A 72,089-nucleotide genomic window follows, 5' to 3' on the forward strand; every position below is an offset into this window, starting at 1 on the left:
CTTCATCATGTCAAAATACATCCGCCCCTTTTCAGCCAATCCCATGTGAGCGCAAGCAGATAAGATAGAGACATAAGTTACCTCACTCGGATACAGAAACGCCTGTTGCATCTTCTCGAACAGCATCATAGCCTCCAAGGGCCTAGCGTGCCTAGCAAAGCTCGAGATCATTGTGTTCCAAAGGATCACATTTCTCTTCTCTGCTTCGGAGAAAACAGAGTGAGACTGTTTAATGCTTCCACATCTCGCATAAACATCGACGAGAGAAGAAACAACGTACTCGTTAGCACCAAAACCGGCTTTACACACAATTGCGTGCACTTGCTTCCCTTGTATCAATGCCGCCAAGGCAGCCGAGGCACAGAGAACAGAGGAGATCATGAAAACATTCATCTCGACTCCATTTCTCTGCGCTGTGAGAAACAATCTCAACGCCTCCTCATACAGATCGTTCTGCACGAATCCAGCCATCATCGAGCTCCAGGTCACGTCACTCTTCTCCGGCATGGCCTCAAACACGTGCAAAGCGTCGTTGATGAATCGGCATTTTGCATAAACATCGAGCAAAGCTGTGCCAACGAAGGCATTCGACTCCATCGATGACTTTACAACTAAGGCATGTAACTGTTTGCTCTCAACGGGTAAAAAATTGGCAGCGCAAGCGCATAGCACACTGGACAAAGCAAATTCACTGAACTCCGATCCTTCTCTGAGCATCCGGCCGAATAGAGACAGAGCTGCTACGCCGTTGCCGTTTTGAGTGTAGGCGCCGATCATGGTGTTCCATGAAACCACACTCCGCAGGCGCATTTCGTCGAACACCTTGCGCGCGTGATCCACGGCGCCGCATTTGGAGTAGAAATTGATGAGCATGTTGGAAGTGGAAGTGTCTGATTGTAAGCCGAAATGAATGATCTGTGCGTGGGAGGATTTTCCCGGATGGATTGCTCTCTGTTTGGCGCATTTTTGAACGATTCTTTGCTGAATTTGAACAAAAGTTTGTCGTGTGCATACCCAAAAATGGGATTCTTCTACTTGATTTTGTTGGTCAGCTTTAGCTGTGCAGATTGTTGAAATTCGTTTCTGATGAAAGGCGAATGTTATGCAAGATTTACTTTTTCTGTGCAAGAATTTCATTTGGAGTGTCCAAATGTTTGGGAAATAAATGGGAATCAAGATTTTATGTCACCAAATTTGGTTTGTTACTTACGTTTTCTATTTTGATCTATCTTGCAACTTTCTATTTTAATCTATCTTATCACGGATATTACATTCCATTTACTTATTTTCATTCAAATTTTATTATAAAATTAATATACAAAAATATGACTTATATATCACTAACCTTTTCAATCATTTCCTTTAACATTTATCAAAATCTATATTAGGTCAAAATGGAATATTTACTAGGATAGAGGTGTATATATTTTTAAATTTGTATGCTCAAATTAAAACAAATTTAAAAATATATACACCTGTATCCTAGTAAATATTCCATTTTGACCTAATATAGATTTTGATAAATGTTAAAGGAAATGATTAAAAAGGTTAGTGATATATAAGTCATATTTTTGTATATTAATTTTATAATAAATTTAAAAATTGAAATCAAAATTAAAAAGCAAAATCCACAAAAATAATTATGATAATAAATGATACTGATTTTAATATATAAAATTAAATATTAATAAATGATACTGAAAATGAAAATAAAAAATACTAGTTAAAAATGAAAAATAAGGTCTATCTCATTTTGAAAAAAAAAATTATTAAGATTACCTGAATGATATTCTCGATATGAAGAGAAAAAAATATACTCCCTCCGTTCCCTCCGTCCCACAATAGGAGTCACTCTTATTGTGGGTACGGTTTTTTAAAAAAATAAAGTATATTGGGTTGGAAAAGTTAATGAAATATGAGACCTATTTTTTATATTGGTTTTTTATAATAAAATGTGAATGAAGCGAGTTAGTGGAATGTGAAACAAACATACTATTTATGTAAAAATTGAAATGTGACTCATATTGTGGGGCAGATTAAAATAATAAAACGTGGCTCTTATTATGAGACGGAATAAATATTTTACAAGAAATTCACAATATGGTTTCAACCGGTAATTGCAGAGGATATTGTCGGAAGCAAGAAGTTGTGTCTTGCTAAAGTCAAAGATTCATATACATTACACATCACAAAATCGCATCTAGGTCATTCTACCTTGCCAAAGTTTCCTGAATCACGCAACTTAGCTTCGCTATCAGCATGGTATTAAGTATCAGCATGGTATTAAGATTTGCAATGGAAGACGTGCAAAATAAATAAATTTAGATAATATAATCGATAGTCTTCTTATATGGCTTATAATATCAGAATCCAAATCTACGCCCTTAGATTCGGAGTTGAGTAGACGAGATTAAACCTCACAAATTTCAATAAATAGTAGACAAAATATCAACAAATGGGTAAGATCCTCATTTTGTTATCATATCATAATTTTGTAGTTTTTGTGATATCAACATAGTGTATTACAAATATCAACACAATGATATTAGAATTTCAAAACAAGCACGAAAATATCAATACAGTCTTATTGATATTTTAAATGCATCATATTGAAATTTTTTTATACATTTTTTGATAAATACACCATCCGTTTGCTAATAGGAGTCTCATTTTTTTCCGGCACGAGTTTTAAGAAATGATAAAAAAAAGTGGGTGGAAGAAAGTTAGTGGAATATGAGTCTCATTTGTATGTATTAGTTTTAAATGAAATGTGAGTTAATAGAGTCAGTGGAATGTGGGGCCTCTATACCATTTATAGTAATCATGAACCGGGACTCTTTTTTTAGGACGAACCAAAATGGAAAAACGGGACACCTATTCGCGGACGGAGGGAGTAATATACCTAATCAACATATGCGAAAACTGAAATAAAAATGATCAAATTTCATTATCCGAACGTCGTCAGAACATATGCAGTTGATATCTTGTTAGAATCCTTACAAAATTACCTATAATTTGATATATTTTTCGCAAAAAAATAATTTAAATCGAGAAAGCTAAGTAAATTTAACGTTATAAGATGATTTTGAAGAGAGGTAGAGAAAGTGGTTAGTTTTAACTATTATATAATAAAAATTAACATTAATGCTATTTAAGTTTATTTACTAATTATTTATATTTAAAATATAATACATGTGACGTTATTCAACCACTAAATCTCCTAATATAATGGATAAAAATAATTTCGGATGGCTAACTAGTTAGCAATTTATCAAAATCCACATAATTGATTTAGGTAACTATAGGATTAATTCAATTCATGCATAAATTACAAATTCCATGCGAGGTCCACAATTAATTCATAAATAGGAAATATAAATCCTAAATCATGAACTTTATGATTTAGGATATTTACTATTTGATTCTCCAACGAATCGAAATGACTTATTACTTATCCACATGAAGATTCTGCAATACTCGACCAACAATCTTTTGCTCTGTTTCTCGAACTCTAAATTTGGTCATTGGGAGGGCAAAGTTTTTTAAATATGAAAGGACTAAATCTATAAAAAATAAAATAGGACATAGTTTGTCTTAGAATGGAAGTAATTTTTAAAAATCAATGAGGTGATAGTTTCAAAAGTTCTACTAATGAGGTTAAGGTGTAGAAGTGTCTCATGTTTTATATCTAGTCTCTTTCACAATAGAGTTATGATGGGTCGAACCCTCTCGTTGACTAGAGATAAGCCAATCCTATTTGTATTTTTATTAATAAAATTAAGTATCAATTAATTCAAGTCCAATAGAATATCATTTCAGTCACTATAGTACGTAATATTGACTGTCCGTTCAATTTGAAATTACGATAAATTCGAGTTTCCTCTTTATTTCATTATTTCTCGTGTTAAAGATGTAAATGTTCGTTAATTATTTGAGTTTTATACCTGACTTTAATTAATTGATTGATGGGGTTGGCAGCAGAAGCACAAATAAATCAAAGAATTAGATCGATTTAGCAGATTATTTAGACAAATCTTATTCGCGCAATTATCACAAGTATCATGCTCATAACTTGAAATAAAACATGTTTTTGATTAATCGAAACCTAAAACATGCTTTTCTACGGAGATGGAATAATACCTTCTCGATTCTCCAAAGAATCGTAGATGGCTTGCTACTTCTCCATGTGATGTTCTTCGATATTCAACCACGAATCTTCTGACTGCTTCCCGAACTGAATTCCAATATCAGTGTGGGCTGATCTTATCAGGTAACTAGGATTTAAATAAAGAAGACAGAAGTACCTCATGGAGTAGGAAAAGGAAGAAATTTTCATCCCCTTTGGTGTATAGGAGTGGAAGACAATTTCAAATAAAAATTAAGAGTATTTATGTCCCATCCAAATATGAAATTACATGTAATCCGGGTTACCTCATTTAAAAGTTTATTTTCCGCACTTAAGATATAAATGTTCATTAATTAATCAATGTTTGCTATGGACGTAATTAATTAACATCTTATTAATTTCAAGAGTGCACTCAACAAGAAACACTTTTTTATTATTCATGGAATAATTAAATTCCAACTAGCTAGGTTCCTAATAATAAAACCTTGTTTCGAGCTCCTCTTGAGAACATTATCAAACCAAATTCACCAGACGTGTAATCCAATATAATAGCAATACTAGCACCGCCAGATATTAATCACTCGTGCCCAAGATTTCAGGATTATTGGGTTGCGAAAAACCAGCACCATTTGATAAATCAAAGTAATGCATAATCAATAACGTATGCTCAATGCTAAATTTATTGGTTAAGAAATTATTATTTATCAAGCCTTCGTCTTTCAGTAGATAGCATAAAGTCATGTCTTGCTGTTAGATCCATTCAGTGCTATACCAAACCAATGACATTTTATTTCAGTAAGGTTTATAAATATGCATACTGACATTGCAACCTTTCATGATAGGCAGTCAAAGCCTATTTGTGTTGTGAAATTCTATTTTTTCTTTATTCAGAACTGCCCGTGTTATAACATTTAAATATGTAAAACCAACCATTAAATGTAAAACATAATATCATTATGATAAAAATAATCTCTTTTATTCCTTGGAAAATAAAATAAGAGTTTTTACAGTATTCAATCACTCGAAAGGTGATTGCAAGTATACAAAACTCTAACAATCTCCCACTCATGCTCAAAACAGCTTTCGAGTATACAAACTAATGTGTTAAACGTCTAATTCTCCCACTTATACTGAAAGCGAGTTGAGGTCTTGAATGAGTTGAACTCTCATTCCTTCAACCTGGCGTTCGAATAGAGTGATCGAAAAATGCCTTCGTGAAGGATCTGTCAGGTTGTTCTCTGACGCAATCTTGACCACTTCTATGTCTCCTCTCTGCAGAATATCTCTTATGGTATGATACTTCCTCTCTATGTGTTTGCTCGCTTTATGAGCCCGTGGTTCTTTCGAGTTTGCCACAGCACCAGAATTGTCACAATAAATAGTGATGCTCTTAGGCATATTCGAAACCACACCTAGGTCCAGTAGGAAGTTTTTCTGCCATACAACTTCTTTTGCGGCCTCTGAAGCAGCCACATATTCAGCTTCCATGGTAGAGTCCGCAATGCATTTCTGCTTTACACTCTTCCATACTATAGCACCACCTCCTAAGATAAACACATATCCAGAAGTAGATTTTCTCGAGTCCCGATCATCTTGAAAATCTGAATCGGTATATCCTAAAGGAAAGAGCTCGACTGCATTATAAACTAGATCATAGTCTTTAGCCCTTTTCAGGTACTCGAGTATGTTATTTACGGCAGTCCAATGTCCTGTGCCAGGATTCGATTGATATCTTGCTACCATGCTAACAGAAAAGCAAATATCATGCCTTGTACAAAGCATAACATACATGAGACTACCAACTGCCAAGGCATATGGTATCCTTCTCATCTATTCTATCTCAGACGGTGTCTTTGGACACATCTCTTGAGATAAATGAATTCCATGTCTAAAAGGTAGAATACATTTCTTAGATTCTTGCATGCTAAAGTGTCTAAGTACAGTCTCGATGTAAGATTCTTGAGATAAACACAACATTATCTTTTCACGGTCATAGATGACCTTAATACCAAGAATGTGTCCTGTTTCTCGTATATCTTTCATCTTGAACTGGTTTGACAATCAAGTTCGTACTGATGACAACATCTTTTTATTGTTTCTAATTAGAAGAATTTAATCTACATATAAAACTAAGAACATTACATTTTCCTTTTTAACCGTCTTGTACACGCAGCTTTCATTCGGACACTTTTCGAATCCAAACTTCTGAACAGTTTGGTCGAAAAACTTATTCACGATCTAGATGCTTGCTTGAGACTATAAATAGCCTTCTTAAGCTTCCAAACCATGTGTTCCTTGCCCTTCACGGCATATCCCTCGTGTTGTTCCATGTAGATGAACAGGGACTCTTTTTTTAGGATGAACTAGAATGGAAAAACAGGACTCTTATTCGCGGACAAAGGGAGTAATCTACCTAATCAACATATACAAAAACTGAAATAAAAATGATCAAATTTCATTATCCGAACGTTGTTAGAACATATGCAGTTGATATCTTGTTAGAATCCTTATAAAATTACCTGTAATTTGATATTTTTTTTGTGAAAAAATAATTTAAATCGAGAAAGCTAAGTAAATTTAACGTTTTAAGATGATTTTGAAGAGAGATAGAGAAATTGGTTAGTTTTAACTATTATATAATAAAAAATAACATTATTGCTATTTAATTTTATTTACTAATTATTTAAATTTAAAATATAATACACCCGGTGTTATTCAACCACTAAATCTCCTAATATAATGGATAAAAATAATTTCGAATTGCTAACTAGTTAGCAATTTATCAAAATCCACATAATCGATTTAGGTAACTATATGATTAATTCAATTCGTGCATAAATTACAAATTCCATGCGAGGTCCACAATTAATTCAAAAATAGGAAATATAAATCCTAAATCATGAACTTTATGATTTAAAATATTTACTATTTGATTCTCCACCGAATCGAAATGACTTATTACTTCTCCACATGAAGATTCTGCAATACTCGACCAACAATCTTTTGCTCTGTTTCTCGAACTCTAAATTTGGTCATTGGGAGGGCAAAGTTTTTTAAATATGAAAGGACTAAATCTATAAAAAATAAAATAGGACATAGTTCTGTCTTAGAATGGAAGTAATTTTTAAAAATCACTGAGGTGATAGTTTCAAAAGTTCTACTAATGAGGTTAAGGTATAGAAGTCTCTCATGTTTTATATCTAGTCTCTTTCACAATAGAGTTATGATGGGTCGAACCCTCTCGTGGACTAGAGATAAGACAATCCTATTTGTCTTTTTATTAAAAAAAATTAAGTATCAATTAATTCAAGTCCAATAGAATATCATTTCAGTCATTATAGTACGTAATATTGACTGTCCGTTCAATTTCAAATTACGATAAATTTGAGTTTCCTCTCTATTTCACTATTTCTCTTGTTTAAGATGTAAATGCCCGTTAATTATTTGAGTTTGATACCTGACTTTAATTAATTGATTGATGGGGTTGGCAACAGAAGCACAAATAAATAAATGAATTAGATCGATTTAGTAGATTATTTAGACAAATCTTATTCGCGCAATTATCACATGTATCATGCTCATAACTTGAAATAAAACATGCTTTTGATTAATCAAAACCTAAAACATGTTTTTCTACGGAGATGGAATAATACCTTCTCGATTCTCCAAAGAATCGTAGATGGCTTGCTACTTTTCCACGTGATGTTCTTCGATATTCAACCATGAATCTTCTGACTGCTTCCTGAACTGCATTCCAATATCATTGTGGGCGTATCTTATCAGGTAACTAGGATTTAAATAAAGAAGACAGAAGTACCTCACGGAGTAGGAAAACGAAGAAAATTTCATCCCCTTTGGTGTATAGGAGTGGACGAAAATTTCAGATAAAAATTAAGAGTATTTCTGTCTCTCCTTTATTCTGCTATTTATATTAAGTTCTATATTGGGACCAGTCAGGGATCTATGGAGATTTGGATGTGGCCTTCCCCAATTAGCTCTTCTAATTAAACTGAACCCACGATTTAATACAAGCTTATATTGAAATATTATTATTAGCCACTACAGTAATAATATTGCATTACCCATCCGAATATGAAATTACATGTAATCCGGGTTACCTCATTTAAAAGTTTATTTCCCGCACTTAAGATATAAATGTCCATTAATTAATCAATGTCTGCTATGGACGTAATTAATTAACATCTTATTAATTCCAAGAGTGGACTCAACAAGAAACACTTTTTTATTATTCATGGAATAATTAAATTCCAACTAGCTAGGTTCCAAATAATAAAACCTTATTTCGAGCTCCTCTTGAGAACATTATCAAACCAAATTCACCAGGCGTGCAATCCAATATAATAGCAATACTAGCACCGCCAGATATTAATCACCAATACCCAAGATTTTAGGATTATTGGGTTGCGAAAAACCAGCACCATTTGATAAATCAAAGTAATGCATAATCAATAACGTATGCTCAATCCTAAATATATTGGTTAAGAAATTATTATTTATCAAGCCTCCGTCTTTCAGTAGATAGCATAAAGTCATGTCTTGCTGTTAGATCCGTTCAGTGCTATACCACACCAATGACATCTTATTTCAGCAAGGCTTATAAATATGCGGACTGACATTGCAACCTTTCATGATAGGTAGTCAAAGCCTATTTGGGTTGTGAAATTCTGCTTTTTCTTTATTCAGAACCGACCATGTTATAACATTTAAATATGTAAAACCAACCATTAAATGTAAAACATAATATCATTATGATAAAAATAATCTCTTTTATTCCTTGAAAAATAAAATAAGAGTTTTTACAGTATTCAATCACTCGAAAGGTGATTTCTAGTATACAAAACTCTAACAATCTCCCACTCATGCTCAAAACAGCTTTCGAGTATACAAAATAATGTGTTAAACGTCTAATTCTCCCACTTATACTGAAAGCGAGTTGAGGTCTTGAATGAGTTGAACTCTCATTCCTTCAACCTGGCGTTCGAACAGAGTGATCCATAACGCCTTCGTGAAGGATCTGTCAGGTTGTTCTCTGACGCAATCTTGACCACTTCTATGTCTCCACTCTTCACAATATCTCTTATGGTATGATACTTCCTCTCTATGTGCTTGCTCGCTTTATGAGCCCGTGGTTCTTTCGAGTTTGCCACAGCACCAGAATTGTCACAATAAATAGTGATGCTCTTGGGCATATTTGAAAATCTGAATCGGTATATCCTAAAGGAAAGAGCTCGACTACATTGTAAACTAGATCATAGTCTTTAGCCCTTTTCAGGTACTTGAGTATGTTATTTACGGCAGTCCAATGTCATGTGCCAGGATTCGATTGATATCTTTCTACCATGCCAACAGAAAATCAAATATCATGCCTTGTACAAAGCATAACATACATGAGACTACCAACTGCCGAGGCATATGGTATCCTTGTCATCTATTATATCTCAGACGGTGTCTTTGGACACATCTCTTGAGATAAATGAGTTCCATGTCTAAAAGGTTGTCACGACCATATCTCCCTAGTCAAAGAAGGTGTAGTTATGAATCAGAGTAGTTATGGGACATTTGTCTTTACTAGAACAAGTTCTAAATTTGCGCAACGGAAGAGTACCAAGACAAATGTAATATGTATGAAGACATACTACATTAGCTATCTTCCTACTAATTCAATCTTCTGTCCCAACACCTCCTCGGCCTTGACAACGATCAACCTGCACATTAAGGAAAACAATATGCAGGGCTGAGTACTTGATGCACTCAGTGGGCTCATGCCGAAAACATTTCTCTTTTAATTGTCAGCCAAGCTGAGTGAACACGTGGTTTTTCTGAAAACAAGTCCCGGTCACTAAAACTTTTATTTCTTTCTGACAATAGACAATAGTCATTTAAACTTCTGATGATATACCATATCGGATATATGTGAACCGGGAATGTGGCCACATTCCAACGGTCACTGGACGGGCCAACCTGGCGCTAGCACAAGGTCCCTATGTGTACACTAGTCCGAGTAGGGTTTGCGGCCCTATTGGGACCCGAATTCGATTAATCATTTATTGGTCAAGTATTAAAATGGCTAACATTTTTCGTGGTTCAAGGATTTAAATTCCATTGCCCCAAAATTATTAAGGGCAGTGGCCCTTTTCTTCAAATAAAAACGTGGCCCATTAAAATGAAAGGGTCCAACTTTCCTTTCCCTTCTTTTTTTTATTACAGTCCCTGGCCCAATTGCAAAATGGCCCAAATTGCAAAAGAAGGAAAAAAAAGAATGACATACTCCCCCTTTTCCTTACCACTCGTCGCTGCACCCTCTCTCTTTCTCATCCCCCAATTCAACTTCCAAAACAAACCTTCAATCGGAAAGGGGATCTAGACCGATGGAAAAGGAGCAGCGCGCCTCCCCCGTCGCCGTCCTGCGGTCGCTGCTCCGGTCGGCGTCTTTCTCACGCCGCCGGTTATCCGGTTCTCTCTCTCGCTTATTTTCTTCCGTCGCGACAGTCCACCGCCGGTCTCCGGCGAGGGACGATCGGCTTCAAGGAGATCTCTCCCTTTCTCTCGGATGCACCGCCGCTGTGGCGACAACCAATCACCGCTGCCTCTGCACCGAGACTCCGTCGCCCGTCATCTCAGCCGGCACCGTCTGCTCGGTGCCGTACTTCCCTCCTCTTAAGCTAAGCTTTCTACCTTATTCCATTCTAATATTATGATTGTAGATTCTTAGATTTTAGGGAAGATGAGCATGGGCAGATTCGACCACTGACCCTTATGCCAAAAATTTGAACTTGCATTTTACCGATTGAGAGGGATTCGCAGAGTTGAAACGAAAATTTGTATAAACAAGATGGCTTCTGCCCTTAAATTAAGGTTTCTCTGATGTGTCTTGCTTATTTTTAGTGGGGTGAGTCTCTAGCGTGTGTGTCTGTGTTGCAGAAGTGTAATGAAAGGAAAACTCCCTTATTCTAAACATGACCATTCGAAAGAGGCAGAGGGTTGTGTGCAGCAGTTAATGTTTTCTTCCTTTACTTCTATCATTTGGTGATTGTGAAGTGGTGGTGCTCTATATGCTAATATGATTCATGGTTGAGTTTGGAAGAAGGAGAAGAGGGTAGAGATTACCTCCTTACTTGCTCTGATTCTTGTCTCTATTTTCAGCCCCTCTCTCGCTCTTTTTTTCTGCCTATCTTGAAAATGATATGTGGTGGTGAAACAATTAAAACCGAGGGGCTTTATAGACCCTTCTTGTGTACTTGGAGTTTGTTAGGATTTTGGCAGAGATGCATTTTGATTCTTTGGCTCTTTGCTAACAAATTCTGGTGGTTTATGGGTATGTACTATTTTGTTCTCTTCTTGCAGTAACTCCTTTTTCCTTTGATGCTGCAGCACTTTTACCTGAATCTTGGTGTTGAATTGCAGGTGTACAACAAGGATGTGGGTTGTTAGCTGCGCTTTGCAGGCTGCCGCGGCTAAAAAAGGCTTATATTGCTCCATGGCAGCCTTCGGTTAGGGCTGGGGAGTGCAGGGGTTATTGCCATCTATCTTCCCTAATATGGCATCCCCTTGGTCCTCCTCTAAAAGGTAGTGTTGCCTCTTACCTTCACTAAATTGTTTGTTATCTTACATTTTATTCCATGCCTTCCAACTCCTTTTCGTGCGCTTCTGGCAGGAGCAGAGGCTGGCTACCGAGGCTGCCCTTCCTCGCGGTCTCGCCCTCTCGGCTTGTCTGAGATACTGGGGCCGAGACGGCCTAGTGATGAAGATCAACATAGTTGCTAGGGACCTCGAGTTGTATTAGCGTAGTGCAACTACGAATTTCTTTTAAATTTGTATGCAAAACTCGATACTAGTTGGTGTGTACTTCTTTGTAACTTATTAGCTTGAAATTCTTCATATTGTATATATTGATTTTTATCTAAGAAATAAAAATGCTCTTTCATTCTTCATCAAATTTTTAGTATTTATTTCATAATTCGAGAATCTAGGTCTCGGCTATTACATTCTACCCTCCTTAACAAAAATTTCATCCTGAAATTTTGTCTCGGTTAGGTAAAAAGCTCTGGGTATTTCTCTTTCATCTGGTCCTCAAGCTCTCACGTCGCCTCTTCGTGGTCGTGGTGTTTACATAGGACTTTTACTCTTACAATAGTTTTATTAACTCTTTTACTTTTCTGTCCAGAATTGCTTCTGACTTTTCTTCATAGCTCAAATCTGGTTCTAACACAATCTCTTCTTGGTGTACTATGTGTTTGGGGTCAAGCACATATTTCCTCAACTGTGATACATGAAACACATTGTGAACATTCCCAAAGCTTGGCGAGAGCGCTAATCTGTACGCCACAGGGCCGACTGTTTCTAGGATCTTGTAAGGTCCGATGAATCGCGGTTTAAGCTTGCCCTTGACGCCGAATCTAGTTATCCCTTTGGTTGGGAATACTTTCAGAAAGACTTTGTCTCCTGTCTTGAACTGTAAATCGGTTCTGCGAGCATCTGCGTAAGATTTCTGTCTAACTTGAACTTCTTTGATTCTCTCTCGGATCTGTCGGACAATTTCTATCATTTCTTCTACAGAGTCTGGTCCGAGAATTCTTCTCTCACCAACTTCATCCCAGTAAAACGGTGATCTACATTTCTTCCCATAGAGTGCTTCATATGGGGTCATATTTATAGTTGTCTGGTAACTTTTGTTGTAGGCAAACTCTATAAGTGGAAGTACTGGCTCCCAGCTTACTCCATGGTCGAGCACTACGGCTCTCAACATATCCTCTAATGTCTGAATCGTCCTTTCGGACTGTCCGTCCGTCTGTGGATGGAATGCTGTGCTGAAATTTAGCCGAGTGCGTAACTCCCGCTGTAGGCTTATCCAAAATCTAGAATCTCGATCCGAAGTGATCGTCACTGGTACACCATGCTGGCGCACGATTTCTTGCACATAAATCTGTGCCAATTTATCTGATCTGTAGGTGATACGAATTGGTCTGAAGTGAGCACTTTTGGTGAGGCGATCTATAATCACCCAGATGGCAGTATTTCCTCGCTGAGATTTTGGCAATCCTGTCACAAAATCCATTGCAATGTGCTCCCATTTCCATTCTAGAATCTCGAGAGATTGAAATTTCCCATAGGGTCGTAGATGTAAGGCTTACACTTGCTGGCACGCCAGACATCTTTCTACAAACGACGCTATGCTTCTCTTCATGCCATCCCACCAAAATTGTTTCTTTAAGTCCTAATACATCTTCGTACTACCAGGATGGGCAGTGTAGGGCGTTTCGTGAGCTTCACTCATGATCTCGTTCCTGAGTGCCTCATCATTGGGTACGCATAGCCTTCCTTCGCAAGTGAGGGCGTTATCCGCCTCTTCGCAGTAACTGTCCCCTTTTCCGGTCCTCACTTTGAGACGAATATTTTTTAATGCCTCATCGCGTCGCTGGGCGTTGATGATTCTGGCTGTTAAGTCTGGTTCTATGACCAAGGTGGAAATTCTGTTGTCCACCATTTCCGGGGCTCTTACTATCTCCAGTCGCATCTTGGCGAATTCACAGATAAGCTCTTCCTCTTGTGTGAGGAAAGTAGCCTCTTGGGGTGCAGTCTTTCTGCTCAAGGCATCTGCTACCACGTTGGCCTTGCCTGGGTGGTAATTTACACCACAGTCGTAGTCCTTTACTAATTCTATCCACCTGCGTTGTCTCATATTTAGATCCTTCTGCTCGCAGAGTATTTGAAACTCTTATGATCTGTGGAAATCTCATATCGAACTCCATAGAGATGATGTCTCCAAATCTTTAAAGCGTGCACCATTGCTACAAATTCCATGTCGTGCGTCGGGTAGTTCAACTCGTGCAGCCTTAGCTGGCGTGATGCATATGCAATCACCTTGCCCTTCTGCATCAGCAGGTACCCGAGTCCGACCTTTGATGCATCTGTATACACCACATAGTCGACTCCCGTCTCCGGCACGGCTAGAACTGGTGTTGTGGTCAACTTTTCCTTTAGCAGTTGGAAGCTTGCTTCACATTCTGGGGTCCAATCGACCTTAACTCCTTTCTTGAGCTGTTGAGTCATTGGCCTCGCTATCTTAGAAAACCCTTCAATAAATCGTCGGTAGTATCCTACCAGTCCTAGGAAACTCCAAATTTCATTGGGCGTCGTTGGTGACTGCCAACGTTGCACGACTTCCACTTTAGTAGGGTCCTCTCAGATCCCTTCCGCTGTCACTATGTGTCCAAGGAAGTTCACCTCGTTAAGCCAGAACTCACACTTGCTAAACTTAGCATAGAGCTTCTCGACTCTTAGCTTCTCTAAAGTAGTCCTCAAGTGCTCCTCGTGCTTCTTCTCGTTCTTCGAGTAAATGAGCACATAGTCTATAAAAACTAGGATGAACTTGTCCATCTGTGGGTGGAATACGCGGTTCATTAGGTCCATGAACACGACTGGGGCATTTGTAAGCCCAAAAGGCATTACAGTAAACTCGAAATGGCCATATCTGGTGCGAAACACGGTCTTAGATATATCGTCTTGTCGAGCTCTCAGCTGATGATAACTCGATCTCAAGTCCATCTTCGAGAAGACTCCAGCTCCTTGCAGCTGATCGAAAAGATCGTTGATTCTCGGTAAAGGGTACTTGTTGTTAAGGGTTAACTTGTTCAGCTCTCGACAGTCGATACACCTTCTCAAGGTGCCATCCTTCTTCTTTACGAATAGCACTGGTGCGTCCCTGTAACATCCCAAAAATTTGTGATGTTTATTTAATAAGTTGATTTGAAATTTCAATTATGAAACTTTTGTTTCTATGCGATTAAGTGAATTATGTGAAATAATTGTCGTGGGTGATGTGGAATGAAGTGGTTGATATTTTTATATTTTCCAATGTGGGGAAATAATTTAATAGGATCATGCATATATTTTTCCGAGCCAATTCATTGGAATTTTCGGCCCTTCCTAATTTTTGGAAATAGTATTACATTTCTTGGATTTAATTAATTGTTTTGGGATATTTATCCAAATTAAATCCAAACCAAATTATCCCTAATTTGTACAACATGGAATCCGAACTCTAACCTATTCTTTTGGAGTTTTCGAAAAATCCCCTATTTAATAGGAGGATGAATTATTTTTCCTTGATTTAATTGGTGCCTTATTGATTCGCTTCTTTTTAATTAAATCCAATTAAATCATGTCACATTTTCACCCAAATTAAATTAAGAGTTGAATTATTCCTTGTGGCTAATTAAGCCAATTTTCGGCCCCCCTCTATTTTGTAGAGGAAATTATAATTGTTACCTAATTTATGAGAGTCTTTTCCTATAAAGAAACTACCAAATTTAAATCCTATTCTATTTAATTGAGGATTTAAATAATTTTCTTATGCATACTCCTTGAATTTTCGGCCCCCTCATTATTTTTCCTACTTGGAGATTTAATTTATTTTGTTCCCTTGTTTTATGGAATATTCATTGTTTTATTTCCTAAATTGTGAATCTATTTCTCTCCAAGTAAATACCAAATAATTCCTTGTTAATTCCCAGCCATAAATTTCAAAAGTTATGCCTTCTTTTTAATTGTGGGATTTTAATTATTGGCCTCTATTTTATTCCTCCACAATTAATTAATTTTGTAGGATTAAACCTAGGACTATATAATCACCTAAACTAAACCCTAGCCCCCATTCCCTCAAAATTTTCGCCACTCTCCTCTCTCCCTCTCTCTCTCTCTCACACGCCTCTCCTCTTCCACACACATTCTCTCCAAAAATCATCCATTCAATCCTTGTTCTTGCATCCGTTGAAGTTAATTTTCAAGAGTCTCCGACGAATCGCATCAATTCTTATTTCTACCGATTCGTTTTCATCAAGAAAGGTATATTTGATTCACTTTCCCTCAATCTTTTCATATAATCCTTGTTCTTGAACCCTACATGCATATAGTGAGTGTAGGAATGATAGATCGTAAAATTAATCGGTGAGAAAGTGTGTTTGCATGAGAACTTTGATAATTATGCGATTTTGATTGAGTTTATGTGAAGTTTGATTTGAATCTTCAGTGAATGATGTGAGTTTATGTGCAAACATGATTATGAGAACCTTTTTGAGCATGATTTTGTGTTATAAGCATGAAAAATTGTATTTGGATGATTGAGGAAGAAACCCTAATTTCGAATTTGTGAGCCTGAAATCTGTGACGTTCGAACAGCAGTTTCTGATGTGTAATTGACCTATCAAACGATCGAATTTTGATGTGAAAACTTTACTGAGTAAATTTCAAGGTGTTTTCTATGTCTCATGTGAATTTCAGCCCTTTTTGTCAAAAAATGCATTTTTAATAAATATTTGAAGTTGACTGCGCAATTCTGCCAGAAACTTATGTTCTCGCCCAGAAAGTTTCGTATTCTGTTTGACCGACCAAATGACCTTCGTTTGATGTGATTCTTAAACTAAATGAAAATTTGAAGTGTATTCTGAGTCTTGTAAAAATTTCAGCCTCATTGGATATTGGATGAATTTATGGTGAATTTTTCAAATGAACTGCGCAATGCTGCCAGAATTTTTATGTTCCGACCAGAGAGTTGTATAAATGTTTTGACTGACCAAATGCCATGATTTGAGTGTGAAACTTTAACTGAATGAACTTGAATGTGTCTACTGTGTTGTGACCAAATTTTAGCTTCATATGAGGTCGGATGAAGTTTTGGTGATTTTTACAAACCAACCGCGCAGTTCTGCCAGTTTTGTTGTTATGTGAAAATATCACTTGTTGCTAAGTTTGATGAACTATATGATGCATGTATGATTTGGGAAAGTATCCTATGACGTGATTATGTGTGACACGTTGAGAAGTATTATGGCATGTTTTTCCTTATGTCGATGAATGATGTGATGAGTAATTTAAGGGAAACGATAAAAAGGAACAATAGGACATGCATGATAACATAAGTTTATGGAAAGCTGATTGTGTTGTAATTGGCAAGGGTGATTGAGTATACGTGAGCTCGAGGAACGAGAGTTTCATAAGTTGGAATTGTGTTGTTAAGCAATCGAGGTGGACTTTCTTTTCAAACCTTTTTATTTTCCGAAAATACGATGTGGTGTTATAAGGGTGGTTTAACTTGTTATGTCATGCCATGTTATTTTTTTGTGAGATTGTTGCCTGATGCCTAGTTCGTCTGAGCTTGCTCCGTTAGGTTATATGGTTGTGTTGTGAAACGAATTCGGGTCTGAGTAGGGCCGTAAACCTTATCAGGCTGTGTACACTGGTGGGATCGTGAGCCGTCCTTGCTAGTCGGCTGGTCTCGTGGGCGAATAGTGTGGCCACATTTTCGTCGCACTGTGATATGATGATTGTGATTGATGGAATGATGTGAAAAGTGGGGAGATAAATTGTCTGGCTAGACTTGAAATGTTTTTGTGTTCTCGTGATATTTCTTACTACATATAAAACTCGAGATCACTGGTATGGATGACATAACTAATATAAAATGTTTTCAGCATGAGCCCATTGAGTACAACAAGTACTCAGCCCTGCATATTATTTTTCTTATGTGCAGGTTGAGCGGGATGTTGCGGAGGATGTTGAGTTGGCCTTAGGATGCGTTGTGTCTTTATACATAGGCGTTATCCTTGACTCTCTTTAAACCTTATTTCCGCTGCTATGTTTTTTTGAACTATGTTTCACTACTTTAATCTTTTCCGTACTATGTTTGAGTATGTTTTGGTTGTGTTAGGCTTGAAATGAGTATTTACAATGTTACTTGAAAATGATGTCTCCCGCTCCTTAAACTAAATGTTTTCTTAGGAGTTGATTGAGTTTTAATATTTATTGTTTGTCCGCTGCTTCTTTTAAAAGTGTTTATCATAAGTCGTTTTTATTTAATAGTAAAATTATAACTTTAAGCTTCTTTAAAACAAAAAAAAAAAGTTTTTCATCCTTTAAGTTAATTAAGTTTTCATAAAAGGCTATCCTTGCATGTTGTATCACGATCGCCGCGTTTGTAGTACCCCTAGTATGGGCGGTCGTGACAGTCCCACGGCGATACACTGGGTCGGATGAAACCCAGGTCTAGTAGTTTTTTGTAACTGTATCTTGAGTTCTTCCAACTCCTTAAGTGCCATGCTGTAAGGCGCCTTCGACAATCCTTTTTAACCTTCTTGTACACGCAGCTTTCATTCGGGCACTTTTCGAATCCAAACTTCTGAACAGTTTGGTCGAAAAACTGGTTCACGATCTAGATGCTTGGTTGAGACCATAAATAGCCTTCTTAAGCTTCCAAACCATGTGTTCCTTGCCCTTCACGGCATATCCCTCGGGTTGTTCCATGTTGATGGTCTCCTCAAAACTACCATTCAAGAATGCAGTCTTAACGTCCATCTGCCATACATCCTAATCTATGTAAGCTGCTATAGACAAAAGTATATGGATTGATTTGAGCATGACCATAGGGGAGAAAATCTCATCGAAATCGATACCTTCCTTTTGGGTATATCCCTTGGCCACTAGTCTATCTTTAAAGACTTTAACTCGTCCATCGGGTCCACGTTTATGTTTGTAAATCCACTTGCTCCCAATGGCAGTACAACCTTCAGGTAGGACTAGCAAGTCGTATACGTCTTTTTTTATCATCAATTGTAGTTCTAAATCCATTGCATTTACCCAATGACAATGATCAGTATCCTCTACATAATTCCAGGGATCTAATACATTGTTGTCTGAGGTGTGATTCGAAGATTCCCCCAAACCAACGTATCTATCGGGTTCATGTGAAACCCTCCCACCGTGACGCGATACTACAATACTTGGAGAAGAAGTTGAAGTTACTGGTGTAGTTTGTATGTTTGGTACTTGTTCTAGGTTAATGGAACTTGTGACTGAAGTTAGCGCATCTAGAGCCACTTTCTCTAGTGAAGTTAACTCATCTAGAGCCACTTCACTACTGGGTCTATGATTCATAACCAAATCTTCCTCTAAGAAAGTCGCGTGAGTACTGACAATCACTTTCTTATCTCGGAGACTAACTTCTACTCATCAGCTGTGAGAACGATGTCCAAATTTTGTTTCCATTCTTTGTAATTTTGGCTTCGAGTTTGTTTTCTTTAAGAATTGCAGAAAGAGGATTGAATGACATTTTAACGGTTTAGTTTGCACTACAAAACAGAAGATTTAACTATTTGTCATAACAATGCTCATGTGCTGCTAACAAAATCAAGCTATCTCATGAATTCTGTGTGAACATCTGAAACTCGTAGTTTCTTAGGATTTTTGTCCCCACATAATGGTTGGCGATAATATTAGAAACCACATTCTAGTTCATATTATTTATATTTGAGAAGTCTGCCCTCATGAACTTACTGTTTCGTAGGATTATTGTCCCCACATAATGGGTGGTGATGGGGTACGAACTAAACAACTAAACCCTAATGGCGAGCCCAATAGCCCAAAACCCAAGAAAGAGTATCAGTTCGGCACGACCAAAGAGTTCAGTTCGGTTCGGCACAACCAAAGAGTTCGGTCGCAGCCTACAGCTCGGTAAAAGCCAACCAATCAAGCTCTACTCTCAGATCGGCAAAAGAACCAATCAAGCTCTACTCTCAGATCGGCAAAAGCTGATCGGCAAAGTTCAGCAGTTCGGTCTCAGTATTCGACCGAACAAGGAGATAGTGGACCCATGCAGGACCTCCACGACCTCCACTACACCCACGATCTATCTAGTGGTATGAAGCAGTTGTCAACCTGCAAGCCACGATCTTGGTTCAAATGTATAAATAGAACTTAGATCAGATAGACAAGGGTTAAGCTCTCTAGATATCGAATCTCATATAGCAAGTCAGTATTGTAAGCTGTAATCCAGATCAAGCAATACAAATTTGCCCTCCTTTCTTCCCGTGGACGTAGATTTACCTCAGTAAATCGAACCACGTAACTTTCTGTGTCGTGATCTATATTTATTACCTGCATTTATTACCATCAAAAATTCGCCAATCATCACTGGCGCCGTCTGTGGGAACATGAGAACCAAATCTGTGATAAAAGCGAGTTTTTGATCCTCTTCCACCAAAAAAATGCATACCATATCACATAATACCCGTGCTTCCGTCCGTGATAACCATGAGGAAGCTAGTCCAGCCCGTCGGTCTGGAAAACAGCCTCGTGAGAAATCTTTCTCCAGTCCTCACGGTGAAGGAACAAGCCACTCCAGAAGTCGTCGCACCGAGTCTTCCCAGCAGCCCGATTTGAACGAGGCTGTCAAGTTGTTTTTGGCCGAGAAGCAGGATGAATTCTTAACATTCCTGCAAACAGGCCAAAAGCCGGAGACGAAAACGGCGGATTCTCCCTCTCCATCCAGACATGAAAGTCACTACCGCAGTAGTGTCGCATCTCCCCGGAGAAAGAATCCTCACCACCGACATGTTCCTCTTCCTCCCCGTTACCGGAATCACAGGAGAACTCCATCTCCACCATACCGAAGAGATGTCGGGTTCGCCATGTATGGAGCGCTGAAGACTCCATTCTCGGATGATATCACCCGAACTCCGTTGCCGCAGAATTACCGAACTCCGTCAATGACTTATGACGGGTTAGTGGATCCTCATGATTTCTTGGGACGCTATCAGTATAATATGGCGAACCAAGGTCTCAATGAGGTTCACATGTGTAAGCTGTTTCCCGAGCTGCTCATCGGGAACGCAAGGAGGTGGTTTGATAGCCTCCCTCAAGGCAGCATTAGATCTTACAGAGATCTAATGGATGCTTTTCATAGGAGATTCTTCCAGAAAGCGGAAGCCCGAATCACTTCGGCTCAGCTGCTTTCTATTCGTCAAGGTCGCGATGAAAAAATTAGCGACTTCATGACGAGGTTCCACAAGGAATGCCTACAAGTAGATGATCTCAATGATCTACTTGTCATTTCGGCATTCCAAAATGGAATACTGCCAGGAGCTCTCTACAGGAAGCTCGTTGAATGCAGTCCGCAAACAGCTCAAGAGATGTGGGACATTGCGGACCAGTTTTCTCGTGCCGATGAGGCAGACCGTCGAAAACGGTCTTTAGACAGCTCATCTAGAGGAGACAAAAAGAAGCCCGATCATAGCGATCAGAGGCTTCCTCGCCGAACTCTTTTTGAAAGAATTCAAAGGGCACCGGTACAAGGCAGATTGGGACCACGTCTCGATCTTGAGAAACCGCCCGCTCAGTTCGTACCATTGAACAAGTCGAGAGCGGAAATTTTCGAACTGCATTCCGATATGTTCGAAAAGCCAAAGCGGATGACGAAATCGGCCGCGCGCCGAAGTCAGGATAATTATTGCTCCTTCCATCAAGACCACGGTCACGATACCGAGGAGTGCCGACATTTGGCTGCAGGTATTGATGTTCTTGTGAAAGCAGGGACGTTAAAAAAATACCAAAGCAAGCAGCCGAAAAAGAACAAGAAGCAGAGAGGTGCGAACTGCGCTCCTCAGGATCCGAAAAGGCAACAGGATCCCGAAGACGATGACGAGCCGCAATATGATGGAGTAATCCAGACTATTGACGCTCTCCCAGCCGGGAAGACTAAATCGTCCCTGAAGTCAGAGCGCAGAGGCTTCAATCGAGAGGAGCCAACGCATAAAAGGCTGAAGCAGGACGAAGTGATTACATTTTCAGATGCCGATCCCGTCCCGGCCATCTCTCCTCATCAAGACGCCATTGTCATTCAAGCCGGAGTGGCAAACAAACTGATCCACAGAGTGTTCGTGGATACAGGAGCGTCAGTTAGCATTCTTTTTAAAGAATGTTTCGATAAACTGGAAGTGGATCCAGCTCGGCTCAGTCCGGCTCCGCTTCCTCTGAAAAGTTTCGCCCAGGAGGACACCCGCCCTGAAGGTATTATCAGCCTTCCGATTACGGTGGGAAGAGCGCCTACAAGCTCCAGTACGATGATCGAGTTCTTTGTGGTAAAAGCTCGGTCCCCGTACAACATTATACTGGGAAGAGACTGGCTCAACACAGTTCGGGCCATTTGCTCTACTTATCACCTCACCATCAAGATCCCCACTAAAGGAGGGATAGCGGTCATCCGAGGTGATCAAAAGAGAGCAAAAGAGTGTTTGCAGATTGCGCTTAAAAGTGCCGAGCAATCAGATCGGCACCATCAAGCATAGCAATCACAGCAGCCGGAGTCAGAGGCAGGCGAAATGACCGAAGTCACACCGGAGCCGAACTCGATGGAAGTTCGGTTATATGAAGATGATCCATCCAGAACGGTGAAGATCGGTTTCGCGGGAACACCTCTACTCCGGGAAAAGACCATCCAGCTCCTCAAAGAGTACAAAGACGTCTTTGCGTGGTCGCCGTTGGACATGACCGGAGTGCCCCCCGAGGTAATTACACATCGGTTAAATATTGATCCTTCAGTCCGGCCTATAAAACAGAAGCAAAGACTCTTTGCGGCAGAAAGAAGTCAAGTCATCCATGACGAAGTCCGCCAATTACTGAAAGCGGATGTGTTATTTGAAGTGAAATATCCTTCTTGGGTGGCCAACCCTGTGATGATCAAGAAAAAAGAGGGAGGATGGCGGATGTGCATAGATTTTACCGATCTAAACAAGCACTGTCCTAAAGATTGCTATCCCCTTCCGAACATAGATAAAAAAGTAGAAGCTTTGATAGGCTTCGAAATTTTTTGTTTTCTTGATTTATACAAAGGATATCACCAAGTTTTAATGGATGAGAGTGATGCTTCAAAAACGGCTTTCATTACTGACTTCGGCATTTTTGCTTACAAAAAGATGCCATTCGGTTTAAAGAATGCCGGAGCCACATATCAAAGGATGGTTGACAAGCTATTTCGGCACCTAATCGGAAAAGAGGTTGAAGTGTATGTTGACGACATAGTCGTTAAAAGCAGAAGCACTTCGGAGTACGAAGACAATCTCAAGTCCACTCTCGACGTGCTCCGAAAAGTCAACCTCAAACTCAATCCCCAAAAATGTACCTTTTTGGTAGATTCGGGAAAGTTTCTAGGTTGTTGGGTTTCAAAGGAAGGACTCAAGGCAAATCCGCTAAAAGTTCAAGTTGTTCAGAACATGGCAACGCCGAAGTCCATACATGATGTGCAAAGGCTAACTGGATGTCTAGCCGCACTGAATAGATTCCTTTCCCAAGCAGCCGAAAAGCAAATGCCGTTCTTCAATGTGTTGAAGAAGGCACCAAAGTTTGAGTGGGGAGTCGAGCAGAAAAAGGCTTTTGACGAGCTCAAAAGTTATTTAGCCGAGCTTCCTATTCTCTCTGCTCCAACAGATGCCGAAGTGATATTCTTATACTTAGCGGCATCAGATCAAACCATTAGCGCGGTGCTTGTACGAGAAGAAGGCCTAAAGCAGCTTCCCATCTACTTTACAAGCCGAGCATTAAGAGGTCCAGAAACAAGGTATCAACCTCTGGAAAAAATTGCTCTGGCATTAGTAAATGCAGCAAGGAGACTGCGGCCATATTTCTATGCTCACAAGGTATGCGTCTTAACCGATCTTCCACTTCGGCAAGTTTTGACTAAGCCTGAAGCATCAGGCAGAATTGCCAAGTGGGCCATAGAGCTGGGAGAACACTCAATAGAATATCTACCTCGGAAAGCCATCAAGGGACAAGCCTTGGCAGATTTTCTTGCAGAGGCAAAGTTCGATCAAGCAATCCCTGTTATTGCCGAACAGAAAAATCCTGCCAATGACGAACTAACACAGCCCCAGGAATCCGAAGTAGAGCCGCCGGACTGCTGGAGTGGATTCGTAGATGGAGCTTCGAATAAGACGGGAAGTGGAGCTGGTATTCTACTTATCGCTCCCGACGGACACGAGGTAACTTATTCACTTCGGTTCTTATTCCCAACTACTAATAACGAAGCCGAATACGAAGCCCTCCTTGCCGGACTTCAATTAGCGCAAAGTCTATTTGTCAAATCTCTCAAAATCCATTGTGATTCACATATCATAGTGAATCACATGCTGGGTACAAGTGAAGCCCGAGATGAGAGGATGAAAAAATACTTGGACAAAGCGCAAAGCATTAGCCGAAGTTTCTCTTATTTTCGGATAATCCGCATTCCCAGAGCGGAAAACAGCCGAGCAGATACTTTAAGTAAGTTGGCCTCATATCCGAGCTCAAAGGTGGAGGAATTACTACACCGAAGCATTGATGAAGCTGAGGTACATTCAGTAACCAGCTCGCCGAACTGGATGACGCCGATCTTACAGTATCTAGATCAAGGACAACTGCCCGAGGATAAGAGAGAAGCTCGGAAAATCACATGCCGAGCACTTCGGTATGAACTTCATGAAGGAGTCCTATACAGAAAGTCCTACCTTCAACCGTTATTGCGATGTGTAGGACCAGAAGAGACGGACTACATCCTTAGAGAAGTTCATGAAGGATCTTGCGGTAGCCACATCGGAGCTAGAGCTTTAGCTAAAAAAGTTCTGAGATGGGGATATTATTGGCCAACTTTGGTACAAGAAGCAGTGCAGCTCGTCAAGACATGTACGAAGTGCCAAATCCATGCAAATATCCCAAGGATGCCGCAGACCGATCTATGTGCTATGCAAAGCCCTTGGCCTTTTGTGCAATGGGGCATAGACATAGTAGGACCACTACCACAAGCTCCTCGGCAAATGAAATTCCTTATCGTTGCCGTGGATTACTTCACGAAGTGGGTGGAGGCTGAACCATTAGCTACGATAACGAGCTCGAAGGCATTGGATTTTGTCTGGAAGAACATAGTTTGCCGATTTGGCATACCCCATATCCTCATTTCGGATAATGGGACTCAGTTCACCGACAAGACATTCAAGAATTGGTGCCAAGAGCTGAATATTCAACAGCGGTTCACTTCGGTCTCTCACCCACAAGCAAACGGACAAACGGAAGTAACAAACCGTATTCTGGTGAAAGGTTTAAAAGCTCGGTTAGAACAAGCCAAAGGACAATGGGTAGAAAATCTTCCTCAAGTCCTATGGTCTTACCGAACTACACCAAAAACCTCAAACGGTGAAACTCCGTACAGTCTGGTGTACGGCACTGAAGCCGTGATTCCGGTTGAGATCGGCGTACCCAGTCCCCGAACTCTTAATTTCTCAGCAGAACTGAATGAGGACGGACTGAGAGCCGAACTAGATCTTGCCGAAGAAAGAAGAGAATTGGCCTGCATAAAAGCAGCCAAGTACAAGGAGCAAGTAGCCCGGTATTATAACCAAAGGGTGAAAAAGCTGCAATTTCAAGTGGGAGATCTCGTCTTGAGAAACAATGAAGTAAGCCGAGCAGAAAAGCTGGGCAAACTCGAACCCACATGGGAAGGTCCATATCGGGATACCCAGTCCCCGAACTCTTAATTTCTCAGCAGAACTGAATGAGGACGGACTGAGAGCCGAACTAGATCTTGCCGAAGAAAGAAGAGAATTGGCCTGCATAAAAGCAGCCAAGTACAAGGAGCAAGTAGCCCGGTATTATAACCAAAGGGTGAAAAAGCTGCAATTTCAAGTGGGAGATCTCGTCTTGAGAAACAATGAAGTAAGCCGAGCAGAAAAGCTGGGCAAACTCGAACCCACATGGGAAGGTCCATATCGGGTGTCAGAAGTCCTCGGCAAAGGGTCTTATAAATTGACTCACATGTCAGGAGAACAAGTACCCCGAACATGGCACATTTCCAACCTCAAGAAGTTCCATTTGTAAGAGACAGTCCGGTCAGTCAGTCTTGTGTCTAGTTCGGTCCTAGGGGTATGTGCTTTCTTTGTTTTTTACTTGTTTTTCATGCTTGTCGTTTTATAAAAGTTTAAAACCTTTTTCGTCTTTTTTATTTGTCTTTATGTGCGTTGTCTCTCTATGTGCGTGTCGTCTCTTACAAATGTTACTGAGGTATCTTGTTCTTTAAAGGCTGATCCCCTTTTTAGAACATGTATTAAAGACAATTGTGAGTCCAAGCTTCTCAGGAAGATACAAGACTCCACAATTCAGCTTAAGAAACAAGCAGTTCGTCTGAAACGAACTGCAAAAAGGGAAAGTCCGATCCGAGCGATAAAACTCGCCAAATTAGGACAAAGGGAAAGTCCGATCCGAGCGATAAAACTCGCCAAATTAGGACAAAGGGAAAGTCCGATCCGAGCGATAAAACTCGCCAAATTAGGACACAAACCAAGTCCGGTCAAAGAAGATTTTACTTCATAAGACCACTTCGGTTAACAAAGGGAAAGTCCGATCCAAGCGATAAAACTCGCCAAATTAGGACACAAACCAAGTCCGGTCAAAGAAGTTTATTTCATAAGACCGAGGACTAAGTCCGGTCAAGGAAGTTTACTTCATAAGACCAAGGACGAGTCCGGTCAAAGAAGTTCACTTCATAAGACCAAAGACGAGTCCGGTCAAAGAAGTAAACTTCATAAGACCGAGGACGAGTCCGGTCAAAGAAGTTTACTTCATAAGACCGAGGACGAGTACAATAAATGAAATAAAAAATCGCTGAACTGTAAGTACGCAGTGATAGAAGCGAAATAAAATCGCTGAACTGTAAGTACGCAGTGATAGAAGCGAAATGAAAAAAATTTCATTTATTAAGTCTTGTTCGGCATACAACTCCGCTGCCCTACGAGAAGGCGTTACGCTATTACAAAGGACTATTCTACTGTCCACGGTTGCTAAAGTTGAGCCACCTATTCAAAAAATCCTCGTGAAGTCGAGTTCGGGCGTTCCGGGCAGCTGAAGAATAAGCAGGTCGACGAGATGCTCTGATCGACCTACCGCCTCTTCCCTGAGTCCGGGAAGTTCTGGCACCTCGGCGGCGAAGAGTCTCTTCACGAAGCATTTGTTGATCTTGCTCACTCATAATCACAGCTCCTCTACGAACTTCAGTCCGTCCTTGTCTTGACGTTTCCGGTTGCTCCTGAGTCCGTTCTCGTCTTGACGTTTCCGGTTGCTCCTGAGTTCGTTGCTGATTTGGAGTAGGATTTTGAGCAAGTGGATCAGAGGTTTGAGCTGGAGTGTGAGCATCTGTTGGCGGGAAATGCCTAAGGAATCTCTCGATTGAAGGACGCCGGGAAAGAATGATGTCGTACCGAGAAGCCCAGCGCCGCAATGATTTCACAACTTGTTGGCAAGCCGAGCTCTCCAGCGCATTGTTCCTCCGGAGTACATGAAGCTCCTCCCACAGTTCATCAACTTGATTCTGAACTTCAGATATGCTCATTCCCCCGCGTCCGCAGATGAAATCCTCATATGCAGTCCTCTCAGCGACGACAACATCCAGCTCGGCCTCCAGATCCTTCCTTATGGACTCTAAGTCCTTATTGTCGGACTCCAGCTCCACTGAACGAGCCAAGAGTTCGTCATACTTCATCTGGTCCTCTATGGCTTTTTTCTCAGCTTCGTTTAAAGCCGAAGAGTATAGCCGCTTCCAGTGAGGTACCTCCAGCTCCTTAGAGTTAAAGAATACAAAGCAGCTAGGTCAGTTCGGCATTTCAGCTTACCGAGCAGGCAGTAAACCACAACAGGAGTAAAAGAGATCAAGAAAAGCCATACGAAGACACGAGTGTAGAAAGAAAATTTTTCATTCATAAGAAAAAAAAATTTTTACACAAGGAGGGCTTCAAGGCCATTTTACAAGAAGGAAGAAAGAAACTAAACTAGGAGAAGGGAGATGAAATCATACTCCGCCAGTTTCATCTCCGGCTCCCCTCCGGGTTTCAGCTTCTCCCTCCTTGTCCACCTCGGCTTCAGCCTCAGCCTCCCTACTCCCCCCAGCCTGCTCGGCGCCCCCATAGCCGATCTGCTGCACCTCCTGCTCGGCCTGCCCGTCGCCGGTCTGCCGATCCGGCTGCTCGGTCTCCTTGCCGGCCTCGTTTTCCTGCTCACCCTCTCCTTGGAAAATTGGAGCGGGTGAAACAGGTCCCAAGGAGGCAAAGATGGCCTCCATGTTCTCGTCCCGGTCAGCTCGGCAATTACGGACTCGGTCAGCAGAAAGCAGGACCGAGGAAGACGCGAGCTCGTCAAGGAGCGGCAGACTCTGGAGACGAGCTGCAATTTCTCGGCCATACAGCGGCAGGACGACTTCGGGTCACTGCTCAGCATTATAGGTCATCAGTTTCAGCAGATCACCGACAAAGGCCGAAAATTGATTGCTCAAAAAGAGTTTCTCCGCGAAAGCACGGAGAGCCTCCCCTTGGGCAACCACGGCAGCAGCCTCCCTCTGTTTCGACTGCTCTCTCTGGAAAATGAGCTCGTTTTTTGCCCGCTGTGCCTCATCCTGAGCCGAGATCCTAGCAGCCCTTGCCTTCTCAAAGTCTGCCCTAGCCTGTTCGGCCTAGTGACGAGCAGCAGTCAACTTCCTCTGCATCTCAGCATAGTCGCTGGACGCTTTAGAGAGTTCAACTGCGACGAGCTTGCTGAGCATATCGTTCCTCTGAAAATGGAAAAAGGAAAAAGTCAACCGAGGGGCCACAAAAAATACAGGAAAAAAGCAAGGCCAGAAAATCAAGAAGAGAATTCACCTCGGCGAAGTCCGTGGGCCATAAAAAGGGCTCACAGATATGTTCCGAAGGAGGCGCCAAGACCACGTCTTTCTCTGGCGCTCTTGGGGGCTTCTGAAGCTTCGCCTTCCCCTTTGCCGAAGTCGACTCCGGCTTCTTTGGATCCGAAGAGGTCTTTTGCCTCTTCGGATTCTTCTCGGCATCAGACGCCGAGCTGGTGGTTTTCGGCCTCTCCGGTTCCTTAGATTCGGAGGATTTGCGACCGAGCTTGTTTAGCAAGTTCACTGCCAAAAAGCAAGAAAACAAGGTTAGTTTTCGTCGTCAAGGCAGTAATGCATAAAAAAGAAATCCTCACCCTCAGTCTCGTCGTCCGAAGACGAGGAGTCGAACACGAAGTCGCCCTTGACGAGCTCAGACTCCAAGTACTGCTTCCTAATCATGGGAATCTTATTGAGCTCGGCCTCGAGCTCGTCCAACGGTTCTACCCGAGGATGAGGAATAACGGACTTCGGCCCTCTCCAGGAAAAGTCCGAAGCCGAAGTCCTATTATAAAAAAAGAAACGATTTTGCCATTTCGGCCATTTGGTTTTACAAAAGGCTCTAAAGGGCTGTAAAGGGATCAAGTAAAACCAAGATCCCTTCCTCTTAAACTGGAAGAAATTAAGGATTGCCCTCAGAGACAGATCTTTATCTAGCCTACGCAGTTCGGCAGCAAAGGCCGATAAGTGCCTCCAAGAATTCGGAGTCACCTGACCTAAAGGGAGTTGGAAAAAATCAAGAAGCTCTACAAAAGGTGGGGGAAGAGGGAAACGAAGCCCGCATTCTAAGCAGGCTTCGTAAACGGTGGCATAACCCTCCGGCGGCGAGTTAGCCCTATGATCGTCGTCGGGAATCACCACCTTCCCCCCGGGAAGAAGATATTTTCCGTGTAGGGATATCACAGTGTCCTTACTCAAGATGCTGTGAAAGTATTCTACGGTCTTCTCCCCGGACTCTTTCCGGCTAGAAGATCCCTTACCCCCTTTCCTACCGCTACCTGACTCAGAAGAAGAAGAAGAAGACATGATTCTTACTCTTTGAAAGTCTGAAGAAGTTCTGAAGAAATTCTTGAAGGAGCGGAAGGAAATTTTGCGCAAAAGAGAGAGAATGCAGAAGAAACAATAGCAAAAGTGTTCCAATGATGGAAAATGGTAATATTTATCAGATTCACAGAGGCATTTCAAATCCGTAGCGCCGTTTCAAATCCCCCTTTTTCTGGATTCAACGGCCGGATTTGCTATCGCATTTAATGCAGACACGCGCATGGCACGTCCCCTGACGTCAGCCTCCCCCTTACACTCATCCAAAATGCCGAAGTGATTCACTTCGCTTTTCGGGGGGGTAGTGATGGGGTACGAACTAAACAACTAAACCCTAATGGCGAGCCCAATAGCCCAAAACCCAAGAAAGAGTATCAGTTCGGCACGACCAAAGAGTTCAGTTCGGTTCGGCACAACCAAAGAGTTCGGTCGCAGCCTACAGCTCGGTAAAAGCCAACCAATCAAGCTCTACTCTCAGATCGGCAAAAGAACCAATCAAGCTCTACTCTCAGATCGGCAAAAGCTGATCGGCAAAGTTCAGCAGTTCGGTCTCAGTATTCGACCGAACAAGGAGATAGTGGACCCATGCAGGACCTCCACGACCTCCACTACACCCACGATCTATCTAGTGGTATGAAGCAGTTGTCAACCTGCAAGCCACGATCTTGGTTCAAATGTATAAATAGAACTTAGATCAGATAGACAAGGGTTAAGCTCTCTAGATATCGAATCTCATATAGCAAGTCAGTATTGTAAGCTGTAATCCAGATCAAGCAATACAAATTTGCCCTCCTTTCTTCCCGTGGACGTAGATTTACCTCAGTAAATCGAACCACGTAACTTTCTGTGTCGTGATCTATATTTATTACCTGCATTTATTACCATCAAAAATTCGCCAATCATCAGGTGGCGATAATATTAAGAACTAACTTCACAAAATTTGGCAGACTAATCGATGGAGACCATATACAAACATAGTTCGTTTACATAGCTTAAATATTTGATAATATCAAAGCCCAAAACTAAAGTCTCATTTAAAGTAACCCTATACGAAAGTGACGCCACATTTCTCTCTCTCGCGATCGGCGCAACATGCATCGCCTCCACGCCTTCGGTCTCCTCACTAAACGTCCTGATCGCCGATCCGGCCAGCCACGCCAGCTAACCTTCCTCGCCACCATGCTGCCACTCTGTCGTGTTGTTCCGTCGCCCACCTGCTTCACCGCCCTGTCACCTGCGTGGATTCAGAAGTGCTCAAACGATTTCTTAAAAACCTGCGTCTTTAATTCTTATTTAAAGAGGTTCGCTTTAATTAGAGAGAGAGAAAAGAGGAATTTCTCCAATACCGGGATAAAAAGAGGTCCGATTTCTGAAATACTCAATTTCATAGCCTCTCCAACAATGGCGAGCAAATCCATGCCGAACTTAACTCCAACTGCAACTTCTTGTTGTGATAGGCATTTATATGATTTGTCATCTGCTCCCGTATGAGTTCTCACCAGTCCAAGCGGTTTATACTTGGTGCGGTGGCGCTCGATTCAGTCTTAATAACATTTCTAGATTTTCTTGCGTGGAGGCATAAGGAGAATTGTTCCAATCCATTTCTCCACTACAACAAGTAAAGAGAAATGAAAATATCTTGTAACTTCATTTATATCCTTTGTTACTTCAGATAAACTAATAAAGAATTAACGATAGTAAAAAAAGGGAGTAAGAAATACTACTATCATTAATCAGGCAAATTGTAACTTTAAAACAATGTGAAACATCAAACCTTAAAAATTCTTAATAATGTTGAGACAACAACACCAATTCCAAAAACAAAACATTGTAGGACCTTTCTTGAACTAAAAAGGAGAGAAAATCAACTTAGAGATAGAATTTTTTGTTAATGGAGTTCTGTTAGTTTTGCTCGGTATTTATAGAAAAATATTTCAGTTTCACTCCTGTAGAAGTTGGGCAAATTGAAAGTTGGCGTGCAAACTTTCAATTCCCAAAATCAAGATTGCCAGCTTTTTTGGGGAATATGTAACACCACTGCTTTCTTTTCTTTTTGGAATATTTACTATCTCTTGGCTACATACTATTCTGGGTGAAATTTACTTTTGTAAGGAAGGCAATATCTATTATGTGAGCTGTTCTTTACTGCATACACATAAATCTAAAATCTTTTCCATATGCACTTCCATTTTCCCACCAAAATCAACTCACAAAAACTGCCCCTTTATATAATGAAAGATATTGCTGCCAAGTACTCGAGCACTACTACATAATTTTATAATCAAATCTCAAATTATAGTGTTTCACAATTATAAATACTACTCCCTCCGCGGCTAAGATGACACATTCCTTGGCCGGCACAGGATTTTAGGAGTTACTCCCTCCGTCCCGCTACAAGTGAGGCACTCCAAATCGGACGTTGTTTTACAAAAATAATAATAAATAGTTAGAATAGAGATAAAGTAAAGTAAATAAGATAATAATGTATGTACGGCTCTCTTCTATATTATTCTCTCTGTTACTTTACTTTCTCTCCAGTTTAACTATTTATTATCATCTTCGCAAAACAACGGCCAGAAAGAAATGACAGAGGGAGTATTTGTTAATGTGTTTAATTGGAGAGAGAAAAGGAGTGTGTAAGTATTAGAGTGTCCACTATAAGGCGGACACCCCTATAGCCCCGCCCCCTTTTTTGTCCACAGCCCCAGTTTTTTTGTCCACAACCCCAAAAATTTGTTTCCGCCGCTATGGTGGACACTTCCAATAGCCCCAATCTTTTTTTCATTTGTGTTAATTCAATTATAATTAAATTTATCGGACTATACGTAATTAGAAGAAAACGACTATACGTGAAGAAATTAAAATTAAACACTAAATTTTCGTCGTATTAAAGTACAGAAAAAATTATACAACGAAAATTTAATCTAGTGCTAATCACAAAGGTGTTCACATTGCGCCGCCTCCCCTGCGTGCCCAAACTTCTTCAATCAAATCGTCCTGGAGTGTGGTATGTGTTGTGGTCCTGCGCATATCAGTAAAACGTAGGATCAAATATTCATTGCTCTGTGGTACGCCTATCTGAATCGGCGCGGAGGCAACACCGTGACTTGTACTTGCGCCCTCTTCCGGTGCCCAGCGCTCTGCCGCAAATCCTTCATCTTCTATTATCATATTATGCAATATGATACATGCTAACATAATATTCGCGACATCATCTTCGTGTCAAACTCGTGCCGGGCACCGTATAATGGCCCACCGCGATTGGAGGACCCCAAAAGCCCGCTCAACATCCTTCCTAGCACCCTCTTGTTTGCGTGCAAAATATTGTTTCTTCGGTCCAACCGGTTGGCGAATTGTCTTGACGAATACGAGCCACCACAGATATATCTCATCTGTCAAATAGTATCCCCTACTGTACTGCGTGTCGTTGGCTACGAAGCTGATTTTTAGACCCTCCCCCCGGCAGTCATCGTTGAAGAGCAACGATGACTGAAGAACATTAATGTCGTTGTTTGAACCCGCCACACCGAAATACGCATGCCAGATCCGTAAACGATAGTCAGCAATGGCAGGCCACGGGACAGTTCCTCCAGAATCATCGATGGATGTTTGCTTTTGAATCCAGTTGTGAACTAGCCTTTCCAGGCCACGGGACAGTTCCTCCACTCCCAATGCATGCAATCGATGCTTCATAACATTCCTGGGAACCCGTGGATCGAACAGTGCATATCTAGCAGTCTCTGACTCATCAGGGGTGGGCTTCCGTAGGAACTCCCCACCGAAAATTTCCCAGATCCATTTACAAAACTGCCTAAGCACTGATAGGCTAGTCGTCTCACCCATCTGTAGGTATTCATCGAACATATCCGCTGGTCCGGCGTAGGCAAGCTGCCGGATTGCAGCGGTGCACTTCTGATGCGTAGACAACCTGATCCGGCCAGCGCAATCACGCCGGAGGGTGAAGCACCGGGAATGCTCTGCCAAATTCATCGCTATATAGTTGAAGAGCCGTTGCGACATTCTGAATCGCTGGCGGAAAATCTCAGGTGGATAACGGGGGTTATCCACAAAGTAATCAGCCATTAGACGCTGGTGCGCACCGAGGTGGTCTCGTTGGATGGTTCGCCGATGAGTAATCACACGAGGGATCGCGGCCTCCGCCTCCTCCGCCAAGAGCGCCGCATCCTCCTGGGCGGCCTGGTGTTGCAACTCTTGAATCAGAGAATTCCACGCGTCATTCCACAAATTGTCCATTTCAGTCCACAAATTCTAATGAGAGAAAGTTTGAATGATGAAGAGTAGTAATGGTGTGAAAATAATGAATGGAATGGGGTGTATTTATAGGTGAATTAAATTAAAATAAAAATAAATTTATTTTCGCATCTGGACCAGCCCGCCGGGCACTGCCCCACTATAATCGGCGCGCTTATTCGCCGCGTCCGCCCCGGACCGGCCTGTCCTCGTCCCGAAGACGCCGGATGACCGTCCGCCCCGGAAATGTCGTCCGCCTCGGGACGGACGTGCTCCCCACTATAGATAGCCCTGAGATCGCCCCGGTCGGGGCTATAGCCGCGCCTGGCTTATAGTGGACACCCTTAAAATATAAAGAGAAAGAGAGATGAATATTTTAACAGGAGAGGGAAAAAGTGATTGAGTGTATTAATTGGAGAGAGAAAGTTTCCAAAAAAGGAAAGGTGTCATCTTAGTTGGGACAAACTAAAAAGGAAAATGTGTCATCTTAAGTGGGACGGTGGGAGTACTGTATGTGTTTTTATGCGGTGAATGCAGATTAGATGTATTTTGCTAAGGAGGGCTGGTCTACTTGGGCTTACAAATTCAACTTTCAAGGGCTTTTCTATTTCCTTTCATTATTTTACAAATTTACGAATCAAAAAATATAAAGGCCCCATGGCACAAGACCAAAAGTCCACACCATAATAGAATAAATAACCCACTTAAAAGTCCAATTGAGTCTTCTTCTCCGCGCACAGATACGCGCACAGATACAGAGGTGCAATCACACGAATTTAGGGGTAGTCTTCAAATTCTGGCCATCTGAGGCGTCGTGGCAGAAATTATGCGGGGTCGGCTACAGAGGAGGAGGTCTATGTTCGGCAGCGTCCAAGCCCCCGCTGGAGAGGTGGCTTGGCCACCGGTATCTCCATCCCTGCAATCAAGCGCCGTATACTATCTGGACACACGAGGCTAGAGTTTGATTTTATAAAACTAGGCGGAAATAAGTAAATAAGAAAATCAAAGCAATTAAATAAATTAATAAATAAATGATTTCACTACTTTAGTTTATGAAACAACAATATCCAATCATTGACTACATTGTCACTAAGGAGATTCAAGCAATTTTGCATGTCGTCACTAGTTAAATTATCGATTAGTTGGTTTGAGTATCACGATTAATTGGAGTTTGAAAATTATTTAGACTAAAGGAAAGTAGTTTGTGGTTTTTTATCTAAGATCTAATGCAAAGAGGTAAACAAAGGAAATGTACAAAACAAGTAAAGAACGAATTTACACCGCACGTGATTGGGAGGAGGAGAGATCCAATTTCTATGAAGCATGGGATATCACCTAAAGGACATGCTTATTTATATGAACGTCACTCATGGCTAGGGAGGGTCGCAACAATTGGCTAGGCCCTCCAATGTCGGAGTCACCTACAATTCGAAGCAAACTCTTTAACTCAAAAGACTCAAGCCCTCTCTCTAGCACATGCTTCTCTCGAATGCAATTAGACAGATAGTTGTTGATTATATATAATAATGCAATCTGGAAGTTATGTACAGTAGGAAATTATATATAAGTGCAAGAAAAAAGAAGAGCATAAATTTAATTAATGTTAGGATATTATTTGTTTGAATCCTATGCACCCTCAACTTCCGATAGATCATTCTCGAGAGCCCTAACGAGATTCTGAAAAAACTTGGCAGTAACCTTAGTGAGATTAACCAACTTGGCTCTATACTGAGCAAACTCCTCCAACGCATTGCCAGCAAAGTTGGCTGCCTCCTTCTCGGCGCAGTGGTGCAGCCTCTCCAGTGATCGCTCGGCATCCCCCTGCAAGAACTCGAAAATCTCCTTCTTCTTCCTCTCCTCTCTCCCCACATAGTATCCGTACGCATAGCTCCACTTGAGCACGCGCCTACACTCCACGATCTGGTCCCACGCCTCCACCACAAACTCCAGCTCCGTCTCCTTGACCCCCTGCGCGGCCGAGAGGGCCGGGATCCTCTCGCTCCTGGCGCGCGCTGCGTCCGCGCGTGCAATCTCCCTGGACCTGTGGTTCAACGCCCATCTCTCGAAGTAGAAGGAGTATCTGGCCAGCTCCGCCCTCGCCTCCACCAAGCTGCATTCCACCGCGGTCTCCTTCTTCCTCGTGTACTCGTTGCACTTGTGGCCGTAGTTGGCCCACTTGTCCATACAATTCCAGCAGAATTCGTAGCGGCATTTGCACGTCATGTGGCAGCACCCTTGATTCTTCTCGATGTTTTTATTGCAATTAGGGCAGGCTTTCGTGAACGCCACGATCCACGAGTTGTTGTCCGCCTCCGACGTGTTCTTCTCCGCCCACTTGGCCACCGTCTCGCAGGTCACTGGCCTGTGCTGCTCTTCCGTGCACTGCCAGCAGAATTTCAAGCCGCACTCGCAAGTCACGTCATAGATTCTTTCCTTTCCCATGAATTCCACCGCGAATTTGCACCCGGGCCCAGGGCACCACTTCCGGGCCGGGCTCGCCTCCACGTACGATTCGTATAAATAGCGATGGAATTTGAGGCCGTCTTCGGCCGGTGCGACGGCCTGGATGACGTCGAGGCCGGCCACAGCGGTGCACTTGGGCTCGGGGCATCGGAGGTTAAGGCAGGCGGCGCCGCCGCTGACTGCAGCGGCGATGTAGCCGGCCCAGCAGTCGGTGCAGAAGACATGGCCGCAGGCGGCGGAGAGCGTGTGATTGACGGTTTCCATGCAAATTTTGCAGTAGAGAGGGTTTATGGTTGGGGATACGGATTGGGGGAGTTTTTCGTCGGTAAACCAGTCGTCGAGAACGGAGTCGACGGACCATTTGTGGCGGAGGAGGAGGGTGCAGGCGATGCCTCTGGTGACGCCGAGGAGATCTGAAACTTCAGAGATGTCGTTTTGTTGGAGCTGTTTCAGGGTTTCCTCATTCAGGATTTTGTAGGGTTTGTTGTTGACGATGGTGGGGCCCTCCAAGGAGGCGTAGCCGTCGCTGCCGCTTGAGTATTCGTCTTCTTCGTAATCCATATCGATACTTCAATTTTGTGTATGCCAAACAGAAAGATTGAGTTTGTTAGATATATGACGGCTGAAGAAGATGAATCTCTCTCATGGAAACAGATTTTGAATCCGATTAAGATTAGGTTTAGGATACAGTTTGCAATATACTAATAATTTAATTACTAGGCATAAGATATTCATATTTCATATAAAAATATTGTTATTTATTAGTAAATAATTTTGAATGGGAAAGATCTTATTTCCTATATTTGCTAATAGTATATTGTTATGAGGTGATTTACATGGTAACATTCTTTGTTTATACAATTGTATCGTTTTTCATACTACTTCCTCCGTACACTAAAAATAGTCTCAATTTACCATTCTGAGATGTCCACAAATTTAGTCTCATTTCTAAAAATAGAAAGTTTTTCTCCTATACCTTAGCACACTTTTTTCTCTCATCTCATACTTTACCTACTTTTTCTTCATATTTTTCTTACTTTCCCTATTTTTTCTTCATCTCTCTTACTTTACAAATTTTTCATTAAAACTCGCAGTCCACAACTAGAACTATTTTTTAAGATGGAGGGAATATTATTTAGTGGAATTCAATTAGACTTTTTAAATAATCATGTTGTTGGGATATTGTGCAATTTCCTGAAAAATCTATTGCATGCGCAATTTCTTGAAAAATCTATCTCATTGGGTGGATCTTATTAGGATAAATAAATGAAAATTCATAAACATTCATTCAACTATTATTCTTATATTTATAACAAATTTAATTTTCACATATTGCAAATAATATCATACCAATGTATACAAGCGATTGAGAGTTAAAGATGAAATAAAAATCGAAACTGAATATTTAAAATATTTGATGATGGCTTGCGCTCCTATACAGAATAGAAAACAACCTACATACTTCTCCAACTGGTAGAAAATCAACCTTGAATCTTCTATCTGTTTCTCATGTATGATTCTCTGCTATCGCAAGAGTAATCGTCTGCCAAGAACTCAATGACCAGAAAAAGAAATAGAAGACAAAATTATTAAGTGTCTATCCACAAAAAAAACAGTCTTACTTTTATATTTAAGGGAGTTCACCAAAATTAGTCTTTATCTATTTTATATTAAGTGTTTTTCTCTCTAATGAGGTGAGTCTCATTTTTCTCTAAAAACACTTCAACCACGTTGATTGCCCAGGAGATATTTAAGTGCATAGAATATCTATCTTGTCTGCTCTTAGCTCGTACTATTAGAAATTTTAATTGTCATGCTAGATATGAGAGATCGAGTATCACGGCTTTTGCTGATGATCTTATGTGTTTGGCAGGGGAGATATTATTTCTATACGCATACTTGCATATACTATGCAGGAACTCTCGGCATGCGCAGACTGGAAATCAATCAATGAAATCCAGTACATCACTACATCTCTTGCAAGTGTGTATGGGAGACGCTGAGACGACATGGTGATATCTTGGAAGTTTTTTACTTTCCAATGGATACTCTGCTTATCAAATAGCTTGGGATTCTACTAGCTTCAAAATTCCTCAACGCGGAAGATTATCCGGCCTCATTGACAAGATGAAATCCATTATCATGACATTGTTCAGTAAGACCTCCTGTTTGTTTGTCGTCTTGAACTGATAAGATATGTGTTGCATGGAGTAGAGTCTTATTGGTTGCAATGCCGAGGTGATGAAGTCTACAAGTGTACAGTGTACACTAGTATAGCTAAGGTCAATACCGGGATATGGAACACGCGGAATAAGTTTACCGACTGACTACCACATACTAAGCAGCATATACTATTTGGAAAAACGGGATTTGTTTAGTTTTAACTAGAACTAAAATAAAAACAAGAAAACAATTGCAAACAATCAAAACTAATTAAAGAGAGAATGAGAAAACACTGTCAAGGGAATTCCAAGGATATGAAGGGGTGTCGAAACGGGTACCCGCGGGTGCACCTGATTTCGGCCGAAATTGTTGTCCCGATACCCACACCGCATTGTGTCGGGTATTACCCGATACCCGAGTCAGGTATCCCGCACCCGACACGGCGGGTACCCGACCCGAATTTATTATTATTATTATTATTATTATTATTTTTGCAAATCTTTTTTTTTATTATTTGAATTATCCTCAACTTGTTGATCATTACCCGTAATAGTATTAATATTTTGATGCATCCTAAAAAAACAAAAAAAAAAGAAATCATTAGACATTGAACGTTCACAATTTAATAAGTACTATATGATATGCTCTGTATATATAATGCATATGTGTGTAGCATATGCTATTGTATATATATAATGGATATGCTACACATTTTAGTAATAGAATATAGGGGAGTGTTATATTGCTAACTCAATACTTAATTGCTAAATACAATTAAATAATTGCCCTTAGATATTCAAATTAAGTGTCTAGATCATCAGTCTCAAAATGTCGATACAATAAATAAAAAACATCAATAAGGGTATTAAGGTCAATTTACAACAAATTAGTTGTAACTAATTTTTAAAAAATATCACATAATTTTAAAACGCATATAACTTTCTCGATTTAAATTATTTTTTCGCACAACATATATCAAATTAAAAATAATTTCATAAAGATTCTAACGAGATCTCACTTGCGTATGTTCTGATGTCAAAATTTAAAAAAAAATAAAAATTTTCAATTATTTCGTACAACTGTCAACATAGTATATAAAATATGTCAATATAATACATGTAGAATGTCATTCTTAAAGCAATGAGTTGACATAAGCAATGTGTTGACATTCTCAAAGTATTGTGTTGATATTTTCAAAACACTATATTGACATTTTCATCCAAATTTTAGATTTAATTAATAAAAACAAAAATTACACATGGCAAATTTTAGACCACTAAAATTTTAAAATCCTATAGTCTTAAATTAGTTGTAGTTAGCAACTAGAGAGTGAGTTAACAATTGATCACTCCATATAGAATACATATGCAATTAATAAGGGTTGTGATCAATTGAGATTTTTTAGCCTAATTGAGAATTGAGATGCATTATTAGCCACTCATTTTTATTAAATGAGTGGTCCAGAATTTACCACATGGAAAATATTTTTACATTAATTAATTGTGAAAGGGCAGAATGGTAATTTCATCATACATTTTATTTAATAAATATTTTTTTATTTTTTTAAAAAAAATTTAATTTTTTTTTTGATTTTTTATTTTTTTTGTCAACTACATATACAATTCATGTCAACTACACACATATAATGTCAACTACATATACAATTCATGTCAACTGCACATATATAATGTCAACTACATATATGATTCATATCACCTATACACATATAATGTCAACTATAAGCTGTTGACATTTGATGTGCAGGCTATTGACATTTGATGTGCAGGGCTATTGACATTTGATGTGCAGGCTACACATCGTAGTTGACATCGCGTGAAAATTAAAAAAATTAAAAAAAAAATTTAAATTTTTTTTTAAAAATTTTTAAAAAAATAAAAAAATAATTTTTTTTTAGTTGTTGACATTTTAATACGAGTTGTTGACATTTGATATTCTGGCTATTGAAATGAAATGACGATAATACCCTTAGTTGATATAATCTACTTGTAGTTGACATTTCAAAATGAGTGGCTGAAAATGCATCTCAATTCTCAATTAAGCTAAAAAATCTCAACCTAACAAGACCCTATGGGTTGTGATCAATTGAGATTTTTTAGCCTAATTGAGAATTGAGATGCATTATTAGCCACTCATTTTTATTAAATGAGTGGTCCAGAATTTACCACATGGAAAATATTTTTACATTAATTAATTGTGAAAGGGCAGAATGGTAATTTCATCATACATTTTATTTAATAAATATTTTTTATTTTTTTAAAAAAAATTAAATTTTTTTTTCGATTTTTTATTTTTTTATTATTTTTATTTTTTTTGTCAACTACATATACAATTCATGTCAACTACACACATATAATGTCAACTACATATACAATTCATGTCAACTGCACATATATAATGTCAACTACATATATGATTCATATCACCTATACACATATAATGTCAACTATAAGTTGTTGACATTTGATGTGCAGGCTATTGACATTTGATGTGCAGGGCTATTGACATTTGATGTGCAGGCTACACATCGTAGTTGACATCGCGTGAAAATTAAAAAAATTAAAAAAAAAATTTAAAAAAAATTTTAAAATTTTTTTTAAAAAATAAAAAAATAATTTTTTTTTAGTTGTTGACATTTTAATACGAGTTGTTGACATTTGATATTCTGGCTATTGAAATGAAATGACGATAATACCCTTAGTTGATATAATCTACTTGTAGTTGACATTTCAAAATGAGTGGCTGAAAATGCATCTCAATTCTCAATTAAGCTAAAAAATCTCAACCTAACAAGACCCTTAATAAGTATATGTATGTGCTACTGCATATATAATGCATATGCGTGTGTAGCATATGCTAGTGTATATATTAATAATAGAATACATATGCGTATGTATAGTATAATACTATTGGTATTTGTATGCTTAAAAAATACTTTATTTTTAATAGCGGACAAAAGACAAAAAGATATGTTGAAATCTGATTCAATGAACGGGAATTTTTTTTAAAAAAATTACAAAATACAAATTAAATTAAAATCGGGTAATTTTTGGGATTATCGGGTATCCCACCCGATACCCGCAAAACCAAAAATATGATTACCCGATCCCGACCCGTTACCCGATACCCGATGGTTATCGGGTCGGGTGTGCGTGTACCCAATACTCGCTACCCGTTTTGACACCCCTAGGTAGGACCCGTTATCCACTAACTATAATTTAAAAACTTTATCTATCTATCTCTCTTTTATTTTACCAATTATGCATTAAAACTCGTGCCAAAATAAATGTCCATACTTTTCAGGGATGGAGGGAGTTGAAGAACAAACTATGACCTTCTTCTTCGCTGAGCAACAAATCAAACACACATGGCAGAGGAAAACAGAGCACGTGGCATCAAAACGAGAAACAAACAATCAAAACACGGATCCATTCGATTTAGCTGATGAGAAAACACATCGAAAGATCCATCCTATATTCATGCAAGTTGACGAGCAAAAACTTAGATCTAACTATGATCATTCGAAAACAGAACAAAGAAGGCAATCTAAGCTAGATCTATCCCAGAAATCACCAAATTCCAACAAACATGCATCGCATACTCCATTCAAAACATCAGATCTAGACCTAATTCAATGAATCACGCAGAACTCACTTCGAAATTAGAACAGAACTAAACCAGCAACGAAAACGAGAACATAAAACAACAGATTCAAAACAACTTGCACTGAAAACTCCATTTCATAAACGATCTCCGGTAAACCAAACAACAGAATTCCAGAACTTCAGATTCAAACGATCGATCAACAACAAAAGTATTGGAGTAGCAGCTAAGGGAAAACAGAAAGAACAACTGAATTGCGGAAAATCATAGAACTAAAACTGAATAACAATTGTTTGACCCATCGGGGCTTAAAGAAAAACAAACTATGAAGGCTTCCTTGGCATATCTGAGTCTCTTCTTCCTTGATGAGGAAGAAGAGAGAAAGGTTGAAGTAGAAACCGGCTTCGATGACTCCTAGCTCCCGTGCTCCATGCTTAACTAAGGACTGTGAAGTGACTGAGATGATACTCGACTCCTCAAAAGGAAAGAGAACTCTTCGTATGTGCATTCTCTCTATTATTTATAGGATGGTTTTGGCTTAAATCACTAGGTTAAGCTCAAGTTGTCTTGACATTAATGCCCCTGAAGTGGCTTCTTCTTTTCTCTCTCTTATGACTCTTCATCTCGTGTGTTGAACCTCACTTTATCAACTTGCTGGTTGGGCAGGCTTCTTTGCTTGTTCGGAACTGATCAGCTTGCCCTCGGATTTGTTCATTTCTTGCTTTATTTCCAAGTTGATCAAGTCGTCCATGCACTCCGCCTCTTCAACACTTTTCCAGTCCCTGCACACTTAAATTCACCACTTTTCGCACAATATCAACCTGGTTAGTGTAATAAACCCCTATAAAACCATGCTTGTAACGAGCCCTATCAAACTGCTCACACTTAAATAATGCTTGTCCTCATGTATGAAAGAACAAGAAAACAAGAAGGGCGTTACATGCATGGGTCCCTGACCGACTCCTAAAACTAAACAGACTCCACAAACACTAACACAGATAGACAAACATAAGCAACACTTAAACAAATATTTACTTTTCCATGTTTGAAATTGGCTCAACTTCTGGCAATATTCCCCACAAGACTCCAAATATTTCGCAATCTCAAATTCCTTCCTCCCCTTTGGTTCAGTCTGGTCAGTCTATCTGTTTGTCAAGATAGCCCCTATTCTAGCCAACTATTGGATTCACTCGGTCACTCATTTCTCACGGATAAATTAATAAGTCGGGCATTTCCGGCCCACCAAGCAAAACCGGTGGTTTCTTGGTCACGACCAGCTACAGATAAAGTTCCATTAAAGAGCGTTTCCACGTGGTAGAACCTCCTCAGGGAATATAAGATTTTCATGAGGCTGATCTTGAGCACCAGAGATGTTAGGACTATTCTCTCATTCATTTTGCCATACCACTGATGCTCGAGTTCCATAGATACAAACTAGCTCCTTAAGGTCTTTCTTAGGGTTGTAATGGGGTCAGGGGTTATGATGTAAATAGGTGAGGATCCTATGGGTTCTAAGTTCGTAACATTCTTCACTACAACGAAGGACATGTGAACAAAACTGGAGCAGCCTCCCCATTACATCTTCGAAAATCCCAGAATAAAAAAGTATCCCTTTGCCATTTTGGCCTTCAGTTTTGCCAGCTCATTCATGTTTTCCTAACACAACATGGAAATACACATATATTGATTTGACATGCTTCCTTCAAATGACTCACTGTCCTACCAACTTACCTATCAACTGGTCAAGTTATGATTAGACATGCTTCGCTTGTTTAATTCAGATGATTAACAGGCTCAGAAGGTAAACATAGATAAGTCAAGTCATGCTTATGTCCACATACTCCACACTACTCCCCCCTCTCACTTTATTAAAGCTTGCCCGATAAAGTGGAAAAGAGGAGTGAGTGGTGCCTAAGCACATGTGTAACAACTATATTAACAAATACAAACTTCTCACACCTAGACCGAGCATCGGGCTAAGTGGGAGAGGACACCGACAAAACACAAAACCAAAGACACTCACAGCACACAAAAACTTCTCACACTTAGACTGGGTATCAGGCTAAGCGTGGAGAAGGTAGACATAAAACAAACACGTATATACAAACAGAAATTAAAATTACTTGGTCATGGGGGGGTGATCAACGCCTAGGCTGATCTCTCCTGGAGTTAGCAGGTCTGGGGTGGGAGTCATCTCGCCCATGTGGCCTCCTACTACTCGCACCTGGGGCTGTCGGTTGGTGTCGTCCAACTAACTTTCACTTCTTGTGCCCGGTGCCGTGGGCTGGGGAACTCGTTGCTGATGGGAGGTTACTTCTCTGGCCATCAGAGTCACCATCTTACGCACCGCATAAACTGACGTCCGAACCTCTTCGTTGTGCTTCATCTGGACTTCTGTCTGGATCGTCAGCAAGTGTGTTTGGGCATCAGAGCTCAGAGCTATTCTCTCGGTATTTAGGGCTATTCTTTCCAGCAGCCCCTCCATTTTTGCCCTCCAGTCGTCCAGGTGACTCACGAGTTCCATGAGGCTGGCATGTCCGGGAGACACAGAATGCGTGGCGGATGTAGAAGGTGCAGCAGCCTCAATTTGGTGTACTGGCTCTGTGTCCTCTTCAACTATAATCACCTTCGTCTGCTTCTTCTTGGTCTTCTTCTTGTTGGCTCTCTCCAGCTGTGAATCTGGTTTGATCACTTGATAGAAGCGTGACCTGCCTCCTCTCTGTACTATAATGCCCACGTTCTGGAAAAATCATGTGCCGATCTGCTCCGGATCAGGGCAGTAGGTCATTCTGGGTATCCTTCCAACCACAGTCATATCCACGCAGTTCGCAAAGAAAGCTCCCAGCACGTGACAACAATTCATGTTGCGGGCGGCACGGCTGGATATTGTCTGGAAGGTCCAAGCAGTCCAATACCCCAGGTGTACCTTCCTTTGTTTGAACATGCACCACATAAAGTACAGTTCTGCCTCTGTGACAGAAGCAACCGTGTTAGCCTGAGCCAAAATATTAGCGCTCACAAAGGCGTGCGCCAATCTGAGGATAGGGTATTTGATGCAGTCAGCTCTGAATTCCGTTGGCCGATAGGGTTCGGTACCTATTGGAACCAATTCCTTCCAAGCTGCTTGTTCATCGTACCCTGGGACTTCCTTAGGAGTGCCGATGTCTCTCTCGAACCATTTAGCTTCTTCGTCCTTAATGTACAAGCCGAGTCTCACGGACCACTCTCTGATACTCATCCTCATTTGCCTCATAAAAATTCTGAAGCTAATAGATTCAACTCCCACATCAGTCGTGAACTTGAATTGGAAAGAGGTGAAAAACTCCTAAGCCAACTCTATTGGCATCCTCGGCGTGTGTAGGTCCAAAACCAAGTCGAATCCTTTCCTGTGACGTATTGCATAAACTCCTCTATTCCGTCAAGTTTTTCCAAGGCCAGTTGGTCATGCCGATGTCCGGACCTCGCCTTCTTGTCTGTCTCCACCCTTGTAACACATTCTGTCGTTTTCTGGGGGTCATCGAATGTGACCATTCGCTCTAACAGCTCATTATCCAGTCGAATGCGTAACTTGGCAAATTGTATTCTGGCCATTTCCGGCCTCTGTTCGGATGGGCTCCTTGCTCCATCATTTTGTCACTTAGTACGGCACTCCATCCTCAGCGCCTCATCCTCTTCCTCATCTTGCTCCTCAGATCTCCGTCTCCCTTCCTGAATCACCAAGGTCGATGAAGCTTGCCTTGGTTTCTTCTTCAAAGGGGCAGCGATCGCCTTCCCTTTCCGTTTTCTCTCTTTCCTTTCCCTTTCAATGTTGTCCACTTCAGCAGGTGGATCGACTTGCCCAGAGTTAGGCAGTGCTTCTATCAGTGTGAAGATGCAATCCTCTTCTTCCTCAGGCTCTTCATCAATCAGGACCCTCCTCCTGCGACGCGGAGGTCCTACGGCTCTGTTTACATCTTCCCTTACTTTTTCTTCAAGGGTTCTCCTTGGTTGCTCTTCTGTAGACTTCCTTTCCGAGGTCTCCTCTCAAGCTGGCCTCCGCTGGTAAGTACGGACGGCAGCAACTCCTACTTCCGCAGCCTCATCTCTGGGAGGTGCCCACTAGGTGACCTCCTCTTCATCTACCACTGCTCTGCTTTTTGGTGCTTCATCGGTAGTTTTCTCCCCCCTCTCAGTAGAGTTCCATCCAGCAGTCCTATCTCCATCTATTCCCATATCCATTTCAGTTGCCTCCAAATCCCCTGCTGCCAAGTTTGCTGCCACTTCCTCAAGAGTGAGTAACGGTTGCTCAGATTCATGTATTGTTTCAGCATCCATGGGAATTGACTCCGCTTGAACCACCTCTGGTATTTCAGCTGTCGAGCTTGGTTTCACCTTCGAATCTATCTGCCTGACAATCTCCAGAATTTTATCTCGCTGGACGGTGGGATCCTCTGTGATCTTCTCTGTATTGGGTAGCTTTGGCTCTACCTCTTCCCCCCGTTCCACTGCTTCACCCATTCTCGTCCCCTCCGCTCCTTCATATTCGTCGTGATTCATTGTTCCCTTAATGCAAGTTTCTAGGGATTGGACATTGCCGGTCGGGTGTGGGGTAGGTATGATTCCAACCTGAGTTAGCAACTAGGTAGCATCGGCATCGGGTTTCAGTGACTGAACCAACATCTTTAACGCCTCTAGAGAAAGGGTGATGGTGGTTGGCGGTGCTGTATTGGTCGGGATGGCACCCGACCTCTCGACATCTTGTTGTACGGGCTTTGAACTTCCGATAGATTTATGGTGACATTCCAATGGGTGTTTTATAAGATGTTCGGTATGCCCATAAGGAATCTTCCAACCGAGCGCTCCAGTCTTTCCTGTTAGGGTTCACTGTCTTTTCCAGGATACTCTTTATCTCTGTGTTAGAGATCTCAGCTTGGTCATTGCTTTACGGGTGGTAAAGGAGTGGACAATCTGTGATGAACCCCGTAGCTCTTCATCAATGCTTCAATGGTACGATTACAAATATAGGTTCCTTGATCTGATATGATCACCCTTGGTATCCCAAACCGGCTGAATATATGACCCTTTATAAATTTTGCAACCTCTTTTGCTTTGCATGTGCTCGTAGCCTTTGCCTAGATCCACTTGGAGACATAATCAACTGCAACAAGGATGTAGGAGTTCCCGTAGGATGAAGGAAAAGTACCCATGAAGTCCATGCTCCATACGTCGAACACTTCACAAACAATAACCGATACTAGTGGCATTTCATCTAGCGCAGAGATTCCACCGGTCAGTTGACAGCGATTGCAGTTTCTACAGAACTCGTATGTGTCTTTGTTAAGGGTCGGCCAATCGAACCCACTGTTGATAACTTTCCTCACAGTCTTTTTAGGTCCTAAGTGTCCTCCAAACGCCAAAGAGTGGCAATGAGTTAATACATCCTTTTGTTCCTAGTCGGGAACACACCTTCTTATCACCTGATTTGCCCCCATCTTCCATAGGTATGGATCGTCCCAAAAGTAGAACCTAGCCTCACTTTTTATCTTCAGTCTTTGCGCTCTCGTCACCTCTGAAGTAGTTCGCCAAATCCGCGAACCAAGGCTCAGTCTGCCTCTTGTTCAATTCGTACACAAGCTCCTCCAGATCAGTTGAGTTTGAGAGTTTGCCCAACCTGATCAAGATGTCGGGTCCTTCAATCCAGTACAAATGTCCCTCAAGAGAGGCATTAGGGATATTTTCCTTGTCCTCTCCTTGTGTTATCCTACCCAAGTGGTCCGCTACCTTATTTTCTGTTCCTACCTTATCCTTTGCTTCCCAATGAAATTCCTGCAACAGCAACACCCGGTGGATCAATCTGGGTTTGGATTCCTTCTTGGCTATCAGATATTTGATAGCTGCATGATCGGTGTACACTATAACCTTGGATCCCAACAGATAGGGCGAAACTCCTCAAAAGAGTACATAATAGGCAACATCTTTTTCTCTGTAGTGTCGTAGTTCTTCTGAGCTTGATTCAACGTTTTAGAGGCGTATAATATCACATAGCACTTCCCTTCTATCCTCTGACCCAAAACTACCCTAACTGCAAAGTCACTCGCGTCGCACATCACCTCAAAAGGGTGATTCCAATCTGGGGCTCAATGATCGGGGCCGAGAGAAGTCGATCCTTCAAGAGTTGGAAGGCATTCTGGCATTTCTCATCGAAAACAAACTCAACATCATTTTTTAGGAGGTGAGTTAATGGTTGTGCGATCTTGGAAAAGTCCTTAATAAACCTCATGTAGAATCCTGCATGGCCCAGAAAACCTCGTATCTCTTTTTGATTTGTGGAAATGGCAGCTTCGAAATAACATCCACCTTCTCTTTATCCACCTGTATTCCCCTCTCAGAGACGACATGGCCTAAGACGATCCCCTCGGGTACCATGAATTGACATTTTTCAAAGTTAAGTACCAAATTCTTCTCCCGGCATCTCCTCAGTACCAGATCCAGATTAGCAAGGCACGACTCGAAAGAGTTCCCATAAACTGTGAAGTCGTCCATAAAGATTTCGATGTACTCCTCCAGTAAGTCTGAGAATATGCTCATCATGCATTGCACAACCCGAAGGGCATCCTTCTGTATGCATATGTCCCGAAAGGGCACGTGAAGGTCGTTTTCTCCTGGTCCTCTGGATCTACATATATTTGAAAATAACAATTATAGCCGTCAAGAAAACAAAAGTATTGCTTACTTGCTAGCCTCTCGAGCATCTGATCAATGAAGGGCAGCGGAAAGTGATCCTTCCGTGTGGCTTCATTCAGCTTTTTATAATAAATGCACATTCTCCAGCCTGTCACCAATCTTGTGGGAACCAACTCATTCTTGTCGTTTTTCACCACTTGAATTCCTGATTTCTTTGGTACCATATGGACTAGACTGACCCATTTACTATCTGGGATAGAGTATATGATCCCCGGGGCTAATAGTTTCAAGACTTCCTTAAGCACCTCGTCTCTCATGTTGGGGTTCAGTTTCCTCTAGTTCTCATGATGAGCATTTGCACCCGCACCCTCTTCTAGACGGATATGGTGCATACATGGGTCTGGGCTGATGCCCACCAAATCTGACAAAGTCCATCTGATGGCTTTCTGATTCCGTCTCAATACTTCCAGAAATTCCACTTCTTGTTCCTTGGTCAACCGGCTGTTAATGATTACCGGAAAGGTCTCTTCATCTCCTAGATATGCGTACTTCAAATCATGCGGTAATGTCTTCAACTCCTTTTTAGGTGAGATCGCCTCTTGAGGAAGCGGATTCTTTTCCATATTCTTTGCTGCAAGCTCGTCAAAATCTGATAACTTCTCCAGACTGCTCAGTTCCTCTAAACTGTTCAGTTGGGCCAAATCACTTGATTCAGTCGACCCCGGTCTCTGGCAAAATCCCATAATAGCCTCATTAATTTCCTCATATGTCAAGTCGCGTGTCACCAATGCCTCACACCAATTTGCAACCTCTTTGTCAATGGAATCATCCAACTCAGAAGTTAAGTTTCAAGGAACTCCTGAACTCCTGAAGGAACTCCTGTAGAAGTTGCTCTTGTAGAAGTTCAGTTTCAAGGAAGTCCTGAACTAAAGGCGTAATTACATCAAGAGAGTGCAAATTCTCCATGTCTAGTGGCTTCTTCATGGCTTCAGCAATATTGAACGTGAATTTCTCGCCATGATAATCAAGACAAACTGTGACGTCACTGACATCAATCATGGTCTTACCTATCATTAGGAATGGCCTCCCTAACAGAATTCCACTTGATTCACCTGATTCTGACTCGTTCATTCCGATCACATGGAAATCCACCGGATATAGGAAATTGTGCACCCTCACGATCACATTCTCTAGAACTCCCTCTAGGTTTATGCATGACCTGTCAGCTAATTGGATAACTACCTTCGTGTCCACTAGCCTGACTCCAGTTAGCTTCTTGTAAACCGAAAACGATAACATATTAATTGAAGCCCCTAAGTCGCACATAGCGTGCTCAATGTTGACGTCCCCAATGATGATGGGAAAGATAAACATCACAATATCTGTTCTCTTTGAAGGAAGCCTTTTCTTTTGGATAACCGCTGATACACTTTCCCCGATCACGATTTTCCTTTAAGCTTTCCCCTTCCCGGCTATGAAATCTTTGATGAATCTACTGAACGGTGGCAACTTCAGTGCCTGCAAGAACGGTAGGTTGATCTCTAGCTTTCCAAAAATTTACATAAAATCGGTGGGATCATCCTTCTGTCTCTTAGGTTCACCCCGATATGGGTAAGGTTTGGTACGTTTGACCGCACTAGTTGAACCTTCATCCTGAACCTCACATTCTTGCCTCTTTTCTTCTTCTTTCTACTCTTCTGGCTCTTCATCAGGGAGTACCGAATCGGTAAATTGAGGCAACGGCTTCCTTGTCCTGTCCAAGATTGTTTCTGCATCGGTCCGCCCTTCAATCAACTCTTCGCTTTCTTTGGTTGTCCTCATCATGGGTTCGACATAGTCCTTTCCTGACCTTAGAGTGATCTTACTAATGTTTGCTCTGTCTGGCATTTTGACAGTGGCAGGAAGGTGACCGTTATACCGGCGTATCTCATTAAATGTGGTAGCCATCTGGGAGATTTGTTTGGTAAGCATATCCATGGCTGCCTTGTGCTCCTGTTGGGCATCTTGCAACCTATGAACCACATCATTGTTTGCCTGCATATTTCCTTGAAGATGCCGTTGAGAGTTCAGCAAATCTCCAATCAGCTCTTCCGTTTTGGTTTGCTTGGCCGTTGGCTAGCTTGAGCTTGCTCCCGGTTGATTACTTGAAGAGGACCCTGACCCATGATGGAAGTTTGCATGTGGCCCTTAATTTCCTTGTTGTTGCGGTTAGGCATTAGAATTCTGGTTCTGATAGTTCCTTTGATGCGGTGGAACATAGGAGACGATTTGGTTATTCTGATTCCGATTATGCCAAGTTAGCTGATTCCCTTGTCCCCTATTGCTGTTCCAGTTGCTCTGCCCTTCATGGTTCCTGTTTTGCCATTCATGGTTCCTGTTTTGCCATTGGGGTTGCCTTTCATGCTGCTATGGATAACTTATAGCAGGTGGCTGTTGATAAGTTATCGCAGATGGTTGTTGGTAGGTAACGGCAGGTGGTTGTTGATATGTGATCACTAGTGGTGGTGGTTGACCCTGGTTCTGATCTGACCATCTGAAATTTGGGTGGTCTCTCCACGGAGCATCTCTCTGCTTTCATGGATTCCAGCTACCACTGGGATTCCAATGTCCTGTTGCATACACCTGAGCTTGAAAATCCGGATCTCCTTGCGGTCCATAGCTGGGATATATCTCCTCCGGGCTTGACATTCACCTGCTGCATTTACTTTCTCCTGCGGGGCAGGTTGACTCTGCTTCTCCATTGCGGCCAATAGTGCCCTTTCCAACTTGTCCATGTGTGCCTCCATTCTTTCTTCGGTCGTGTCTGCATAAGTATTTACTAGCAGCCGCCTCAAGATTGTGCAAGTGAAGTCTATCACAACTGATCAAGTCAGGTGTTGAACTGATCAAGTCGGCAACTATCGGGTCGTTGGTTGTGCAAGCTTAGAAACTAAAGGCCTTCAATACCTTAACCCACAATACTCTTAACTAGTAAAGGGAAGTAAGGGTCGAATCCCACAGGGACAGAGGCGGGTTGAGTTGTGTATGAGACATGTGGGGGTTAGTTGCTGCCACGCTTCACTACTGGTGGGTTAACTAAAACTAAGATCACTCAAATCGTAAACTAACTTGATCAACTAGACTACCAACATGAAAACAGCATAAACTCCAAACTGATCAACTTAGACAGAAATACATGTAAGCACAAAACAACGGGGACCACTGAAAGAAAAACTTGCGCACTACCAAAAGCTGCAAAACAAAAAGATGACAGCGACTATAATCCTAACGAACTATAACCTTCTTCTTCGCTGAGCAACAAATCAAACACATATGGCAGAGGAAAATAGAGCACGTGACATCAAAACGAGAAACAAACAATCAAAACACGGATCCATTCGATGTAGGTGAAGAGAAAACATATCTAAAGGTCCATCCTATATTCATGCAAGTTACGAGAAAACATGCATCGCATACTCCATCCAAAACATCATATCTAGACCTAAATCAATGAATCACGCAGAACTCACTTCGAAATCATAACAGAACTACACCAGCAATGAAAACGAGAACAGAAAACAACAGATTCAAAACAACTTGCACTGAAAACTCCATTTCATAAACGATCTCCGGTAAACCAAACAACAGAATTCCAGAACTTCAGATTCAAACGACCGATCAACAACAAAAGTATTGGAGTAGCAGCTAAGGTAAAACAAAAAGAACAACTGAATTGCGGAAAATCAAAGAACTAAAACTGAATAACAATTGTTTGACCCCTCGGAGCTTAAAGAAAAACAAACTATGAAGGCTTCCTTGGCAAATCTGAGTCCCTTCTTCCTTGATGAGGAAGAAGAGAGGGAGGTAGAAGTAGAAACCGGTTTCGATTACTCCTAGCTCCCGTACTCCATGCTTAACTAAGGACTGTGAAGTGACTGAGATGATACTTGACTCCTCAAAAGGAAATTGAACTCTTCCTATGTGCCTTCTCTCTACTATTTGTAGGATGGCTTTGGCTCAAATCCCTATGTTAAGCTCAAGTTGTCTTGACATTAATGTCCCTAAAGTGCCTTCTTCTTTTCTCTCTTATGACTCATCATCTCGTGTGCTGAACCTCACTTGATCAACTCGCTGGTTGGGCAGACTTCTTTGCTTGTTCGGAACTGATCAGCTTGCCCTCGGATTTGGTCATTTCTTGCTTTATTTCCAAGTTGATCAAGTCGTCCATGCACTCCGCCTCTTCAACACTTTTCTAGTCCCTGCACACTTAAATTTACCACTTTTCGCACAATATCAACCTGATTAGTGTAATAAACCCCTATAAAATCATGCTTGTAACGAGCCCTATCAGGAGTATATATGTTTGCAAGTTTGCCTTGCCTAATATCTGAGACTAAAGGTGTTGGTTTTGGTTTAGCATTAGGTTTGAATCCATAGTGACACATTAATTTTATATTTACTAGTGTCATACCCGTGCGATGCACGACCCAATTCATTTTCTACTTGTACTAATTTGAACCATGAGTCCAACATTTCCAAAATAAGAAACAATATCATTTTAAGATCTAAACTCACAAATATATATAATTAACAATTTGCTATATGATGAAACCTCATACAATCAAATAAGTTTCGAAACTAAAATTTGAACACAAAACACATGTCAATAAGAATGATTTCAATCTCTACTACAAATTAATTTACTATATGATGAAAACTCATACAATCAAATAAATTTCGAAACTAAAATTTGAACACAAAACACATGTTAATAAAAATGTTTTCAATCTCTACTACAAATTTAACAGAGTTAATTAGGTAAAAAAATGACAGTCTCCTACTTTTTCTTTATCTCTAAACTTCTTCATCTTTTTGCAATTTTAGGCAACTCTTCCATCTCTAAACACCATATATCGATTTCATGGACCATGAATAACACTGTTAGAATCCTATTAGTGTTAAGAAACAAACACATAAAAAACGCCTCACGTTCATTAGCACCCTTTTTGTGCTCCCTATAATTGGCAGCTTGTTGAACTAAATCGAGAACTGTCGTGGAAAATTGACGGATATGCTTTGGGTTTACAACTTCAGCAGACTACCACCAAACGTATGTACAAACACACTCTGAGTTCAGCAAAGCATAATCCATAAAAAATAGATAAAATGCTAAAGTAACATATTGCATAAACATAAAACATTAAAATCGAGGGACGAAAATTAAAGACCGAAAGAATTATACCATGGTGATGGTGGATAGCTCTCAAACATCAGGCATGGTGAGTGCTGAGGATTCAAGAAAAAGGATTTATAGGGATGAATATTGTTCATTTAAACGCATAATAATTGTGAGAATTAATGTACCAACCACAATTTCTAATTATTAGTCGTGCTACTGTTTTTTTAATAACTTTTGGGATGATTTACACATAAAAGCCATAGTTATTATTTATAAAAACTAACGACAGTTCAAATACTTCTAATTAAATGATAAAGCTAGATATCAATATTCCAAGCGTGGCCGGCTAATCTAACTATATAATAATGTCATTAAAGCCAATTAATTAATAATTGATTAAGAAAATGAAACGAATTCAATTATCCTAAGAGCATCCGCAATAGTGGACGTCGGGGCGGACGTCTGACCGGCGTGCCGGTCGTCCGTCCCGGACGTCCACTGTTGCGTCAAAAACGGCGGACGCATACGTCGGCGACGGACGAGAGGTCGTCCATCGTGACGTCAGCTATTGCGGTGTCACGACGGACGTCCCAGTTTTTTATTTTTTTTTAAAAAAACTCTATATATACCGCTCGTTCCAAACTCTATATATACGATTTTTTAAAAAACTCTAACGCATGTATTATCGTCGAAAATGAAGGCCTAACATGTGCTTTGTTTGAATCGTTTTTTGGTTTGGGATGATTATTTTTTTGTTTGGTGAACTATGTTTTTTTTTAAAAAATTTAAATATGTATGCTTTTTTTGAAATAAAATGGTTGCATTTTTCCCATATTCATGTCGAAATTTTAATTCCGTAAAATTATATATTTGTGAATTTTAATTATTGTGGATGTCCTTGGGGATGTCCGCTATTGTGGAGTGGGATGTCCTTATGACGTGGCAGGAGGTGTTTTGGGATGACCGCCGGGACATCCGTCCCTATTGTGGATGCTCTGATGATGCTATGGAAACGCCATAATGTATATAAATATATTATAATTGTAACTCCCAGAATTTATTACCATGTATATTTATGAAAAAAAATTGAATTAATGATTAATTTTTTTTTCAAAATCAATTAATCGTCCGCCAATCAAAGGCATATTAAATGTCCATAAATATTATTATGAATTTTATAATAATAATAATAATAATAATAATATTTAAAATTGAAGCCAATGGGTGAACCGTTTTCTCTAATCTTGATTTCTACATTAATTATGACATATTTTATAAATATTCAAATTTAGTCCATAACTTATAAATATTTCAAAATAAGGTCAAAACTCGCCTTTTATATATATATATATAGATTTGTTGACCTTTAAATTTATGTTCCATCCATTCCATAAAAATAAAGACAATTTTCATTTTGGTCCGTCCGATAAAAAAGCTCATTTCTATTTTTGGCAACATCTTTCTTTTTAATAAGGTGAACCTCATTGCTTCAATTAACTTTTTCATTTCTATCTCTTTTACTTTATCAATTATGCATTATAGCTAATGTTGTCCTAAACGTCTCTATTTTTATGAGACGGATATAATATTTATTTGTGTCACGACCGCCCTTTAGGGTTAATAAATATGGGCGATCGTGATTAAGAGAATTTAATAAAAAGACGAAAAGGACTAGGGTTTTATTAACGAACTTGACCAACAATTAATATTCAAATAAAAGGACCAAGAATTTGACATAAATTGGTAAAATCCCAAATATTCAATATCCAAATAATTTAGGTTGCAAGCCTAATAAACGATAAGTGAAAGAAATGTCACAGCGGAAACGACCAAGAGTAACAGTGACGTCATGTGTGAAGACACAACGACACCCATAATTCAAAAACAACAGTTCATTTACCAATTGACTTGCTCAACACCACCGTACTCTCGTCGCCGCTCAACCTGCACATACGGAAAACACATGCAGGGCTGAGTACTATAAAAATACTCAATGGGCTCATGCCAAAAACATTTTCAATAAAGAGTAATTTATCATGCCATTCACAAGTAACCGTCGGTGTTTAGCTTTAGAAATGCCCGAGGCACTCAAAATCATTTCCATTTCAAACATCGACTGATCAGTCATTTTCCCATAGACGTTTACCATATCTGCCAATACATGACTTGGAATGTGGCCACAAACCAAGCCACTAGACCGGCCAGCCCGTACGCTAGCACACGATCTACCATAGGTGTACACTAGTCCAAGTAGGGTTTGCGGCCCTACGAGGACCCGAATTCGATTTATATAACAATGGCATATAGCCACATCAGATAGGCACGTAAAAACAAATCACGGCATGATAAATACAGTTTCATTTCCATCGACAAAATATTTAGGACGTTGTCCTTATTTAAAAGAAAGCCCACCTCGAGTGCTTAAATTGAAATTACTTTCTTTCCCTTGCGATCATGATTCCCTTGCGATGATTCACCTTTACCAATTTATATAATAGATAAATCAACACATTGCTTCAAACAAATAACTAAAAAAAATGCATGCATCCTAAGCAAGTCTTTTATCTCGGTTTTCGATTGTTCGACGGCCGCTTACGCTCCCAATTTCCACCGTTGGCTCCTCGTATTTTCTTAATGATATCGAAATAAAATCCCCAAAATTATAAAAGTGTGTAATTAAATTAATGCAACCACTTTCCCTCGAACTACATTAATTTCGGACTTATGTTATACTTATTCATTCGTTGAAATATTCCGAAATTAATTAAATAATTCCCCACATTTAATTTAATTATCAATTCAAGGATTTATTTAAAAAGTTCGCCCCAATTAATTATCGGCCCAAAACTTAATTATTTCATCACCTTATATCTCCAACTACAAAATAAACCCAACAATTAAAAGGAGCCCATCAATTTAATAAATCCACCCACTTCTAATTAATGAGGCCCAATTTTATTCAATCAAGGCCCAAATCATTTAAAAAAACAAAATCCCAAACCTCACCTTCCTTCTCCACGCCTTCTTTCTTTCTCTCTCCCTATCTCTCTTCTTCTCTCACTCTCGACAAAATTAGAGAAACTCACGTTCAAGAAGTTGTGGCTTCTATCTTCCTTTCTCGGTCCTGTTCAAGAAGTTCAATGAGTTTGGCGATTTGATTTAGAAGTGAAAACGTGAACAGAGATGGAGATTGCCAAATTACCTTGAATTGAAATTTGAAGAGAAGTTCTTGTTTTGCTGCAGAGATGGGAAGAAGGAAACGAAGAGTGCAGTCTGTATTATAGAGGAGTAGGAGATTTGGTTGAGAGGTTGGAGAGATTTGGGGAGAGATTCATGACAGAGGGACGGTTGCAGAATCGTGTATTGAGGGGGGAGGTTCGATTTCTTTTTTTTTCTTATTTCTGATTTACTTGAATTAATTTGCATTTATCTGGTATTTATTTGCATATTACGGAGGAGGAGTATCTTTTCACGTAGGAGGAAGATATCTGCAGGATCTTTACTTAGTAATTGGATTAATATCAAGGAAAATCTTTAATTAAATTAGTTTAATTCATGGTCCATTGTATTTTATTTCAATTTGTGCAGTCCATAATTTATTTATCACGGACTGGACCTTTATATTATTTGTCCAATTATTCGATCCGTACGCAAATTGAGTTCAATAAATATATTCCTCACGGAAAGGAATTTTTTATATTCGCATAATATTTTATTTCACAACTTCTAGTCCAACAACAATTAATTCACCAATTAATTTACCGACAATTAATTCATGGACTTCGCAAAATTGATAGCATTAAAACCAGTAATTTAAGGTTCACAAATTAGGGTTCAAAAAGTGGGGCGTTACATCCTACCACCCTTAACAGAAATTTCATCCCGAAATTTGCTACCCTCAAGTAAAGAGTTCTGGGTACAATTCCATCATTTTATCCTCATTCTCCCACGTGGCTTCTTCATGCCCATGATTTTCCCATAGCACTTTCACACAAGCAACAAGTTTATTCCTTACATTCTGGATTTTTCGGTCTAAAATGGATTGGGGTCTCTCCTCATAGCTCAAGTCTGGATTCAACACGACTTCCTCAAAACGGATCACATGTTTCGGGTCAAACACGTATTTTCGTAACTCTGGCACATGAAAAACGTTGTGCACGTTTCCCAGGTTTGGTGGTAGCGCCAATCGATATGCAATGGGGCCCACTCCTTCGAGAAATTCGTAGGGTCCGATAAATCGCGGCTTCAATTTGCCCTTGACGCCAAATCGTGTTATCCCTTTTGATGGAGATACCTTCAAGAAAACTTTATCGCCAGCTTGAAATTGTAAGTCGGTTCGTCGGACATCCGCGTATGATTTCTGTCTGTCTTGAACTTCTTTTATCCACTCACGAATTTGTCGAACGATTCCCACCATCTCTTCAACCGCATTAGGTCCGAGTACTCTTCTCTCGCCAACTTCATCCCAGTAGAGCGGTGATCTACACTTTCTTCCATATAATGCCTCGTACGGTGCCATGTTTATTGTTGCCTGAAAACTGTTGTTGTAGGCGAACTCGATCAGTGGTAGTGCTGCCTCCCAACTTCCTCCTCGGTCGAGTACCACGGCTCTCAACATATCCTCGAGAGTTTGGATCGTTCTTTCGGACTGTCCATCGGTTTGCGGGTGAAACGCTGTGCTGAAGTTCAATTTGGTTCCAAGCTCTTTCTGTAGACCTATCCAAAATCTTGAGGTGAATTTTGGATCACGATCAGGCGTGATAGTCACTGGGACTCCATGCAATCTATCTATCTCCCTTATATAAATTTGAGTCAGTTTGTTGGACCCATAGCTTATGAGAATCGGTATGAAGTGCACACTATTGGTAAATCGATCTATAATTACCCAAATGGCAGTGTTCCCATTTCCACTCAGGAATCTCCAGTGGTTGTAACTTCCCATACGGTCGTCGATGTAGAGTCTTTACTTGCTGGCAGACTAAACACCTTTCGACGAATGACGCTATGTCCCTCTTCATACCATTCCACCAAAAGGACTTCTTCAGATCTTGGTACATTTTCGTACTTCCTGGGTGAGCAGTGTAAGGAGTTTCATGTGCTTCACTCATCACCTCATTTGTGAGCTCCCCGTTGTCCGGCATGCATAATCTTCCTTCAAAAGTAAGGGCATTGTCGTCTTCTTCACTAAAACTCCCAGATTCACCAGTTCGCACTTCTACACGAATCTCCTCCAAATTTGCATCCATCCGTTGTGCTGCAATAATTCTCGACCTCAGATCCGGTTCAACGGCTAAAGTGGCGATTCGTGCATTTACTGTTTCAGGTGTCCTCACCACTTCCAGACGCATCTTGCTAAACTTGCGAATCAGGCTTTCCTCTTTGGTGAGAGAAGTGGCCAGTTGGGAATGTTCCTTCCGGCTCAAAGCTTCTGCCACTACATTTGCTTTGCCAGGGTGGTAATTGATGCCACCATCGTAGTCCTTCACCAACTCGAGCCATCTTCGTTGTCGCATGTTCAAATCTTTCTGTTCGAAGAAATACTTCAGGCTTTTGTGATCCGTAAAGATCTCACATCGAACTCCGTAGAGATGATGTCTCCAAATCCTTAAGGCGTGTACTACCGCTGCTAGCTCCAAGTCGTGGGTTGGATAGTCCAACTCGTGTGGCCTCAATTGTCGTGATGCATAAGCAATCACTTTGTTGTTCTGCATCAACACACATCCAAGTCCCATATTCGAAGTGTCAGTGTATACTACGTAGTTCACTCCAGGTTCTAGCATAGCTAGAATCGGTGCACTAGTTAGCTTTTCCTTACAATCGAAACTTGCCTCACACTCTGGGGTCCAATTAACTTCTACCCCCTTCTTGAGTTGTTGAGTCATTGGCCTTGCTATCTTAAAAATCCCTCGATGAATCTCCGTTAATATTCCGCCAGTCCTAAGAAACTCCGAATTTTGTTAGGTGTGGTTGGTGTTTTCCATTTCTGTACGGCTTCCACCGTTGCGGGGTCTACTCGAATTCCATCTGTGCTCACTATGTGCCCAAGGGAATTCACTTCTTTGAGCCAAAACTCACACTTACTGAACTTGGCGTAGAGTTTCTCGGCCCTTAACTTCTCCAAGGTAGTCCTCAAATGTTCTTCATGTTCCTCCTCGTTCTTTGAGTGGATAAGGACACCGTTTATGAGGAGTAAGACGAAGTTGTCCAAGTATGGATGAAACACATGATTCATAAGGTCCATAACTACAGCCGGGGCATTTGTTAATCCGAAATGCATCACTATAAACTCATAATGACCATATCTAGTTTGGAAAGCCGTCTTGGGTACATCTTGTCGGACTCCAGTTGATGGTATTCAGATGTCAAATCCATTTTCACAAAGACACCAACTCGTCGAAGCTGATCAAACCAATCATCTATTCTCGTTTGGTGTTAAAGGTGCTCTCCACTGTTGTACTGCCTCAACCTTGGCGGAATCCATTCGTATTCCTTCTGCCGACACTATGTGGCCAAGGAAGTTCACTTCCTTAAGCCAAAACTCGCACTTGCTGCATTTGGCATACAGTTTCTCACTCCTTAACGTCTCGAATTTGATTCGCAGGTGTTCCTCGTGTTCCTTCTCATCCTTCGAGTAGACGAGTACATCATCTATGAAGACCAAAACGAATTTATCCAAATATGGATGGAATACTCGATTCATCAAACCCATGAATACTCCAGGTTCACTTGTCAATCCAAACGACATTACCACGAACTCATAGTGACCATATCTCTTGCGAAAACAGTCTTCGGTATGTCTTCTTTTCGGACTCTCAATTGATGGTATTCGGACCTTAAGTCCATCTTTGAGAACACACCGGCTCCTCGAAGTCGATCGAATAGGTCATCTATCATCGGCAGTGGATATTTGTTATTGAGAGTCGTCTTGTTCAACTCTCTATAATCGATGCACATTCTCATCGATCCATCCTTCTTCTTCACAAAAAGCACAGGCGCGCCCCACGGTGAAACACTAGGTCTAATGAAACCCAAGTCCATAAGCTCCTGTAGTTGTATCTTGAGTTCTTCCAACTCTTTAGGCTCCATTCGGTATGGGGCCTTAGACACCGGTGCCGACCCTAGCTCTAGGTCGATTGTGAACTCCAATTGTCGATCTGGCAGTGGCCAGGTAAAGCTTCAGGAAAGACGTCTGGAAATTCTCGTACCACAGCGACATCCTCCACTTTCCTTTCCTCCTTCTCATCTCCTTGTAGATAGACCAGATAGGTAGGGCGCCCTTTTCTTAACATCGTAGTGGCTTGGAGTGCGGAGATGATAGACGTTTTTCTGTTCATCGTGATTCCATGATACACGATCGGTTCCTTTCCAGGGGCATGTAATGTTATTTGTCTCTCCTTACATCGATGGTAGCAAAATTCGCAGCCAACCAATCCATTCCTAAGATTACATAGATATCCTTCATGGCCATAACTTGTAAGTTGTGCGCGACTAGCCTAAGTTCTCCCATGGAAATTTCTACGTTCGAGCATGTCCGTGAAATCTCTATTACCCCTCCCACTGGTGAGGTCACCGTCATCTTATGTTCAGATTTAGCAACTGGCAAACTTAATGTGTCCACACATAGTTCTGATATGAAGAAATGAGATGCACCCGTATCAAACAACACAACAATAGGTGTATCGAGGAGTTCGCCCATACCTGCCAAATTTCCACTCTCGTGATTTCCCTTGTTCAGTCTTGGGTTGTCTATAACTCAGCGCATATGCTCCAGCCTGGGAGGGTAGTCTCGGACGGTGAGGTTGTTGTTGTCGCGGAGGTTGGTCACGATTCTTTCTTGGTCCCGCCGGTGGTGCCCTCGTTTGCGGACGAAATCCTTGGTTGTTCGGCCTTGAACCCGTCCCCATGTTCTTGCTCGGGCACTCTTTAGAGAAGTGACCATTTCCACCACAGTTGAAGCACTTGGTGGTGTTCTGCATCCTACACTCTCCGAAATGGTACTTGGAGCACACATTGCATTGGGGTGGTCTGGGTCGGAAGTCACCCCTTTGGCTAGCGAAATTCTGTCTGCCTCCATACTGTGGTCGGTTTTGAGTAGGTTGGTACCTCTTGTTGTCATAGTGGGTCCTGTTCCCATCCCACTTCCTCTTCTCCCGGGAATGATGTGGTGAAGGTAAAGCCAATGTAGTGTTTCACATCGCCCTCTCCTTGGGCATAGCTTCCTCCATGTCTAGTACTCGGGTCAATGATCCAGCGCATGTAAGTATTCCACGACTGGCTAATGCCATCTTTATCTCATGCCTTAGACCCTCACGGAACTTTTCAGCCAGTTTCTACTCAGTGTCAACTTGTTCAGGTGCATACTGGGTCATATCGCAGAGCGCGCGATCATATTCCGTCACCGACATGCGCCCTTGGGTTAAGTTGTAAAACTCAGCCGCCTTTGCCTTTCGGTAAGTTTTTAGGATATACTTGTTGTATATCTCCGTCTTAATGTCTTCCCATGTCAATGTATCCACTTGCTTAGTGGTCATGGTCCCTTGCTTGTTCCACCAAGAGGCGGCTGAATCCGTGAGTTGGTAGATTACACAATCAACCGCTCTTCCTTAGTGCACTTGAAGAATTCGAAGATCCTCTACATTGCGCGTATCTAAGTCTCGGCCTTTACTGGCTCTCCTATCCCATCGAAGATAGGAGGATTTTGCTTTAGCAAAACTATTCAATATGCCATTCTGGCTTAGGTGGAGGAGGTGATGGTGATGGTGCTTGCACGCGTTTCTCCCTTCGATTGTTTCACATTTTAGTTGATTCAATTTCGTCACTTGCTGGATGATCCCCGGCAACGGCGCCAAAAACTTGACTCAACTTATTTTAACACAAGAAAATCCCACAAGTGTACGGGGCTAGTGTAGCACAAAGCAAGCAAGAGTATCATATCCCACAGAGACAAAATGTATAAACTCAAGTACCACGGACCGATTTTAACTACTATCTAGACGATTCAAAGGTTTGGTTGATTCTTGGAAAAACAATTAAACATAAACAAGTTAAAAGCACGCAACAAAGGATATGTTTCAAATAAGAGAAAGAAGTAGAGTTTTGGATCCAACTACAACGAACACAATGTGAACAATTCAACAACTTTGATTACCCAATTGAAGTCTCTAGGATTACTAGGAAAGCGGCTAGTCTAGGCTAAGCCCTCTCTCGAGTGCACCCAACCCGTTGATTAACCATTAATATTGAAGTCTCCTTCTAATACTTCACAATTAACTCCTTAAAACAAAAGGCTCAAGCCCTCACTCTAGATTCCTTCTCTCGAATGTAAATTATCTAGGTGTTGTTCATTCTTTTATCAATCCTAATTAAGTATCTCTCGATTACTCAAAACTAGGTCAACAAACCCAATTGGTAGCTAAGCAATTGAATTGAAAAAGCTCAAGAATAACACAAAGGAATCACAAGAGCATAGGTAATCAAAAGTCCTTGAATTAATCAAAAACGTTCATTGTAGTCATCACCAAAACTCTACAAGAGATTTAGCTACTCATATTCAATGCAAATTCACAAGATAAATCCATGGGAAGTGAACTAAACATAAGAAACTAATAAAGTTACTCCCAAAGGTGGATTGAGTGGGCAAATCGTCTTCGTCTTCAACCTTGTTGATGAATTGGACTCTTCGTCGCCTCAATCTACTCTCCAATGTGAAAACTGCTCTTGGGGGCGTGTCTCCTCTTCTGGGCACGAAAACCTAGCTCTCCTTTTATACCCGGGGCGGAAATAATAGCAATTAACTCTCGCAGAACACATCGCCCGGCTGGGCGATTTTAAGTCGCCTAAACGCCCGGTCGGGCGATCTCTCGATGGCCCTGATTCTTTCACATCGCCCGGTCGGGCGATTCTTCCGAGGCAGAACGCCCGGTCGGGCAAACTCTCTGGATTCGTTCCTTCTTTGCACAAACGCCCGAGCCGGGCGTTTCTCTTGTACATGAACGCCCGGTCGGGCACTTCTTCTGTAATCCAGCTTCAAGCTCGTTTTCAAGTAATTTTCACATGTTTTATCCCCAAACACTAGACAAACTCATCAAAACACTTAAGTAGTGGATAATGGATGCAAACTCAAGTAATATGCTACAAAACATTGAAGTATTCACGTTAAACATCCAAAATACTTGCTACACTACGAGTTTATCAACTCCCCCAAACTTAAACACTTGTTTGTCCTCAAATAAGAAGTAGAAAACAGAGAATTAGAACTCGTGTAAGTATGTTGGATTGTCATCATTGCCTCAGTAAAAGAAAACAGAATCATCATGTATCAATAACTTCGCATACAAGTAAACCAAAATGAACATTGCTTCAAGCTACTAGCACGTATTCCACTTTGTCAATTTGCCCTCACAGAATTCATATAATGTGATTTTTTTTTCTTTATTTTCCTCTCACTCTCAAAGTGTATAGGTATAGTATGAACCTCTCAAATCAATCAACAATGTATAGCTTACCATAAGCTTGCTCGAAGTCTAGACTCTCCTCTACTGTGTTGTGACTACAGATTTAGGATCCGAAAGGTCTTTTCCAAGGTTGTAATGTAGGGCTCTTTGGTTAGGTGAGGAAAATTTGGCCAAAGTGACTATAATCCCGAAGTGAAACTACGATTACTTCACCCTTGTGCACTGCAATCCTTAGCTAGTCCTAGGCTTTGCCTAGACTCTTCTCAACTCCCAATTTCCCCTTTTTTTTCGAACAATGCTTATTCATTTTCAAAAACCAACCCAGTTTTCTTTTTTTTTCTTTTCTTTTTTTTCTTCTTCTTCATCTTTATTTTTTTTTCTTTATTTATTTTTTTTTTTCTCCATGCTTTGCATGTCATTCTCTCATTTCTTTTTCTTACAAACTCCTCCTTTTTCCCTCTTTCACTTGACACTAAGGGAACCCAACCCAAATTATTAGCTATCAAAGAAAAGGCTTTTAGGCTCAAAGTTGGCTAACAAGGGATTATAATTTACAATTAGGATTAAGATTAAGATAAGGGTAGAAGGGATGGCCTAACGTCATCTCCTATTTCTATAATCACTATGTAGATTCAAGGAGACCGCGAGCAAGTTCTAGAAACATATAACATAGTTGATGAAAAATCACACATTTTTTGAAAAAGATATAGGCTCAATCCTCACATGGTATTTTTCGGCAAAAGACAAAGCAACGAGCAATTCACTCTAGGCAAATCACAAGGAGGAAATACAAGTTACTTAGCTATATCAACAAGTTTTCACAAACATTTTAAGCCAATTCTCATCATAGGCAACTCATCCAACAACATACTCAATTCATCTCCAAATGTCTCTCACTCCCCATTCGAGTTCACCAATTTTCTTCCCAAATCTATCATCCTACCCAAGGGAGATTATTCAACACAAACCTAAAAAGAAAAACAAACCTAAAAAGAAAACAAAGACTCAAAAACAAGTGGAACAAGGAAACAAGGCCACCTACTCCAACATCCAAGATCAACAAAACATCACAATTCAAATTTCAAATTTACATGCCCACATATCATCATCAAATATCATCAAAAGAATAGGGGTACAGGCCGGGGTATCATCAAATAAAGAGAGAGAGGTAAAAGAGGGAATCCACTAGACACCCCCCCCAAACTTATTCCAAGCAAAACTAGGATAAGTTTGAAAGAGAGTGGATCTCCCATGGACCTTCACTGCGGAGGAGGAGGCGGATGCTGCCACTGGCCACGGAATTCATCGAATCGGGCATTGATGTTGGCCCATTGTGCGTTGTTGAAGTCAGTGAATTGAGTCCAGTTGGTGTCGAACTGGTTCCATCGCGCTTCATTCTGGACCCAATATTCCTGCTGACGCAGCTCCATCCGTGTCAACCTCTCATTGATCGAGCCGTAGTCCTCCTCTTCTCGCTCTTGTCGGCTTCGTGTCCTCTGAGTGCTTGTCCCGGCTTCATCTCCCCCTTGGTGGGTCGGTTGTTCCTCACCTTCCTCCTCATTTTCTTCTTCATTTTGCTCGACCCCCATCTCGATCGCGGGAAAATCCATGTGGGGCGCTTCATCAACACTCGAGCTCGGGCTTACATCCCTAAATTGCAAGTTTCGTGGATTCAACGCTGTGGCTTGTTCGTGGACCGCAGCCTTCATCTTCCAGTTTTCTTTGCGGAAAGGACCGTTCACATAGGTGTTGACGGTGTCCGAGAGGGGGTAGTGATCTGCTGCCCTTGTATCAAATATATCTGCCCTCGTTGGTCCACTCCGACCAGCCTTGTTCTTCTCAGAAAGCTGAAGTCCATCAAGTTATCACCAATGTCGGCGACCAAGCCCCTCGTCGACACTCCCATATGGAGTGCAATAGCTGACACCACTGCACCGACACAGAGTGTGCCGGTTTTCTTCTTCGAGGCCCTCTCAAGATGTTTGATCATGAAGTGGCCCAAATTCATGGGAGGCTCCTTGTGCAGAATAGTCCATAACAGGAAGAGCTCGTCCCTCTGCACGCTCCCATGCTCATGGCTCGCGAAGGGGTAGCATACACACGCCTTCTGGAGTAAGCGCAAGGCTGGGTTCCTAATGGGAGAACCCTTTGCCCTGTTGGCGGTGAAGTTGTCATCAACGGTAGTGATGGCCTTTCAGAAGTCATTCGCATTATGACTGGAGCTAAACGGCTCTCTATACACCTCCCCTGAAAATCCAAAGATTTCCTTAAATTGTGACATCGTCACTGTGTACTCAGCATTCCTCATACGAAACTTGATGGCAACTATCTCCCTCCTGTTCATAACTACCTCAAGGGTAGATAAGAACTCCAGTGTAAGCCTCTGATAGGCGGGGTTCCTCTGTGCCATGAAGAGCCCATTTAGTTGCCCTTCTTCACATAGCTCATTGAAGCACTGCTCAATGCCCAACCGTCGGATTGTGATAGGGCATGGATATCTAGCTACCCAGTAGGGTAGTTGTGAGAGTTCGGCCCATTTCTTCTTCTCTGCGGCATTCAAATTAACTCCAGAGTGGTTGGGTGCCATCGTTCACTACCTAAAAATTGAAAGTATTAGATCAATTCGACAAGAAACCAACAAGTTGCATTAATGAAGACACTCTCCCCCAAACATACTCTATACTAAAAGAACTTCTCATTCACACATTTATCAAGACTAGAATCAACCCCCTATTGTGTCACACAATGTCTCTTCCACAACAATAAACCTCTATCACGCTTAACTCAAACATTCCACCAACATGCATCACTTAACTAACATTGCATCTATGTAGACATCAACAAATCAAAGCATGCTAGTTCCCCACACTCAATAACCACAAGCCCATTAAGGAAATTGCACAATTCATACTCAAAGCAACCATTCAAACCAAATTCATCCTCTAACTAGCAATTAGTCAAGAAATCTCCAAATAACGAAAAACATGCTAGTTTCCAACCATCGATTCACCAATAATCATCTAAACACCGAGCATAAGCAAGAGAAGAATGAAAAATCATACCTTTCGGGCTTAGAGTGATAGAAAACGGATTTCTCCCCTTTTTGCTTGTTCTTGAGTGAATCAACTGATTAATCGGTTCAACCCTTGAATTAGATGGATTGGGAGGATGGTGTGTGTGTGAAATCAGTGTAAGTGGAAGATTTGAGGGTGGAGGGGCGAGAGAGAGTAGAGAGGAACGAGAGAGAATTGGGGCTAGGGCTTTGAAAGTGTAAAAACTGAACTTGATGGCGTCTTTAAATCACACGAAAGGAATTTGGATATTGAATATTTGGGATTTTACCAATTTATGTTAAATTCTTGGTCCTTTTATTTGAATATTAATTATTGGTCAAGTTCGTTATTAAAACCCTAGTCCTTTTCGTCTTTTTATTAAATTCTCTTAATCACGATCGCCCATATTTATTAACCCTAAAGGGCGGTCGTGACAGTTTGTCTATATAAAGAAAAGTAATTAGATCCACGAATAATAGGCTTAGCTTTACTTGTTACAGGTTATATATGAATGAAAAAAAATAATAAAAGATGTTTCTTATTTTTATATATTAATTTTATAATGATATGGGAGTAAGATAAATTCATAAATATTATGTTAATTATCAATAATAGAGAAAAAAACAATAAGATATTTAGTGAAAGGACTTAAAATAGCAAAATATAGCGATCATTGGTTAAATCGAGTAAATAGTATATTTAACTAGATGATGTTAGGAAAAGAAAGTTTTGAAGAGGGGACTCTAGATAACAAGAAATTGCAGATGAACAATAACCATTCACTTGCCATCCACATAGATATTTTAATAACCGTCCACTTGCCATCCACGTAGAAAAATTAATAGAATCAGAAATAGATATTTTGAAATAAATAAATAAAAATTTAATGTAAAGGCAATTGTAGATTATATATTGGTATAGAACATTCATGCTGATGTACTATAAGGCATTATAAATTGATTTCTAAAATAAAATATGACTGTATTTTGTGTCGATAGTAATCATTATTGACTTCACCGTATCTCATGTTATTTAAATATATCTTGTCAAGTATATATAGTGTGATGTTATCTCATGTTATTTAATTATGTGTTGTCAAATATATAGCGTGTGTAGGAATGTGATCAAATTCTAATTCTTTACTAATTGCTAGTTATTATCCAGTTATTAGATCTAAAAGACCTAATGGTATTTAGTGGTGCAAAATTCATTTTATATTAATTATTCAATAATGTCATTTTCGTCATTCCTTATGCATGGCAATATTCGTCATTTTCTCGATGTCAACATTTAAAGGTAATAATGTTAACTAAATTTGATTAATATTGAGTATGCATATGATTGACATTATATGTACTATGTGTTGACACGAGTATACACTAGTTGACGTTGTTAAACAGCTAGTTGACATCGCGTGTACACTAGTTGGGATTGTTATAACAACTAATTGGCATAGCGTAAAAACTGATCGTGACCTTATATTATTTTAAGATCGGATGGACTAGATTTGATAAAAGTTATTAACTAAAGGAGTAGTTAACAACCTCACAGGACCCGTGATGTGCATGTATATGATCTATTGCTAACTATTTATTTTCCGCTTCGTCGCCCATTAACTAGCACTGTTTCCTTGGCACGAGTTTTAAGAAATTAGTGGAAAGTGGGTAGAAAAATTTAGAGGTGCCTGCGGTTCCGGAACCAGCGGTTTTGGTTTTGGAAATTGCAGAACCGGAACCGAACCGCCAGTGTGTTTCGCGGTTACAGTTCCAGTTCCAAAACCGTCGGTTCGTTTTCAGTTCCAAACCGACGGTTTTTCGACTGTTTTATACGGTTTTTTCACGATTCGGACCGCCGGTTTTCGACGGTTCTGGCTCGGTTTCATGGTTTTTCTACGATTTTTTGTGGTTTCAGTGTGGAACAACCGGGAAACGGCGGTTCCGACACAGTTTCAGTTCAAAATTTTTGAACCTGAACCGAACTAAAGTTCTAAAATTCAAAATTGTATACTTCAAAAGGTGGACCAAAAAAGTAATTCATCAATTTACTATTAAATATCTCATTTTATTTTTTTTCATTTGTCAAATAATTATAAAGCATCTCTACAGGAGAAGATAAACTTAGAGTTAAAAAAATAATTGTCATATTTACCCATTCTTTATAAAAAAAAAGTCTTCAAGTGTGAAGGATATACGATTATACACAATTATACATTTTTAATTTATGTTTTTAAAGAGGTATAACGATTTTACCGCTTCTTTATAACAACTCCTCCAACGGAGAGAGTATTTGAGAAGGTATTTTAAAATGTATTGTACCTCAATTTTAAAGAGTTAAAAAGATTCAATACCAAAAAAAAAAGCTGTTGACATCGGTTGTTTTCGCATTTTGCTCAACTGCTGGTTCACGATTACCCGCGACATCATCTTAAAATGTAGCAAGTAGGATACACTTCATTTTTACAACATCTATTAATTGGGAAGTGCATTGTGAAAGTATAACATGTAGAATATGTACTGTACTTGACTAAATCCGAGACCAAGGCTGAAGCTTGGATGTTTGTCCTTGTTTTCAAGCATCTCCATATTGTTAGCAGCTTCTGACAATGATTTGAAGGATCGGGCCATTCTTATGCTGCATTATCATTGGCAGATTTTAGACTGCGTCATTGATCCAACATGATCAAAATTTCTGTCGTCCAGTCTGAATTCCTTCCTAATTGTGCCACAAGTCATTTTGAAGCAACCCTTCTTCTTGATGTCAATATTAGCATTACATAATTCTGTAGAGAGCATCTTCAGTCTGTCACCTATGTACTTTGTTGCGCCCCAAACACTCCTCAAGTATCCTATCTTAAAATCCGATTATTGTCCAACTTCATCTTCTTTCTCATTAGCGATAACACCATCCATTTCTCTGCACTACCCATTTCATGCGGCTCATATTGTCACGAAACACGGTCAAGCCCAAAATCCTTCTATTTTTTTTCATTATCTTCGCGTTATTTCAATAGTGTGGCCGTCCAAACCTTTAGTTTTTGGAATAGCATGCAACGCACTGCTCTTGAAGTGCACGACTTTGTCTATGTATAAAGTCTGCATTAAATAATACTACCCCTGTCCAATAATAAGAGTCACATTTAGCTATTTCGGTCCGTCCCACAATTAGAGTCATGTTTCACTTTTACCATAAATGGTAAGTAGGCCTCACATTCCACCAACTTATTTCACTCACATTTATAAAACTAATACTCCCTCCGTCCCATCTCAAGTGATTGACTGCTTTTCGGCACGTGTTTGGGGAAAATGATAATAAATAGTTAAAGTGGAGAGAAAGTAAAATAAGTAAAAGAATAATGTAGATACGACTCTCTTCTATATTTTTCTCTCTCTTACTTTACTTCATCTCTACTTTAACTATTTATTATCATCTTCGCAAAACAACTGCCGAAAAGAAATCAATCACTTGAGCCGAGACGGAAGGAGTATATTTAAGTGGGATCCATAGTCCACTAACTTATTTAATCCACTTTTCTTTATATTTCTTAAAACCCGTGCCCACATCAGATATTACTCCTATTGTGGGATGAAAAAAATATTATTTTTATAATATAACATCAAATATGTGTAGTAAACACAAAATCCTAATATTGAAAACAATTTCAACAGTAACGTGGAATAATGTCAACAACCACTACTAGAATAATTGTCTTTCACTACATTCAGTTTGTGGCACTTCGGTGAAGATGCCAGCATAAATTCTTTGTCTATACACTTATATGTTATGACACTGGTATCAAATACTAATGCTGCATGTTCAAAAAATGCCATATTAATACTCGTTTCCTTACATAACGTTGATTAATAAATGCATAAAACTAATTATTAATGCTACGTTATAAATGCATAACGTTGATTAATAAATGCATAAAACTAATTATTAATGCTACGTTATAAATGCATAACGTTGATTAATAAATGCCATATCAATGCTACGTTAATTCTATTATTTAAAAATCATTATTTCAGCAAATGCATAAAATTAATTTTATTGTCAAAATGATATGAATAAAAGAATGTTTATTTAATGTTTTAATATAATACTCACAGTATTATTTTAATATACAATAGTATGTTTGCAAATATCTGTAAGATAATAAAATAAGTACTATAAATATATTAGAGTTTGTATAATATTAGATGAATATGTATCACGATGAAAAATGCCAAATTTGATTAGTTTTTATATGATATATAACAAATATAATATATTTAAATTATCAATTGCATGTGTTATATTTTATATAGAATGTTGTTACAATAAAAAAAGCCTCTTATACGTAATAGAAATAGATTTGCATATAATCTCAATAAAAAGTAATTAAATTTAATTAGTTAAAAATTAATCACAAACAACTACCGTACTGTATTTTTTTTAAATAAAAGTAATGATTAAATTTTTTACAGAATCACGGGACGTTCGTAAATTAGGGAGTTGATATGAAATTCATTTATACACGACTATTTATTTAATTCATACCACATCAATGTAATTCTATATTTGCACTTTACTCCTTTTCATA

The 72,089-nt window shown here is 40.3% G+C and overlaps 4 protein-coding genes across 5 annotated transcripts in view; 1 reads left to right on the forward strand and 3 right to left on the reverse strand.

The window, feature by feature from the left end:
• LOC121743254 (pentatricopeptide repeat-containing protein At5g04780, mitochondrial-like) overlaps positions 1-1,191 on the reverse strand; it is a 2,128-nt gene extending 937 nt beyond the window's left edge. The window contains exon 1 of one of the 2 annotated variants that reach the window (XM_042136503.1): positions 82-1,191. In XM_042136503.1, coding sequence (XP_041992437.1) covers positions 82-1,137 — 1,056 coding nt within the window. In that variant the 5' untranslated portion in view covers positions 1,138-1,191. The other variant, XM_042136502.1, reaches the window with a different exon arrangement.
• Positions 1,192-10,403: 9,212 nt separating this feature from the next.
• On the forward strand, positions 10,404-12,083 carry LOC121745109. Its single transcript, XM_042138892.1, has 3 exons — positions 10,404-11,462; positions 11,552-11,713; positions 11,802-12,083. Exons 1-3 carry the CDS (start codon positions 11,327-11,329, stop codon positions 11,909-11,911), a joined length of 408 nt encoding a protein of 135 aa, XP_041994826.1. The 5' UTR covers positions 10,404-11,326; the 3' UTR covers positions 11,912-12,083.
• Positions 12,084-31,179: 19,096 nt separating this feature from the next.
• LOC121745926 lies at positions 31,180-33,527 on the reverse strand. Its single transcript, XM_042139872.1, has 2 exons — positions 33,054-33,527; positions 31,180-31,293 (listed from the first exon to the last, which is right to left on the reverse strand). Exons 1-2 carry the CDS (start codon positions 33,525-33,527, stop codon positions 31,180-31,182), a joined length of 588 nt encoding a protein of 195 aa, XP_041995806.1.
• Positions 33,528-35,509: 1,982 nt separating this feature from the next.
• LOC121745927 (probable E3 ubiquitin-protein ligase ARI5) lies at positions 35,510-36,959 on the reverse strand. Its single transcript, XM_042139873.1, has one exon. It carries the CDS (start codon positions 36,957-36,959, stop codon positions 35,562-35,564), a length of 1,398 nt encoding a protein of 465 aa, XP_041995807.1. The 3' UTR covers positions 35,510-35,561.
• Positions 36,960-72,089: the final 35,130 nt, after the last annotated feature.

The sequence above is a fragment of the Salvia splendens genome, chromosome 8 (genome assembly GCF_004379255.2).
Source record: "Salvia splendens isolate huo1 chromosome 8, SspV2, whole genome shotgun sequence".
Taxonomy (NCBI): Eukaryota; Viridiplantae; Streptophyta; class Magnoliopsida; order Lamiales; family Lamiaceae; genus Salvia; species Salvia splendens.

Coding starts and splice junctions, on each gene's coding strand:
- LOC121745109 (XM_042138892.1), top strand. CDS start 11,327: ATGATATGTGGTGGTGAAACAATTAAAACCGAGGGGCTTTATAGACCC. Junction 11,463..11,551: donor CAAATTCTGGTGGTTTATGG/GTATGTACTATT, acceptor GTTGAATTGCAG/GTGTACAACAAGGATGTGGG. Junction 11,714..11,801: donor CCTTGGTCCTCCTCTAAAAG/GTAGTGTTGCCT, acceptor CGCTTCTGGCAG/GAGCAGAGGCTGGCTACCGA.
- LOC121745926 (XM_042139872.1), bottom strand. CDS start 33,527: ATGGGTGAGACGACTAGCCTATCAGTGCTTAGGCAGTTTTGTAAATGG. Junction 31,294..33,053: donor AGATATATCTGTGGTGGCTC/GTATTCGTCAAG, acceptor TACTTGTTGTAG/TGGAGAAATGGATTGGAACA.
- LOC121745927 (XM_042139873.1), bottom strand. CDS start 36,959: ATGGATTACGAAGAAGACGAATACTCAAGCGGCAGCGACGGCTACGCC.